The 60948-nt window shown below is 53.7% G+C and overlaps 1 protein-coding gene across 2 annotated transcripts; it reads right to left on the reverse strand.

Moving 5' to 3' along the window:
- Window positions 1-34204: 34204 nt before the first annotated feature.
- Window positions 34205-60685, reverse strand: PCDH1 (protocadherin 1). 2 transcript variants are annotated; one of them, XM_065918785.1, is made up of 6 exons: window positions 60485-60685; window positions 51059-51921; window positions 45877-48072; window positions 40327-40546; window positions 39347-39385; window positions 38096-38220 (listed from the first exon to the last, which is right to left on the reverse strand). In XM_065918785.1, exons 1-5 carry the CDS (start codon window positions 60522-60524, stop codon window positions 39360-39362), a joined length of 3345 nt encoding a protein of 1114 aa, XP_065774857.1. In that variant the 5' UTR covers window positions 60525-60685; the 3' UTR covers window positions 38096-38220; window positions 39347-39359. The 2 variants fall into 2 exon arrangements, with proteins under 2 accessions (XP_065774856.1, XP_065774857.1); XM_065918784.1 differs by lacking the exon at window positions 39347-39385 and having other exon boundaries at window positions 34205-38220.
- Window positions 60686-60948: the final 263 nt, after the last annotated feature.

A 60948-nucleotide genomic window follows, 5' to 3' on the forward strand; every position in this document is an offset into this window, starting at 1 on the left:
CTTCAGCCCCATCCCCTTTCTACCTGGCACCCTCTAACTCTCCCTCTATCCCGGCCTCACCTCTGTCCCCAATATCTGCCATCTCCACCCTCCATTTCCTCCCTTCAGCTCATTCCTTCTTCCCCTTGGCCTCATCCCCAGCTACTTCCTCATCCTCTTCTTCATCTTTTCCTCCATCCACAACCTCAACTCCCCTCCCATCTCATCTTCATCTCACCCCAATCTCCTTCCTGATTCCCATTCTAGTCTTTCACTGCCATCTCTCTCCTTTCCCAGCCCCAGCCCCAGGACTCCTTGTTCAGGGTCCGTGGTCTTGATGGGGGAGGAGACACTGCCTCCAGAGGCCACTGCAGAAAGATGCACTCCAGGGGCTGAACCCCCAGTTTCCCCAGGGCTAGGACAGCCCCAGAACGTGCTGTGGGTCGAGTCCCCTCAATCGGCTGGAGTGGGAAGGGCACTGACTGGGCAGCAAGCCATGTCCTCACTCCCCACCCCCACCCTTCCCTCTCTCCTCTGGGCGGGCCACCATGCTGGGACCTCGGCCCACAGCCCGGCTCCTCACGCGGCTCCTGTTTTATTAACCTGCCTGTCGCTGCTCTCGCCACTGAATAGGGCCTATGGGGTGGGGGGGAAGCTGGCAAGGGGGGCCTTAGGCTTTGCTGGGGATCACCATGGAAACAGCAGCCTCGGCCAATCAGAGGGCCAGCAGCACCAAGTGCAGCAGGCAGCTTGGTCTCGGAAGCCTCGTGCAGCCTGCAGGCTGACTCCTGCCTGACAGGCCCTCGCAGCCCCAGCAGAGGGAGAGAAGGAAAAAAGGGGGGCACAACCCTGGGGGAAGAGGCATAGGCTGAGGAGTGGTGGGAGTATGAGGCCAGAGGATGCTGAAGGCCCGATTAGAAGAGGAGAGATGGGGAGGGGATTGGAGCCTCCTGGGTAGGGGTTTGGAGGAGGAACCTCAGAGGCCTGGGGCAGAGGCTGAGTTTCTCCCCAGCTGCAGTCTTGGTCTCAGCCCAGTTTCTCAGCCTCGGCGGAACTGACATTTGGGACCATGTACATCTTTATTGTGGGGGACGCGGTTCTGAGCATTCTAGGATATTTAGCTGCATCCTTGGCTTCTGCCCACTAGAAGTGAGTAGCTTCCCCTCACCACCCAATCCCAACAACCGAAAATGCCTCCAGATGCTGCCCAGTGTCTCTTGGCTGGGGCGGGGAGGGGGGGAGGTACATAATCGCCCTTGGTTAAGAATCACTGGCTTAAGCCCTCACAGGGTAGTAGTCATCATTTGTGAAACTTGCTCCCTCTGAGCTTACTTCCCAGAGGGAAAGCAGGAAGGAGGAGGAAGAGGAAAATAGTGGGGATGAGAGAAAGGAAGAGGAGGAAGGAGCCTGGGGCAGGGTTCCTGGTGGGTGGGAGAGCCTTGGGGAAATGGGGACGTAGGAGAGAGTGCCACCTCGCCTCAGGCTGCCAATTTACATTACAGGGATTAAAAAAATAAATAAAGTAAGAGCTCTAAATGTCTTTCCTTGTTGAAGTTCTTTCTGCTGGGTGCACCCTCTCTGTCCTTCACCAGCCAGGAATCCTATCCTACCTTCAGGCTCATAATTGGTACCACATCCAGGAAGCCCTCCCTGATTCTCTCAGCAGATTAATTTTTCTTTTCTCTGACACTCCTTACCACGTTGCTTCTATCTCCACAGAACTGCTCACATGGTTCATCCTAATAACAATAGTTACCTTTGTGGAAGGTTTCCTGTGTGCCAGACACTGCACTAAAGGATTAAACACATGTTCTCCCCACAGCTCCACGGGCTGGCTACTATTAACATCATCATTTTACAGACGAGGAAACTGAGGCTTAAGTAAAATAACTTGCCTAAGTTCCCCCAGTTAGTAGAAGCACAGTGAGAACTCAAACCTAGGTATTCACAACTGCAGGGCTGGCAGCACCTGCCGCTGGAGGCTGTGCAAGCGTCCATCTCCCCTGTTACATTTGGATTCACTTGCGATGCCCAGCACAGGGCTGGTGAGTGGTGGGTGCTTGAGAGTTGTTTGGATTGGTTGGCGGTCTCTGGAAAGATCTGAGTAGGCAGCTGGGCATCAAGCCCGAGGAGGCTGTTGGAACTGGCTGTGGCAGGGTGCTGGGTGCCTCCTGAAGGCCCTCAGGTCTTGCTGTGGCCTGAACTCGCTGGGTCAACCCCACGCAAGGCAAGTGTTCTGGGGCCACATCCCAGCCACGCTGCTTCACTGGACTGCCTGAGGTCTCAGAACTGACCCTTCCTGCAATTCCTAGGGATGCTGCACCATGGCCCCCCCTAGTGGCCAGAGGGTCATGGTGGCAGGTGGTGGGAGTGAGTGTGCAGTCCGAGTGCTTGCACACAATCCAGGCTTCTCTCTGAGCCCCATTCCCAGGCTTCAAGGTCACCCTTGGGGTGAGACAGAGGCCTCAGATGACCATATGCTTGTGGAACCTGACCCCTGACTCCAACATGTAGGACAAAGCAAAGCCCCATTCCCCACAGAGAAAGAGCCCCTGTCCTTCCTGCCCCATTTGAAGCAAAGGGGGTAGTATTGACAGAGGACTTCCATCTCAGCCTCTCCCACAGTGTTGATTCCACCCCCGTGCCTGCCTTACACTCAGCAAGAGAGGGTTTGAGGCAGAGAGGTGTCTGCCAGGAAGCATCGCGTGATGCCACTTCCCTCTCAGGTTAGGGTTTTGATCTGGAATCCAGGAGCTGGAGTCCCAGGGGGCTCACATCAGAACTACTCCCCTACCCGAGACATGCATCCGCCATCCTCCTCCCCCAGGAACCTGCAACACTGGCACCTCAGCTTTGAAGGCAGGGCTTCTGACAGGCTGCTGTTGCCATGGCAACCCCATCTCAGGCTGCCCTACCCAGTGTTTCTCTCCACCCACCTCCCTCCACCCTGAACCCACATCACCTTCATTCACATAGTGAGAATGGCTTAACATCAACAGAGTGGACGCCCCTGTCTCCCCCACTCCTCTCTCTCCTCTCATTCAGCCGAGATCCATGAGCCAGGGAGAGAAACAACTGAATGAGTGGGAGTTGGGGTGGGAGCGAGGCTGGATTCGTGTGGGTGGAAGGGAAGGGTAGGATAGGAATGGGAAGGAGCTGTGGCTCAGCCTCCACCCCCAGCCTTTGGGCCCCCAAGGCTTGGGCCTTGGCTCTTCCTGTTCCCAGCTCTGTCTTAGTTCATGGATTTATGTCTATCTCAATTCTGGCTCTGTGACGATCCAGGGGATCCAAGGCCCAGACAGGCTGCGTGATGGCCCCAGAGCAACACAGGGCCAGGTCTCAGCCTCCAGGCTCAGGTTTTCCTCCAGGACCAACCAAACTGTAGCTCAGAGGCCAGATGCAATGGCTCAGCCCTGGAACTCAGCCCAGGAGCACCAAGGCTGCTCCTGACCTGGCACCTCTTCCTGTGTAAGACATTGCTAGCAGGATTGTGGAGGGGTGGAGGGATTCCAGTTTACAGCGGGATTAGAGGAAGGGCTAGATGGGAGCCTCAGACCCCAGCCCTGGTTAAACAATGTGACTCTTTGGTTTCTGAGTGTTGGCAGGTGCTGCTGGAAAGTCAGGCCAGGCCAGCTCAGAGCAGGCATCAGTCCCATCCCTGCAGGAGGCCTTGAGCGTGGTCAGCAACTCAGCCTCAGAATCAGCCAGCCTGGGTTTGAATTATAATGCCCTTATTTATTCACTGTGTGATACTTACCTTTTCTGAGCCTTGATTTCCTTATCTAAAAAAGAGATAGTAATTATATACAGGCACAGTCATCCCTCGGTATCCATGGAAGATTGGTTCCAGGAGCCCCTGCAAATACCAAAATCTGAGGATGCTCAAGTCCCTTATATAAAATGGCATGGTACAGTGAATACAGCCAGCTTTCCATGTCCATGGATATAAAACCCATGGTAGGGAAGGTTGTCTGTACAAGGCTAACATCTATGAACTCTACATCCCTTTCAGACACTGTACTTTAGATGCATTATCTCATTTAATTCTCATAAAAGCCCAGTGATATAGATATCATTATTGTTATGTGTCCTTTACAGAGGAGAAACTGAGGCTCAGGGAGGTTAAGGTGAATCAGCTGGCAGGAGAACAGGGCTTTATATCCAGACAGCATGAGATAATGTATGCAATAAATACGGAGTCTTTTTTTTTTTTTTTAGGAAGTCTTATTTGTAAGAGTCTGTGACTGAAAATGGGGTTGTGCCTCTTGCTTCCATTACTCTGAGGCTGCACAACCTTCTCCAGCAACCAAGATGGCATACTGCTGGAAGAGTCTCAGGCGGGAGCGGGGCAGGTGGGGAGGGGGGTGGGTCATGGAGGGGCCTAAGCTTGGGAGGTTGGGGATGAGATGGATATAGGAAGGGAGACTAGCTCTGGTCCAAGGAATGTCTGAACTGGCAGAACTGTGAGACCATCTCTAGGTCAACCCCTCAACCAAGAAAACAGCAAGCATGTGAAATCTCAAGGAGGAAGTGACTTGTCCAAGGTCACCTGGTAAATGGATAGCTCTACCTCCCTCCACGGGGCTTCCCTGCTGGCTCAGTGGTAAAGAATCTGCCTGCCAATGCAGGAGATGTGGGTTTGATCCCTGGGTTGGAAAGATGCACTAGAGAAGGAAATGGCAACCTACTCCAGTGTTCTTGCCTGGGAAATCCCATGGATAGAGGAGCTTGGTGGGCTACAGTCCATGGGCCGTTGCAAAAGAGTCAGACAGGACTTAGCAGCTAAATAACAACAAACTTCCCCGCCTCAATCCTTTGTCACCTTTGGTCAACACATTAAGGTCAAGGTCAGTAACCTGGGAGGTTAGGGTCTCTTGGGAAGGGTCAGGAGGAATGGAAGCGAGCAATTCTTTCTCCTTGGGGTACTACCTTGGAACTCCAAGACACCCAGCCAGATTTGCAGCTTCCCTGCATTCCACCCACCCCTAGCTCCTCTAGCTTCCATCCTTCCCTGAAAGGGTCCCCCACTCCCGAGCAGCCCGCCCCTCTTAAAACCTCCAAACACTGGGGCTTAACCATCCCCCCCCCCCCCCCCCGCACCTCCCACCTTGAGTGAATATGCTGAACAAACAGCATTGTTCCCCATACAATGGATACAAAGAACTTGGGAATTCACAGAATGGTCCTGAATTTCAGCTTCCTTCCCCTCCAAGCCCCAGAGAGATCTATTGTCTGTAAACTCCACTTAAAATATGCACCGTTGCTCCAGCTGGGGATCCACTTAAGACGTTCGGAAGAAAAAAAAAAAAAAAAAGACGTTCGGAAGAGCCTCCCCCACTCCCACCCCCTTCCCCAGCCCTTTCAGAGCCGGGCCGGGAGGATGGGAAGAACAGCCACCGAGAAGGAGGCTGGAAATGACCCAGCCCCCACAGTATTCCTGAGCGCCTGGGGCCCCCATTTTACAACTGAAAGGACTGATTAGCAGTGCGGTTGAGGGACCTGGTTCCCTGGTAGACCCCAATCAGAGTATTTTGTCTTCAGGGGAGACTTCAGCCCCCCCCCCCCGCCCCCCGCCCCCCGCTCTTCTCCTGTCTGCTTACAACAAACCTCTAAGGACAAGGAGCTCACTAGTATATAAGACACCTGTTTCACTCCTGAAATTTCTCGTTATTATAAGACCTTCCTTAGAAGGAGCTTCACTTACCTCCTGGTAACAGCCCAGTCCTCCATGTCCTGGCTCCCATATTAATGTGGTCTTCCTATGGTGTATGACAGGACTCCTAGGATTTGAAAGCTGCCATTACAGCCCCCTAAAGTTTTCTTTCTCCTGAGCACTTTTCCCCCACACCCCATTAGCCCATGGTTTTTAGTCCCTCCCCCATCCGATTCCCCTCTTGTCTATGCTTATCCTTTTCCCCTCGTCTATGTGTCACTGAGGACTTATACTGGTGGGGCCCAGAACTGACCCCAGAAACCATAAGTATTTATTCAACAAGTATTTAATAAGTGCCTTCCAGGTACCAAGTACTGTGCTAACAGCTGGGGAGACAGACAAGATCCCAACTCTCCTGAGGTTCGTAATAGTGGTGGGGAACTCAGATACTAACATCAGATAAGCACAAGAATTAATGCATAATTACTAAGTAAGATAAGGGATCTGACTAAAGGAACTTGATAATGTGAAAACATCTAAAAAAGGAACCTGATTAATTGTGGAAGGGTGGACCACCGTAGGCTTCCTGGCATCCAAAGGAAATAGGCTTTAACTAGAGAAAGAGGGTAAGGAAGAGCATTCAAAGTGGTGGGCACAGATTGTGCAAAGGACCTGTGGCAAGAAGTTTGTCTTATTCAAGGAACTGAAGAAGCCAGTGGAATTGGAAGCCTATTGGGGGTGGGGATAGGAGGTGTGTGTGGCGGGGAGGGGATATAGGCCTCATTGAGGAGTTGAACTTGATTCTGAGAGCATCAGAAAGATATGTGTACATGTAATAAGGGCTGATTGAAATTTGCCTCAAAAAGACATAAATACTTAGACTGCTCCCAAAGCAGTTCTTCTGTGCGTTTGCACTTATGCTATTTTCCCAGATTTTTCTGAGGCTTAAGAACTGCCCAACCCACCTAGCCTAAAGGAGCCCCCACCACATGCCCTATCCCTCTATCCCTTGTCTTATTTTTTAATAGCACTTTCACAATCTGAAATTAAATTATCTCCTTCCATGTTTCCTCTTGCTCTCCTCCTTCTCTAGGAAGTAAACTCTATATGGGCAGGAATTCTGTCTGTCTTGTCATTGCTGCATTATAGCCTCTGACACTGCTAGCACATAGTAAGCCCTCAGTAGATAAGCAGTGAACAAATAAATGAATTACTGAATGTATTTCAAGATAAAAGGACCAGTGTTTACCTGCATGTGTGTTCGCTAAGTTGCTTCAGTCATGCCCGACTCTTTGTGACCCTAGGGACTGGAACCTGCCAGGCTCCTCTGTCCATGGGATTCTCAGACAAAATTACTAGAGTGGATTGCCATGCCCTCCTCCAGCGGATTTTTCTGACTCAGGGATCAAACCCCACGCCCACCCCCCCCACCCCGGCTCTTGTGTCTGCTGCATTACAGGCAGGTTCTTTACCCCTGAGCCACCAGGGAAGCCCATTGTTTATCTACAGAAACATATATATGTAAATGTATAGGTATTTATGAGCAAGTGCGTATGGACTTGCGTGAACCACCTCTCAAGGGGCCTCTTAGACAATCCAGAGTCATGGCCTGAACAGTTCATTGCTCTGTTTCAGCTGATCAGTACCCACCCCTCTGACTGGATGACAACATGTACAAGCACACACGTCTCAGATCAGCTAGTTAATCAAAGATGAGGGTGGAATTTTAAGTACCCTATGGAAGGGCCTGGAAAGAGATTGATCCATGTGGCTTGGAAGTGGTAGAGCTCCTCACGGGCTCCATCTCTTCCCACCCCACCTCACCTCCTCCTGGGGTCCCAGGCCACCTCCATTGTTCCGTGTGTGCTGTTCTACTGGCAGGGGGCTAGGGGTGGAGGTGAGGGGGTGGGGGGATGAGGTGTGTGTGGGGGAGTCTGAACCAGGTGTTTTGTGGTCCTAACAGAAGACTTAGAATTTAGTGAGATTTACATGATTTGGGAATTGGACTCATTGGACAACTTTTTAAACAAGCATTTACTGACTTACTGAGTATCCACTAAGTGCACAGTATGGCTAGGGACTGCCACATGCATCCATAAAGCTGATTCAGGGCAGATTGTGAAAAACTACTTAGGTGGAAACCTTAGGATTCGAAGTTCTGTGCTCCCAGAGTACTCATGGGCTGGGGGTGGGGTTAGAGGGGCAGGCACAATTAATTCCTGGTTGGGGAGTTCTGGACTAGCTTATTGGACTATTACTTAAAATAATGACCGCATAGAGTACTTGCTACATATTAGGCTCTTTTTACATGGATTTTCCCACTTATTCTTCACTGTAAGCCCCTCTGTGTGTGTGTGTGTTTGCACGTGCACTTGATTGCTATTATTATCCCATTTACAGATGGAGAGACTAAGGCTCAGGGTTATCCAGCTTTTGAACAGCTGTTAATGGCTGGGTGGATTTTCAAGCTCAGGAAGAGGGTCCACAGCTCCTGCTCTGAGCCATAATGGTGGGCTTAGCTATGCCTAAAGCAAAGGTAGGACATGGGTGGGCAGATAGAAGTCCATTCTAGGAAGAGGACGCAGCTTGAACAAAAGCTGGTCTACAGTGCTGCCAGATTTGTCTATTTATTTAAATCTCTGGTAGCCTAAGATCCTAGGAGATAGAAAAAATAGCTATTCTGACTTTTTCCGCTCCCTGGCCTTTAGCAAACTAGCCCTGAAATGGACTCCTATCCTAAGGTGTGCTTTTCTCTAGTTCCCAAACAGAATTTTATGCAAGAGTGGACCCAGAGACTGGGGGACAGTACTTCTGGTGAATTGATCTCCCTACTCTGGCTAGGGATGGGGGCCACTTGGGGACACTCTCTGGGCCAAGCTGGTCCTCTGCCCATCTGCATCCCTGCCTCCTGACTCATTTCGTTCCAACCAATAGACTCGTAGCATGCAAATGTAATGAATAGGCAAAGAAATGATAGGCTCATTTTCCCCTGATGTAATAATGCCACTATTCAAGTAACTCCTATGTACCCTACCCCCACCTCAATTCAGGGCGTTTGATCATGTTTCTGGCAAGAATCCCCCACTCCTCTATTTCCCCTTTTCCCATTCTGAGTTAGCAAATCACTTTAAAATGCCCGACTCATCTCCCAAGGGATGGGATGTGTGGAAGACCAGGAAGCCAGCACCCTTAGGCTCAAACCACTGTGGTCCTCCTGGGAGGCCCTGCATGCCTTTGCTGGCTGTGAGTAGCATCAAATCCAGGATAACAGAGCCCATTTACTAAGAGATTTTGTGAGAATCCATGTCCAAAGTCTTCCTGAAACCAAACCCCAGCATATCGGCTGTTCCTTTCAGCCCCTAATTTAGTAATTCTATTGAGAAAAAGAGATTGTGGGTTTTTTTATTTGGTGTGATTTATTCTTTATCATATAAATAATAATAATTTACACAAAGCTCTTCCCCAAACAGAAGAGAATCTGTACATAAAAATAAACAAAAATTAAACTGAGCTGGGCCTGGTGCCCAGAAAACCAGCCAATTCCAAACACAACCAGGGGGAAAATCTCCTCTAGGTCCTAGGAGCTCTGGGGCTTTGGCTGGAATTCTGGGTGGAGGCTCTGGTCCGGGAAGTCAGTGCCCTCCCTTCCCTTGATCCTGGGTAGGACGATGGCACCCCTGGCAGCTAACACCCAGGGAGAGCCAACCAGCAGACTCTGGGCTGAGAGGTAGGTGGAATTTGGACCCAAAGGAATAATCAATTTTTAAAACTGCTGGGCAGTGTTGCCTGCTGCTGGCATCCAGGGACTGTAAGAGCTACTGTGACTGGGAAGATGGGATACTGGCCAACACCCAAAGTGGGTGGAAGCTGCCTGTGCTTCCATCTTTCCCTTGTAGCTCATTAGAGGCATGGGTTGAGCAGAATATTTTCTGATCTTCTGTTCCCTTGGAGCTCTGACCCCCCATCCCTGGAGGCTTGTTATTTCTATAGATATTGAAAGATGACAAGCAATCTCCTTGGCCATTGATTAATTTCCCTCAACAGATACTCTGGCTGTTTGCAACTTCTCTCTCCCACCTTTCATTTCCAGAAAAGTCTCTAAGAGGGAGACTGCCTTTCTGCATTCTGGTTTTGTATCTCTAGTTGAGGGCGTGTACGTGGCTGGAGGAGACTGTAAGCTCTCTTCTCTCGTCCTGTCTCATCTCATGGCAGGAGTTCTGTTTGCATTGGTCCCTAGGGACACAGTCCTTTGAAATTATGGATTTATACCTGGTGAAGGTGGTGCTGATGCTAATATGATAATGCTGAAGATGATGTTGGCAAAGATGACAGGGAATATAGAGGAAGGGGGAGTGCAGAAACAACACGGAGCTGGCCCTGTATCTCCGGGGATTATCTGGTTTAGGCTGAAATAAGAAATGAGAAAATGAGAATTGGGAAGCTGGCAGTAATGGCTACAGAGATGGTGAACATAGAGAACAGGAGAAAGGGAAAGTGAGGGTACATTATGAAGCTCCAGGTAAGGAATAGCAACACAGGGGAGGGGTGAGGAGCCAGATCCCAGGAGCAGACATTCTGGTTTTAGATTCCAACTAACATTTATAACACAATCACTTACACTTATAGCTTAGATTAGTTATTCAACCTCCCTGAGTCTCAGCTTCCTCATCTGTCAAATGAGGATCGTAATATTAATAGTGCCTGTCTTAGAGGGTTGCTGAAACTGCATGTAAAATGTCAGCTCACGGTAAACACTGTGTAAGCATGTGTGGTGTAAGGGCAGAGAGGGGTTACAGCTGTATCCACAGTCAGGAAAGCAGAGCACAGCAGGCAGCCGTGGAATATTCTAGAGACCTTGGTGAGGCTCTACCACTTACTCCCTGTGACTCTCCCTGTCTAGGCCTTGCTTGCATTGAAAGTGAAAGAGGAATTGGAGTGAATAATAGACCTCAGAAGTCCCCTGGAGCAGTGAAACTTTCTATGTGTGACCCATTCATGGGAACATCCAGGCCCAGACAAGACCCTACAGGTATGCAGGTCCAGGTGCACACTCAGCAGACATGCCTGTCCCTGAGGTCAGACAGAGGCAGACGCCGGACAGGTTGGACCAGACTCCTTTCAGAGGGAAGGGAAAGGTGAGAGGTCACCTCTAGCCTATGGGACGGGGCTCCAACCTGCCCCTTGCTCCAAAGCAGCTTCCAGACCCCAAAGCACAGCCCTGAAGGGGGCTGTGCTGCAGATTTCAGTTATCCTGTGATGGACAGAAGCAGCCCTTCCCAGTTCTGCCCCTCGTTCATATTCTCCACCAGTCTCTTCCTCCCCCTAGAGCTGGAGGACAGAAATAGAAAACAAAAGTCACGCATGCACAGTGCCTAAGAATTCTTCACAGACTCCTCTTGCTGGGCTTGCTGTCAGAAGGTCAGAGCCCTCTAAGTCTTCAGAACCAACAGGTGGCTCAGATACTGCAGGGGAGAATCAGCCACAGAAAGTTCTCCCTCATTCCTGCCCCAGAGGGAGCCCCCACTTTGGGCTCATTGGTCCCTGACAGTGAGGGCTGGGGGAGTGGACTTGACCTTCTGTGTCTAGGAGCCTTTGCCAGTCCCTCCCTCTCCCCACCGTCAGTCACTTATCCTCCTGCAGGAGGGAGAAGAGACCTGCCATGTCCTGGGTTCCAGTCCTTGCCTTGTCACTCACATCATGGACTCTGGTCCTGGCATGATTTGCATCCAGGAACCAGGCCTGCATGGTGGGGCTGCCCTCCAGCCTACCCCTTGTCTCACTGGCCTTTGGGACACGGGTATGACTGCATTTGACTGGTGGTTAGAAAACAAAATACAAATACTAACAATTCATCTATTGAGCTCTGGCTATGTGTTAGGCTTTATGCTAGATGTTCCACATGCGTCATCTCCCTGAATCCTCATTTACAGATGAGAAAACAAACTCAGAGAGGTTAGCTCACTTGCTCAAAGTCACTCAGAAAGCATCGGAGTCTAGATTTACAGAGTTCCTGATGCCAAAGTGTGCCCTGATCCACAAAGCTATGCACCACCCGCCGGGATGGACATGAGGTAACCCTCCTGGCCCTGAGTAACCAAGGTGTACTGAGGACAGTGTGAAAAGCCAAAGGGTGACCACTCTGTGGCCTCAGATCCACCTGTCCAGCCATGATCATGTCCACCTGAGACTGTCCAGGGAGCCTCCCAGGAAAGCTGGAGCAGAGCCCAGCGCTGCCTGGATAGCTCCAGTTTCTGCTGAATCAGCAAACCACCTCTACAGGCCCTCACCATGAGAACTCCCCCCAGTACCTCTCCCCAGCCCCTGTCCATTAAGTTGTTTCTCCTCCTACCTCCAGAATGTTCCCTGCAGCAGCCCCCGCCCCACTTGCCTCCTCCTGTAGACCCAGCTTTGTCTGGTTATACCGGTCCAGCCTGCAAATCTTCCAGTTGGGCTTCTCTTTGGGGAGTCACAGCTTCTGAGACATGTCTGCATCTTGCCTGTCCTTCTATAAATCAAATGAGGACCCGGTCCCCTGCCGGCTCCTCTGGACCCCCTCCTCCCTGCAACTTCTCCCTGCTCACCAGCTGTACAATGCAGGCAGGGGAAGGGGGTGGACTGGCAGAAACCAGCTTGTTTCTGAGGCTGGAAAACAGAACTGTAGGAAATTAACAGGCTGAGAAATGTCTGCTGGGCTTGTGTTTGTTTTGCACCCTCAGTCTTTCTGCAGCTCCCTCCTCCTGCCCCGGCCACTTCAATCTGGCTCCCCCACCCCCACCACTCAGCGTGGGTGCCTGGGGCTTGGGGGTTGTGTATCTGAGGCTTTGCAGGAAGGTATGTCTTGGTGTGTGTGTGCGTGTGTGTGTGTGTGTGTGTGTGTGTGTTTAGAGATGGCAGGCCTGCCCCTCCTTCTCAGGCAGCTTAGCCAGAAATGCCAGTGGCAGAGACAATTGTGCGGGTGGAGATGCTGAGCCCAGAGCCGGCAGAGCCCGCGGGCAGGCAGAGAAGCACCACACAAGAAATTGATTCCATTAAAAAGTAATCTTAAATTTAATAAAAGTTATGATTTGATTATACCCACAGAACCTACAGGCAAGAGGGAAGGGGGGTGGATTCTAGTGATGGATAAACAGAAAGAAAAAAAAAAAATAGAAGGGAGGGGGGATGGGGAGGAGAGAAAGATGCTAAGGTTTGGATGGATGAGAGGATGGAAAGACCTGGGGGTGGGGAATGAGACCATTTTCTCTCCCTCGGATGGAAGAAAAAAGCCTGTGGCTGGTTTCCAAAGAGGAAGCAGAGTGAGGAGTGAGTGAAGAGATTCAAGGAGCTCTCAGGAGACAGCACTAGGAGGAGGTTGCGGGCATGGAGGCCAAGCCTGAGAGAGGTGGGTACGTAGGCATGAGGGCTCGGGCCCTGGGCAGTAGGCAAGGAACACAGAGCACCAATTTAAGAGTCAGACAGGCAGTCCTGGGTTTAGATCCCATGTCAGCCTCTTCCTTGCAGCATGACTTAACCTTCAGACACTCAGTTTCCTCCTCTGTGAAATAAAGCCACAGAGATAGTACCTACCTCTCAAGGGGGTTGTGAGGATGAACAAAATTATGGGAAGGACAGTTCCCTTTCCATCCCTCCCCAACCCGGGTCCTCGCCCAGGCTCTGGCCCCTCCCATTTATTGACAAGCACTGGTCAGTTCTACTCCTCTCTGTCACCCTTTTTGCAGTGATGGGGACTGAGTGGTCTTCATCCTCCCATCTCAGTGAGGAGAGCTGATTTTCCTGTGTGAACTCTTGGTCCTATGCCCATCTCTATAGAGCACAAATAAGGGCATGGGCACAACAGGAAAGCCACTCGCTCTAGGACCCACATCCACAATGGGCGAAGGGACCATTTGACCATATGGAGGACGCATTTCCCTACTTAAGCCCCACCCCGCCCTGTCCATTCAACACAGAATCATGCTTGAAGCCGAAACTCTCCCAAGCCCTAGAGTGAGACTACTTGGGCCCAGCCCTCACCCCTATAATCAGCTCCTGTTTGCGCAGCATTTGGCTCTCAGGCAAGCCTCCTGCTAGTTCCTTCCAGCATGCTGCAGCCCTGTCTCCTGGCTGGGCAGAGGGAGCCAGGGGCCTACAGGGTCAGCACCAGCACACCAGCACCAGTGAGTGGGGCCTGGGCAGGAAGCCAGATCATCCTAAGGGAGGCAAGAGCCAGAGATCTCAGCTACCCCGGAGTCCAGGAATTGGGAACCAGGAAATAAAGTCACGGTAACAGAAGTCTCCAGGGGACACAAGAAATCATTCTGAGGATAATGTGACCAGTTCTGCTCAGTCATCTTCTCCCCTTCCAGACTGTTTTTTTAGCGAAGTAGCTCCACTTGAATTTGCTCCAGCCCTTTGGTATAAAGACACCTGCTGATCAAGACATTGAGGGAAATAGGACTGGTGGTATTAATGTCTCCATTTTACTGATGAAGAAATTGAGGTCAGAAAGGGTAACCTATTTCCCCCCGACCACACAGCTTGTAATAGATGAATCTGAGACTGAAAACCAAGTGTTCAGACTCCAATTACAGAGTACGGCCTTACCAGGCCTCCACAGTCTCCCTGACCAAGCCATCGTTCATCCCAACTGCACCTGTGGGGCCCTCATCACCATGTCTGTCACCACTCTGCTCAGATCAGCCTCTTTTTGGGGGACTACATGGCATGTGGGATCTTAGTCCTCTGACCAGAGATGGAACACACGTCCCCTGCATTGTGAGGCAGATTCTCAACCACTAGACTGCTGGGCAAGTCCCAGTTTTGCCTCTTTTGGCACAGTCACCCCCCTGGGCCCCGTCACAGCAGCCTCTGGACTCACATCCTCATCCTCCTCCAGAAGGGCAGCCCAGTCTTGGATTCTCATGTCCCATGCCATCTCCAGGAGGAAGAAACCATAGCCCTGAAAGTCGAGGGAGGGTGCACAGTGACCTGAAGCTGAGGGGCTCTGAGCATGGCCAGGGATCCCACTGGGTCTCTGGACACAATCTGGCCATTACCTCAAAGGATGGCCACGCCTGCCAACTTTCAGACCCCTTCACAGGCCACCCTGTCACTGAATGGAGGCAGAGGGGCTGGCTCCTGAGCCGGGATCTCCAGCAGGCAGCCCTGACATTTTCCTCAGCCACGCATGTTGGCTCTCCAGGACAGAGACCTCACCTTGCCACCCACCTGGAGTCCTGTCTGCTGTGCATGTTCTTGTTCTGTTCTGTGTCTGTGCTGAGAGCAGTCCAGTCACACCCTAAAATAAAATCCATCCACCCCACTCTTTTTCTTCCATGAGAACATGAGGGCAGTGACTGGGATGAAAGGATCACTTAGTGAATGGTCCTCCAGGGGATGGCCCCCAGGCTGTGTTCTCCAAAGCAGATCCTTTTGCTTTATTTGAAATGGTCCCTAATTCCCAGAATTGCCTGGGTGACTTGTAGAAGGAATCACTGGAGTCCTGACTCTGTCCTAACACTCTTCATAAGTCACTTCTCCAGCCTCTCCCCAGAGCTGTCCTCCCACAAGGAATGCAGAAGGGGTCCACACAGGGAAAGGGTGCTACCTCGGCCAAGAGCCTACTATGGACCAGGCTCGTGCTAGTAGCTTGACCTACGGGAAGCCAGTTGATCCATGCAACAGCCTATAAGGCAGCGCTTAATGGTCCCCACTTTGGAGTTATGGAAACTGAAGCTCAAGTAGGTTAAGTGACTTATCCAGAGTCACACAGGAAGAAGACGGGAGAGCCAGGATTTGAACCTGAACACATCTGACTCAAAAGCTCATGCTCTTTCTACCCCAGGTGCCTTTCATTCCTGGTTCAGCCCCTTCACAGGATAAAGGTCTCCACTTCAACTTGGCAGTACCTTTCAAAATGAAAAATTCATATACACTTCGAGCCAGCAATCTCTCTCCTAGGAATGAATCCTCAAGAAACACTTATACGTGTGCACAAGGTGTATTAGGTGTTCACCACACAAAACATGTGAGATGTTCTTGTTTGCAACAGTGAAAAAGTCAGATACAACCTCAGTGTCCATCAGTAAGGGAATGGATAAATAAACAGAATTACCATGCTGCTATAGGAAAGGATGAAGCAGATCTTAACTGGAAAGCATGGAAATTTCTCTAAAACAGAGTTAACAGGGAGAATGACAACTGCTTGAATATTGTATGTATTTTTATATATTGAATTTTGTATGTACACATATACTACATAAATGTATTTTAGGTCATTTTTTTAAAAGTCATCAGTCATTTCCCAATGAGGGGAAGTGGGAGAAATGGAGAAGAGTAAGAGAAGTAACTCCCAGGCACCAGGCAACAGACCCTCCACCCTCTTTGTCTTTCTTTAGGGCCATGTCCTCCCTCTCACCCCTGAGAGGCAGACATCGGTGTGCCTGGGACAAGGGAAGGGAGTTTCTTATCAGCACAGGGCATGATTTCCTCCCACCATGCCCATCTGCACCTGGCACCTCCTCCAAGCAGCACAGGCAAGACTCGAGGTTGGTGGTCCCCAGGAGGTCATCCCATTAGGTTATAATCAATGGGGTTTCAGCATATCATGCAGTAACAGCGAGGAAAGCTGTGATCACCCACCCTGGGCTGCATCTGGCACATGTCGGAGCCAGGCAACCTGGACCATGGATGAGTCAAGCTTGTGACTTAGTTCCTCTTTCTGTCTCTCTTGTTTATCACTTAGTATCCTGTAAATCAGATGAAATCTGGGGATGTCTGATAAGGACTGGGCCGGGGAGGGCCAATGCTGAACACACATGATAAGCAGGGATTGGTTGAATGTTTTTATTTGTCTTTAAAGATCTGTCTTGGAATGAAGCTTGTTAAAAGTCTTAAGAGCTCTTAATAGGGATGTCCGTTGCAACTGGCTGCTGACTGTCAAAATAAACACCAACTGCCCTTGTCTTCCTCCCTACCCTCTGTTGACCCATACCCTGTGCAGGCTGGGGGCTCAGGTGGACTTCTGTTAGTGCACAGATAGACAACCTATGTAGCAGGAAAAAAGCTTTCATGCCACCTCAGATTAACCCACCTGCAGAATCGTCTTCATCTGTGCTTTCTTTCCAGTAAACTCTGATATTCCTGTTTCACGGCTGAACGTCAGTTCAGTGATCCTAATGGACCAGCCTTCGCACTGCTTCACTTTCCTTTGCTCTCCTATCGGACTTGGTCCTCATTCCTACAACTGTCTCTGTCTCTGGTGGTCATTCTGTCCTCCGGTTTCTCTAAGCTGCCTTAGTCTCTTTGATGTAAATCTAACACAGTCTGGCTTAAGTTTTATTCACATAACTGAAAAGTCTAAAGTTAGACTTCAGGTATAGCTGGATCCAGGCACTTAGACAATGTCATCTGGCATCTGTCTCTCTTCAGCTCTTGGCTCTCCTCTCCTTTGTGTTGGCTTTACTCTTTAATAGTCACTCCCCAAGCGTTTCAAGCAGCTCTAGGCTTAAACTTACCAACATGGACAAATCCAATGGAAAGAAAGCACTCCTTTTCCAGTGGTTCCACAAAAAGACCCAGTGCTGATTTTACTGGATCAGCTGTTACCAAGACTTGTGACCCAGGGATGGATGGCACAGATGGGCCATCTCCAGTCATAGGCCACCCTAAGATCTCATGGACAGAGGTAGGGAAGCGGTGGTTCCTAGGAAAAATCTAGGAGTGCTCAGCAGCAGAAGGGAGATGGAAAGTAGTATGCAAAGCAGTGTGACACTGACTTGGGTGGGGTCTTCACTCCTCTGGTCTTCTCTTAGTTTCCTTGTGTGGTAAATGGGGTGTGGTGTCCACATCGGATCCCCTGCGCCTGGACATTTCCACAGCGTGAGTTCTTTTCAGAGCCTCAGGCAGGTGATCTGCAGGAAAGCAGCTCCCAGATCTTTTGGTGTCACCACTCGCTTCCCCATTTCTACTCCTGGTGGAGACTGGTGGAGAGAAGAACAGGGAGGGGAAAAAGAGAAAGGAAGAGACACACTGGGAAAGGAAGAAAAGGGAAAAGCAACAGAGACAGAGACTGGGAGGGAGGCAGAATTCAATAGCAAATCTCTAAGGCTCTGCTGATGCTGGGCACCTTGGACCACCTCCCTGCCTCCCACCACCCACACCCCCCAGTCTGGAAGTGGTGCATCATGGCTTAGCGGTGCCAGCACCCTGGCCGGGCTAAGCTCCAAGCCCCGCTACTTTGTCAGGGTATCATTATCCCCATTCTGCAACTCTTATCACCTGGAGGTTCTTTCTTCTCCTCTGGCCCACACACCAAACCTGCATAGGTGCCTCTGTGATGGTCTCCTAGCTGCCATCTCCTCCAAGGCCCTCTCCACAACACAGTCAGTGCCTTGCTCCTGTGGGGCCCATCCCTGCCCCAATACCCTTTCCCCCTCCTTTGCCTCTCTCTGACTGTGTTCTCTACTCTTTGTCTAGGGAGAGCCAGGGTCTCTGCTCCAGGGAGCCTTCTGTCCTCCCTGGGTGGACTAAGATGGACAGGGCCAGAGGTCAGAGGTGATACAACCGGGGACTGGGCACATCCAGTCAACTGATCACCCAGTAAGAACTGAGCACTCATTCAGTGTCCAGTGTGGGATGCCTCCACGGTCTTCTCCACAGCTTCAAGTTGGCTGATCCTTTCCTGGTTATCCCATACTAAGGATCCACTTTCCCTGGGTCCCTTGTCTTTGTCTAGGATGTATTGTACAACTTTCACTTGGATTTTAGGAGACAACAAGGACCCTGAGATCTGCTCCAATGTACAACCCTTGAACAGGTCTCTTCACCTTTGGGTTGCTCCAGAATGAAGAGATTGAAACTAGATCAGGGATGTAAATTCTGGCACCCATGCTACAATTTCTAATCCAGTGCACATGGCAGACATTGCTAATCAATAACGACACTCTCTTCTCAGGACACACTCCAGGCAGCTGCTATTCATCATTTAGCATTAACTTGAAACTCCTTTGCCACTCCTGGACTGGTTGATCTCTAAGGGCTATTCCAACACTGACAGTCAAGGATTCTTTTGGCCTGGTTGAATCGATAGCATCTCCCCCATTTCCCATTTCTCCCTCCAGCTCATTCTTTTGATCATCCCATCCCTCTCTCTCTCCCATCTTGCCTTATGTCTAAGTTCCTGCTGTTGAGTCCATGTATACCCGAGATGATGTCTGGGTCTCCAAGGTTCTGTTTACTGTCACTCAACTTCAGTCTCTTTGAAAGTTACATTTTCCAGGCAGTCACACTTACACATGTTGGGCGGTTCTGTGGCATTGGCTCAGGGGAGGCAGTCAGAGGGGAAGCAGGAGTGATGTCCAGAGAAATATTAAGAAAGAGATAACAGGGTGAGCAGACAGAGGGGCTAGAGTTAAATTTCTGTCTCAAGGCCATATGGGTAGGAGTGGGGAGGGCGGAGTTTAAATGGAATTTATCCTGGACCCCCAAGGTCAAGTAGGAGGGAGGATCAGGTAGACCTAAAAGTAAAGGACAAAGGGGACATATAAATTAGTAGCTCTGCTGACAAACAGGAAAAGGGAAAGGGGATTCTTTGGTGGGAAGGACTATCAAGAATTATAATAATGAGATGGTATTTTAGTGGGTGCTTTATGAACATAAAAGCATCCCGTAGTTATTGATCAGAAGAGTTTGATACAGGAAGGTGAGTGCTGGCCAGCAGCCAACTGGAGGGTTAAAGCAAAGCCTGACCCAAGTTGCAGGACACTCCCATCAGAATTGCTTGGAGCAGTTTTGGAATTTCAGGAAATGCTGCTAAGTTTACCAGAGGGGTCTGTGTACTTGTGCGACAGGCACAAGGGCCAGTCGTCATTCAGGAGACGAGTGACTACAAGAAAGCCACTTATCTATAGGCCTGGGTTCAAATCCCAGCTCGTTCGTACTATGAGACTTTCACCTCGGTTTTCTCATCTGTAAGATGAGGATGAGTAGCATCTAACTTACAGGTCATGGAAAGTACTAAATGTCTGTAAAGGGCTCAGCACAGTTTCAGGTTTGTTATTGATAATAAGCTGATAAGCAGGTAACGCTAGCAATAGTGTTACCATGGGTGATGCATCTCAGGGGCCCCATGAGGGACCCCCTAATCCACTTACTGCATATATATGCTGGGTGCTGGCCTAAGTGTTTACCTGTATTACTGACTTTAATCGTGGGATTCTCTCAGGCACCAGCACACCATCGAATTCCCATGTGACGGATATATTATGTCTAAACCCATAAAGGCTGCAATTCAAAAATGCTTGCTCTCTGGTTTCGATTGTGTGTGGTAGAGGAAGAGCTGGACAGCTCCTTTGGGCCTGAGAAGAGGGGCTCCTTCTATTTAGGGGCAAAGCTGAGGTACGAGGAAAAGCACCACGGCCAGGCAGGAGGCTGGGAAAGGGCCCCAGGATGCTCAGCAGAGAGAGGGCCAGCTTCTCCAGCCTTCGTCCCCTTCTCTGTTGTGCTGTGGGTGAGCCCTGTTGAGGCTGCGGCCCCGCCCAGCCTCCCTCTGGAGGAAGCGGTCAGGCCAGTGGGGCCCCCGCCTGTGAGGCTGCTGCAGGAGTCAGACTGGCTGGGGTTAACAAGGGTCAGTCGCTGTCAGGATGCCATTTACAAGCATGACCTGGGGCTGGGTCAGCTCTTGAGCAATCTGTGCCTCAGTTTCCTTGCCGGTAAATTAGGGATGATAAAAATTGACTCCTGACAGGATTAAGTAAGAATGTAGCATGTGTAGTATTAATTATTTGGCCCAGGGCTTCCCAGGTGGCACAGTGGTAAGAATCTGCCTGCCAATGTAGGAGTAGTGGGTTCGATCCCTGTGTGGTCGGGAAGATCCCCTGGAGAAGGGAATGGCTACCCACTCCAGTATTCTTGCCTGGACAATTCCATAGACAGAGCAGCCTGGTGGGCTACAGTCCGTGGGGTCACAAACAGTCAGACACGACTGAGCATGCACACATGACACATGAATATTTAGCCCAGGTTGGACACATAGTAAGTGCTTAAAAAAAACGTGAGCTATTATTCTTCCAGTTTATTATTATTATGGCTTGTGATGTCCTCAGATGTTTATTTTTACTGCTTGTGACCGACTCAAATTGGACAGTTACACAAATTCCAGCCAGGAGTTCCATGAGGGCCAGTGAGGGAGTGGGTCTTAGCCAAGTCCGGTATGACTTTGTCCCAGTCTCTCTGCCACCCACAGTCCTGACTCCAGATGATTCCAATGGGGAAGGCAGCCCCCCACCTCACCAAGTAATTGCTGAGGAAGTAGGAGTGGAGCAATCACTTGTGAAGACAGACAGGAGCCGCCACAAGGAGACCCGACCCTTTCGGTCAAAGACCTTAGCTCAAGAGCCCCACCCAGAGGAGTGTTCTTAAACCCCCGCCCCCACATCCATCCCCTACTCCTACCTTCTTTCTCATCAGGAACACACTGTGTTCCTGTGTTTACCTGGGAGGGTGGGGGCTGCTGTGTCTGAGTATTTCTCTGGACACGGTCCTTCCTTGTCCCCACCCGGCGGATGCCTGGCCTGGATTGTATATTTCCGGAGCTGCCAACTTGAAACACAGGCTTTTATTTTTAGAAAATTACAAATGCAGGGGGCTGGGAGGAGAGGCTTGGGGCCCCAGAACTGGGGTGAAGGGGAGAAACTCAGGGATCTGAATATGAATATGATGACTCTGAAACAAGAGTGAAGGGAGGCGTGAAGGGGAATAAGTGAGATGGTGGGAAAACAGAGGTGAGGAAGTAGGGGGGGATCCCACACTCCCAGCACCCTGAGCAGGGATCAGAGTCTTTACCCATTTAGGCTGGGGAGGGTGGGAGGGTGGAGGGGGAAGGGTCAAGGGTCACCTCTCCGGCATGTAGCTGGATCCCCAGGGAGGCTGAGGAGCCTGGGAAAGAGACTGAGCCAGCGGCTCCCCTCCCCACTCCCTGAGGCCTTGGGGACTGGGAGAGCGGCTTCCTGCACAGACAGCTCCTCAGTCTCCTGGGCTGGGGACATCTTAACCCTTCTGGTGCCAGCATCAGGGAAAGCAGAGAGGAACACAGATGTGGCCCACACACTGTTTTGTGCCTGCCTTCCTCATGATGTCTTGCTTAATATGCATCTCTGCATCTCTGGACTCCCAACCTCAAAGCCCCAGATGGCCTGAAGTGGCAAGAATTCAGCTAATTGTCTTCTCCCTGAGCCCAGACAGAGGGCTATGGGGGCGCATCCCCCTAGGGATTGTTGGCACAGTGTCTTTTCCTTCACTGGTGGGTGTTAGGGGATGTCGGACAGAACTTCGAGCTAAGAAGGTAAAGAAGTCCCCATTCTGCTGTAAAGGCTTCCCAGGTGGCTCGGTAGTAAAGAATCTGCCTGCCAGTGAAGGAGACATGGATCAAGAAGATCCCATAGAGTAGGAAATGGCAACCCACTCTGGTATTCTTGCCTGAAAAACCCCATGGAGAGAGGAGCCTGGTAGGCTACAGTCCATGGGGTTGGAAAGAGTTGGACACAGCTGAGTGACTGAGCACACGCTGCTGTGATCGGGAGGCCCCAGGCTGAGGGGAAGCTCGTCTTAGCTTCAGGAGTCCTGGTTCACTTGCCCACATGTGACCTTGGGGAGTTATTTAACTCTCTGGGCTTCAGCTGTAGCCTGTGCAAAATGAGGAAATCAGACTAGAGATGACCTGCTGTCATAAGGGGCCCACCCTTCCCTGGCCCTTCATTCCCTGGTGTCCCCTGACCAATGCAGCTCCACATCCCTGGACACTGAACTGCAAGGCTTTCTTCTCCACCTGCTCCACGGGGACAGGAAAAACGTTTGCTTTCTCCACCCCTAAATAAGCATGCCTAGCACAGTGCCTTGTGCAATCTTTCAAACAGCCTTGTGACCGATGAGTAAATAGATGAACCAGCCACCCTTGATTTAGGGATAGGATGTCTCTTTCTCTTTCCATTGTCTCCTCAAGAGCACTAAACTAGGAGCAGAAGGACCTGGCCTGGGTTCAAGTTCTGACTGTTACTCACCAACTATGAAGCTTCAAGCAGGTCACCTTGCCCCTCCAAACCTTGATTTCTTTTCTCTGCAAATTAGAAATAAAACATCTACCTTATGGACTTGTCAGGATAAATCCAAAAAGCCTTTGTAAATTCTAAAGCAAAAGAATTATATACAAAAAAAAAAATCAAGAAGTATGACCATCAGTTTCATCATTGTTAATCCTGCATCCAGTTTAGGGGTAGTACAAAGTATGGTGGTTTTGAGGCTGAGGAGTCTTGATAGTTGTGTGACTTTGGGCAAGTTTCTAAACCTCTGTAAGCTTCCGTTTCCTCATCTGCAAAATGGGGATTCTAACAGTACCTACAGTAAAGGGTTGTTATAGGTATAAAAGAGAGACTACATATAAATGGTTTCCCCAGTGCCTGGTGCATAGCAAATTCCACAAATAATAGCTGTTATTATTTCAGCACTGGTCCCCAACAATTCCTCCAGCTGCTTCAGCCCTGCCCTCCCACCTGCAGGAGGTGATGGTCTCACCCATACCTTCCTTGCCTGACACAGACATTCCCAAACTCATTTGATGAAAACGTATCCTGCAGAAGCTGCCTACCGCAAAAGCCTCAGAGGAGGCAGAGCAGGAGTGGGTGCTGCTGACGGGAGGCCAGAGGATGAGGGCACTGTGCAGGGCTGTGTGGTGGCCAGGGCCGGGGAACGAGGGTCAGAGGCTGTCCCTGCACCCTCGCCAGCCGCCGAGGATTGGAGCCCCCTCCGCTTGCCAGGCTGGGCCTCATTGATGTTGGGAGCTGCTTATCAGGTTAGCGCGGAGCCGCTGTCTCTGGCTGTCTCTACGTATTACCCGACCCATCCGTCCCGGCCCTCCTGCGTGCTCTGCCTGCCCCCAGCTCTGCCTGCGCTAACTAGCTAATTGGATCTTGGCTAACCTGGTTATGAGCCAAGTCAGCCCAGCTCCTCTGCCTCCAGGAGCACAGGTGGGGGTAGGGCAGAGCAGCTGTGCATAAGTGTGTGAGCGTGTGTGTGTGTGTGTCTGTGTGTAGGAGCCTGTCTTGGAGCCCTTATTCTAATCCTCCTGGGATTCCCTGGACCCACAGAAACTGGATCTTAAGCGCCTGAGGTGAGCTCAGAGCAACCCAATCCGCTGTAAGTGATTGCGGGCATGAGGGTATACGCCCTATTCCAAAACTCAGCTCTGCCACTGTCACCATCTAGATGACTTCGGGGCAACTGAGCCTCAGTTTCCTCCTCTGGTCAGCTGTACTATGGAATAATAAAATGTGCCACCTTGAGTGGCTGTGAGGACTAAGAGAAAACAGAAGACACACTCTAGTGCTTGGAGCTTAGTAGGCACTCGGGGAATGATAACTGTGATCTGTGACCACATTGTCATCATCATCGTCATCTTTAGGCACGCCGGGTTCCTGCCACTTCCCCCATCCTGTGGTGGGGGTGGGAGGGATTTCAGGGTGGGAGGCGGGAAAGGCTTTCATTCACAGTTCCTGGCAGGTGTTTCCTCTGAGGCAAGACTCCAATCTCCTCAATTGTTCCTTATGCAAATATCATGCTAATAATCACATCCAAAAACCCTAGAGCTCAGTGAAGGTGAAGGGTGGGCTGATTCCCCAGGTTTCACTTTGGCCAGTCCTTCTCCTTCCTCCCCCAAAGAGGAGCAAGTGCTGATCCCCACCAGTCCCCAGGGCAGAGAGAGGCAGAAAGACCCCGATTGAGAGAGAAACAAAGAAAGGCCCCAGTCTTGGTGGGAGATGGACAGCCTCATCATCGCCATAATCACCAACATCAAAAAGGCCTTTGGAAACGTCAGATTCTTCCCCGCCCTGTGCAGGCTACTCTGCAATTACAGAGGCGCAGCCCCCTGGCCCTGGGGAGCTGGGGCGGAGGTGGGGAGGAGTAGGGGGGAGGGGAGGAGGAGGGAAGAGAGCTAGGGTTTGCTAAAAGGCAAGGGGCTGCTCCTGCATTGTCCTTGAGGTCAGGGGCCTTGCTCAGGCCTCTCCCAGTGCCCCAGCGCCCCAGTTCCAGGCTGAGGCCAGGCTCACAATCAAGTGGGGAGACTGGAGATAAAGAAGGTGATCCTGAGTCAGCCACAGCGGGGCTTGATGCTCTGCTTTCACTTTCTGACCAGCGAGGGGCCAGTCACCTCATAGTCTTTTCCCTCAGTGTTAAACGGGCATGGTAATCCCTGCTTCTTCACATTCCTGTGAGAATTAAATGAGATGCTGTAGGCCTCACCCAAGGATGATCATAACTGGCAAGTAGAGTGAGAGCAAAATAAAAGCAAATGCCCATCCCCGCTCCGTGGCCCACAGTAGGGTGGTCTGACAAAACCGGCCTCATTCTGTACCTGGCAACGTGACACAGGGTCTCCACTAAACATTTACCCTGCCCTCTGGGTTAATGTTGGACAAGATTTGCAGTTGAACCTTAACCTTCTGGCACTGTCCTCTGTTAGAAAAGAGATGGAAGGGAAGTGTACCTGTGCAGGTCAAAGTACTGCTGAGGCCAGTGTGGAAGCAGCCTCTTCCCTGAGGGAACTCCCAGCGCATACTGCCTTTCTTTTGCTGAGATGTCAGACCTGCAGGCAGTTCTACCAACCGTGACCCCTCCTGACCCTGTTGTGAGGAGCCCTGGCCCTTGGAACCTACTCCAGGCACACCCAGCCCTCAAGACTTAGAAGGTGCTCAGGGACTTACCTGGTGGCCCAGTGGTTAAGAATCCCCCTTGCAATTCAGGGGTCACGGGTTTGATCCCTGGTCAAGGAACTAAGATCCCATGTGCCTCAAGCAACTACGCTTGTGTGTGAAACTACTGAGCCTGCACATCACAACTAGAGAGTCCCTGCGCCACAACAAAAGATCCCACATGATGCAATAAAGAGCCCACAGCCACAACTAAAAGGCAAACAAATAAAAGGTAAAACAAATATGTCTCCTTAGAAAAAAAGACATAGTAGGCACTCAATATATACAAATTGGGTGGAATGAGGCGATAGCTATGAGGACACTGCCAAATAAGTAACCAATTGTGCAGGCAGCAAGCCACTGTAATTAGACCAAGGAGGATGGTCAGTTATTAACATCAGACACGTGGCAGGGTTAACAGCCATTGAGGGTGGCTGTAACGATGAGAGAGAGGCACCTTTGACGCCCTCAAGGCCTCCCCTCCCTTTTTGGCCTTCTGAAGAGGGCTGAAGAGCGCCAAGTGCCCTCCCTGCCTCAGGATTCCCCTGCCTTCATGGTGGCTTCCAACATGGTCTCTGTCTTGGTCCCCTGCCATTAGGGTCCCTGCCTCTCCCATTCCTCCTCCCTCCTAGAATCGCCCCCACCCCAGCCTTCTATCTACACCTCTATTATGATGTCTATCAGGATGGAGCCCAATTACAGTTCTTTATGCCCAAGCCTTATCTCCTCTGTGGGATTCTAAACTCCCCAGGGCAGGATTTATCCAGTGGTGTCCATTGCTACATTCCCAGTGGGGGAGGGCAGCCCCTGGCCTGTAAAGGATGCTTAATAAATCCGTGTTGAAATGGAAAATTAGAGTGAGGAGGAGAAGGGGAGTTGGAAAGAAGGGAAAGACCTGAGAGGGAGAAGAAAGGAGAAAGGAGAGGGGAGAAGGGAGGAGAGAGGGAGGAAGGGAGCGAGGACAAGGAGGAAACCGTGTTGCTCTCCGATGGGGGACGCAGCCTCGCCCTCCTTTGGTGCTCATAGTCTACTTGGAAACATAAGGTGGCCACACAAAGGATGCCGGCCCCAGTACTCTTGCCATATTGCTGGCTCCTGTGTCCGTGCCCTGGACCTGCTGTCTCTGTCCTGTCAGTCTAGGCTCCCCTCACTCCCTGGCTCCCCTTGGCAGCCCGGCTCTGAGGAGGTGCTCCTGAGTGCCATCCAGGGGGAAGGGGCTGGGCAGAAACCACGCCAAGCCAGGGAGCACGGCCAGGAAGGAGTCGGCAAGGCAGATGCCGCCCCTCTCCTGCTGCCTTGATTAGAGAAATTGAGATGTTAATAATATTCCGAGATGCAAGGTGCTAATTAAAGTTAATTACTGTTTCCTTGTGAAGTAACCTCTCCTCATGTTTACCAGGAGCAAGGCTGCCAGCCGCTTCCCTGGTTCATGCCAATCACAGTGCCCGCTGCTCAATGTCCCCACACCCTCACAGGTACCCTCAGCTGCCCCAGTCCAGCAATCTGAGGTTCTCAGGCCCTGCCTGTTGGCACAGTACCAGACTAGCTCTGCCAAGGTGCATGGGGGCACACGGGCAGAAGTGTCATGTGGGGCCTGGGGATAGGACAAGTGGCCTTTGAGGTTGGCACCCTGTCCTTTACCTTCTCCCCTCCTGCAGAGTCTTGCCCTGTCTCTTTCCAGTTCCTAGACCTATAGCAAGTTACTTGACCTCTTAGAATCTCAGTTTTCACATCTGTAAATGGGGCTAATAATTCCTACCTTGTACAGTTGTTGTGAGGATCAAATGAGAATGCCTGTAAAATGTTCACCACAATCACAGGACTGGGATTTAATAAGCTCTTAATTAAGGTTAACTGTGATTGCTGTTGTCTTTGTTAATAATCATCTCCCTCCCAAATCCCTCTCCTGTGTGGTCTGACTGCAAGACTGGCAGTAGGTGAGCTGAATAGACACATCCTCTACACATACCAGGGACACCACCTCAGGGACACCCCGCATGTTCCCCACACCGACACCCTTGGGAAGCACACCCCGCCTTGTGGACACCTGTCCCTGCCCCTCACCCGTACAGCTTTTTCTCCCGGCTCAGTCCCTGGTCTCAGCCTCACCCAGGGAAGTAGCGAGCAGAAGCGGGAAAGCTGATAGGGCTCTCTCAGGGATAGAGTTCTGCAAAGCCGTGTGTGTGTGTGTGTGTGTGTGTGTGTGTGTGTGTGTGTGTGTGTGTGTGTTCCCACCCTTGTGTTCCAGGCCACCCTCTTGGGATACAAGTCAGGTTGCCATGACAACCACTGCAGGTGCACAGCACCTCCCATCTTTCCTGCTTCCCCCTCCACAGCCACTCTGAAAATGCTGGGGGAGACACCATCTCTCTGATGGGAGTCTCCCCATCCCCACCCCAGGCTACCACCCCTGTCCCTTTCCTGCCCTCTCAGGAAACCACAGGGCTAAGGAAGGGGCCCAGGGATAAGAAAGAGCCCTGGGAAAGGATTCCTCCTTCAAGCCCAGGTTCCTCTAGGGGCTTAGTGCTAAAAGTTAATATTGCTGTCACCTTTGATTTGGGCAGATGGAAGCTTCTGAAGCTTGGGTAATCAGAGTTAGGACCCCCTACTGATTTCGTGTACCTCCCTCTCTCCTGCCCTGGGATGATTCCGGGCTCTTTCTCTGAGGGTGGCACTGGTCAGCCAAGCCTGGGGCATTTCCTGTTTATGGGCTTAGAAGGGCAAAGGGAGGGGCCCTCAGACTGGGCATCTGGCCCACATTTCAGATGAGGGTGAATTGGAGGGACACTGATGGTACCAGCAGGCCCTGGGAAACTCCCATGGCTCAGCTATTCCTGGTAGATTTCTGTGTTCCACCTACTTAGACCCCAAACCCGAATTCCAAGTGTAGCCTTGCTGAGGGTAGAGCCTGTCCTTAGCTTTCTATTCCAGACTTGATCTCTTTCTGCCCAGTACCTGCCTCTAGCCCCTCTGGAGGCCTGGATCCCTTCCCCCAAAGCCCATGCCTCATGGCGCCAGCTCCATCTACCTCCACCCTAGCCCCCTCCTCACAACCCTCTTCCCCAGTCTCCCTCTCATCCCCATCCCGCCTACCTTGCATACCTCCTTCCCCCTCTCCACCACAACCCTCTCACCTATATCCCTGTTCACCTGTCACCATCCTCCCTCTGCCTTCCTTTTCTTGCTCAGGATGCAGAAACCCCAAGCAGATTTCCTCCCATTCATTCATTCCTTCGTTCTTTCAGCAAACATTTTTGAGGGCTGACAAATAAGTTAAACAAGACTTTTGCCTCCTGCAAGCAAGCTTTTATTCTAGTGAGAAGAGACAGAAATTGAACAAGTAAACACAGAAATGAAATAATGACAGATTGGGCAAGGTCAAGGAAAAGGATAAAGGAGAACCTGTGACAGAGATCACAAGGGCACCTTCTAATCCCCCTCTTAGATATGGAGTCAGGAAAAGGATCATGGAGAGCAGCCGACAGGGGCCACCTGGAGGCAGAGATTTGGCAGAGGCTGTCCCTCAGCTCCTCTTTAAGCAGTACACAGGGGATCTACTAGATCCTGCTGCTCTCCACGCTCTCCCCACCTGCTCTCATAGATACCTTGCTCTTCAGTCAACCATGATGGACAGAGAAAGGAAATCAGAGAGACCTCCTCCCTGTTAGCCCTGTCCCTGCCCCCGCCCCACCACCTTTTGCCAACAGTGGCTCTCCTGATGGCAAGGGCATCAGTCCTGGGGCATCTAGAGGGGTAAACTGAGTATATGGGTAAGAAAAACATGACCTTGTCAAAATAGTTTGTTCAGCCTCAAGCCTGAACAAACTACCACAGCTGTAAGAAATAAAATATGCACATACCGAGACACTTTTCCTGGCCAGGAAAGGGTTCACTGTGGGCAGTTTCCCGTGGGGTACGGAGGGCACTGAGCATGTGGAACGGCTCCAAGCCACGTGGAGTCCAGAGCACGTTCACAAACACAGCTCAGGGACTTTGCCCTTCCCAGTGCTGCAGCCCCATGAAATATTTAGGCTTCTGGACTCAGCTTATCCCTTCTTGTCCCCCTCAGCAAGTGCACTTCCCCTACATCATTTATGGCTGTCCCTTTTCCTCTTCTTGGAGTCCTGCAGAGGAGGGAAAACCAGTCTCCAGACTGGAGGAGGGTATGTCCTGAACCTCCCATCCCAGCCCCGTGGGCGGGGGCAGGAATCAAGCCTAACATTCTATTCCCTATCCCCCCCACCCCACTACCCCATAACAGGGACAGCCACCCACAGATAGAAGCCTTGAGAGCAAGGCAGTAGGGTTGGGTCTAGGAGCTGAGAGGTAATTTGGGGGCCATAATAAGAGGGAAGAAGAACAAGAAAAGGAAAATGCATATGTCACGGTTCCTGAAGGGCCCCAGGAAAGGAAAAGAGCTGGGGACTGATGATGATAAAAACTGCATTCATTGAGCTCTTACAACTTACTGTTCTAAGCAGCTCACATGCATTATCCTTTTAAATCTACACTATAAACTTAGGATCTATTTATCCCCATCTCAACAGCTAGAGAAACTGATGCTCAGAGAGGTTAAGTTAGTTGTCCAAGGCAATTCAGACAGTTCAACTTCAGAGGTCAAGCTCCACATACCCCAGAAAGGTGATGAGACTTGGTTAGGGGTGGGAAGTGGGAATAGAGTTGCATGTGTGTCTGTGTGTGTCTGTGTGTGGGAAGTCATACTGGGGTAGTGTCTGCTCTCTTCCCTCTTACTCCCAAAAGATGAGGCTGCTCTCAATATAATCTCATTCCCTTGCTCCTCCTCCACTCCAAAGTGGATCTGCCCCAGTCAGCACTCCTAATGGCAAATGTTGTTGGCCAGAGATTGGGAGACCCTGAGGAAGGGGGGAAATGAAGGTGAGGAGACAGAGGAGGAGGAAGAACTAGAGGAAGAGACAGACACTAAGCAGAAAGCAGGTGTGTGTGAGGGAACATGAGTGACAGCTGGGTGGGGGGATTAGAGTGACCCACAGCTTGGACAGTTATAGCCCAGCCCATCCACTGGATGGTGACAGAATGGATGGAAGGTGATAGAAGGAACTCCCACTCCACTCCCCACCCCCACGAGGCTCCCTCTCCTCCTACCCTTCCCCCTTCACACCCCAGCTTCTCCTTCCCCTCCCCCACTGTCTTCTTCTGAACAATTCTAATTAGCCTAAGTGACTAAGAGGTGGTTTCAGCCTGAACAGCCAATTAGGCTGGGAAGCAGGGAAAGAAGCTCCCCCAAGTCTCCTGTCCCTCCCCCCTCATCTGCCTTTTATTCAGACCAAGTATTCTGTGCCCCAAACTCCTGACTTGCTCAGGTTCTCCTGATCCTGCTCCTCCCTCACTGGCCACTGGGCCCCACTTACCTGTGTCCAGACAGCTGCCAGCCCATTGCTTAGTGCCCACCTTGAGGCCCTCCATTCTCAGGCACTGAGAATCCATTCAAGTCTTCCTGGTAGGAGGTGCAAGGAGAAAGAGGGGCCTCCTTGGAAGGCTATCTTCCTGAGTCTCTTTATTTATAATGTTGCTCCTCTCTCTCTCTCTTTCCTCTTCCTCTGGCACTTATTTCTAACATCCATGGACCAGGCCTACCGGTTGCCATGGAGACACAATGTGCAGCTGGATGGTAAGCGGGTGAGAGGAGCTGTGTGCGCTCCGCAGCACGGGTGGCTGTGTGTGATACATATCCATGTGCGAGGAAGCGTTCCTCAAGGCCTCCCTGAAGTGAGACCCTGGCTGAGGGGGAGACTCCAGAGGGCCCCAGTGACCTTCAGCCTCTGCAGGTCAGACACAAAATGATGTTCAATCCAGGCCTTTGAACAAAAGATTCTGGAGGGGCCCCAAGCTGCCCCTCCTGTCCAAGGAGAGAATTGGGAACCCCAGGAAAGGAACAGGAGTAGGCAGAGACCTTTCTTGTATAGAACAGCTGGAAGGAAGATTAAGCTGTGCAGATGGACAGGCTGCTAAGAGGCCAAAAACACCCCACCCCAACACACTCTAGGGGATAGGGGTGGGGAGGTTGGCCCAGCAAGCTAGAAATTCCCCTCCATTTCCATTTACTTCACCCCACGTTTATCCAGAAGGTTCTAAGAAGTGAGAGACCTCGGTTCCTGCCCACAGAAAGCTTAGCATCTTAGATGAATCAGGCTAACTTCCTTATCGTCTCCCATCTTGGGGTGTTGGCAGCTGCAGTTTTCTGTACTGGAATACTCTGTTTTGAGCTCTGAAACTTAAGGTTCCCTTAGAGAAGCTTCCTGGGCCACACTGAGTAAGGCAGCCCCCTCCTCTCCCCTACCTCCAGTTATCCTTCTTCATGTCCCATTGTTTGTTTCCCTCACAGCACTTTAACACAGTCTATAATTATCTCATTTGTTTGTTTATTGTCTGTCTTCTCCACTGGAATGGAAGTTCTAAGAGACAGTAGGGACCAGGCCTGTCTAAGTGAGTGCAGGTGGCACAGAGCCTGCCCCACAGTAGGTGTTAAATATGTGTTAAATAAAAGAGTGGACACATGATTTCACTGAAGCCCCCAAATAATCCTTTGGGATGGTAAGCATTATTAGCTCCATTTTACAGATGAAGAAGCCAAGGCTCAGTCTCCTACCCAAGCTGGTACCACAGGAAGTGCTACAGATAGATTTCTTTTTTCTTTTTAAGTTTTTATTAAATTTGTTACAATGTTGCTTCTGTTTAGGTTTTGGTTTTTCAGCTACATGGCATGTGAGGTCTTAGCTCCCTGACCAGGGATCAAACCCGTACCCCCTCTATTGGAAGGCAAGATCTTAACCACTTCACCACCTACAGATAGATTTCTAATGTAGATCTCTCTGATTCCAGGCATGATGGAAGGACGTGGGGACTGAATTTCCTAACATACACTGTGCTGTGGTTCCTCTTCCCCACTATCTGTGGGTATATGCCTCCACCTCTACCCCAGGCATCTCCAGAAGAAGAGAGAAGGGCAGAGAAGGCAGGAGGACAGTTAGGATCTGCAAAGAACACAAATCTCATCTCTTCTTTTAGAGGCTTACAATCCCTGAGTGACTCCCTTGCCCTCCTTAGGTTGACCAGCAGGCCCTGCTAGCTCTGGCCCCCCTGTCTCCTCCAATCTCTCTGGCCCTCCTGGACCACTTCATCTTCTCCTGCTGTACCTTCAGGCCCTTGCACACACCGCTCCATAGCCTGGGAGGCAGACCCCTTCCTCAGTGGGCTCTTCCCCATCTGCCCTTCAAAGCTCAGCTCTGGCCCAACCTCTTCCAGAAGTCTGTTGCAAGGTGCCGGAAAAGGCACCTCCTTTGGCTCTCCAGCCTGAATTTACGGCTCAGGGCAAGGCTGAACATATGATATGGTCATTGTTGACCTGTCTGCCTCTCCCAAAGGGACCTTGAAATGTCTCTAGCATGAATGAACCAACCAGGGACAGGATTCTAGTACCCAAGTCCCTTAACCCTGACGTCATTTCCAGGGCTTGGCCTCAACAGAAGGAGCTCCTCACCCCTTAATGTCTGGCCAACTCAGGGGTGGAGATGACTTGGGGCCCTCTTGCTGACTCAGTGCCTCCTCTGATCAGGAAGTGAGGCCTCAAGGTTAGGCGCAGGTCTCCCTGGCCTAACTGGTAGAGGGGGGGCTGGAGATTCTGTAACTTGAGGAAGGTAGGAGCACAGGGTTGCGCACTGAGCCAGGGAGCTGATCTCACCCTTTGTGGATTCAGAGGCTGCCAGAGGGACCTCTGCCCTTCCTTTCAGGGTGTCCACCCCACACCCCACTGCCAGGCTTACTTGAGCGCAACTGATCAGATCTGATCTTGGTGGTGTCTTCACTCTGCCCCCTCCCACTCTTCCCCTGCCGCCCCCATATCTTCAGCACAGCAGATCCAACCACTTGTCTCCGATTGTAGCGAGGGGGGCGACAGTATCGAGGAGGGGTGGGGTGGATCCAAGCCCTGCAAAGCCCGGAGTAAGGGAATGGATAAAGGAGCCCCCACAACCCGCGCCGTACCCGCGGTCGATCCGGGTTTACAAGAAGGCTCATCCAGGATTAGTCCCTGCGCTCGACTAATCCCAGCAGCTGAACCGACCCCGGGGTCCGGGAGTCAGGCCCACACTGCGAGAGCGGGGGGTGGGGTGGTGGGGTGGTGGGGTGGGGAAGGGTGCACGCGGACTGTGCGGAAGCGCACGCGGGGGGAGGGGCGCCCCCGGCAGGCGGGGCCGCGAAACCGGCTGATCCGGTCTCTGTTCTTAGACTTCTTCCGAGCTGGTGTTTACCAGGGAGCCGGACGGAGGAGACCTGGCCGCTCGGCCCGGAAGCGGGGAGCGGGGAGGGGAGCGCATTCGGGGCCAGAGGCTGAGACCTTATCGGGTCCCCATACATAAGACTTCCAACCCTCGTTCCTGAGCATGCGACGGAGCGACAGACAGGTGTCCCCAGCCCCTTCTCCCATCCAGTTCTGTGATTCAAACTCTGCTAAATAAGGGGTAGCGGGAATGCATACTTGCTTTACGGAAGACGGCAGCATAGCGTAACCCTCCGCAGCGCGGTGCGCCCTCCAGCCTAATGCCTAGCCTACACCTTAACTCCGGTGGGAATGGGTTGCCGGAAGGGGATCGAGCCCAGTGGATGGCTTTGGAGTACGAAGTAGATCTGCCCTCAGTTTCCGTCCTCTTGTCCCCATTCCTGCGTGCCGCCGATTAATGCCATTATGGATCTCGATCCCTCTTCTCCCATCCACGTCCCCCGACGCCCTCCAAGGTCGCTACCCCAGATTTAGCCTCCACTTTCCCCGGGACGCCGACCCAAGGGGCTGGAAGAAGCCAAGTGGGGTCCGGTTTTCACACTTTTATTGTAAAGCTCGGGAATAATTACACGGGTCTTTCATTGACAGCTCAGCAAACAAACCGGAAACGAACCGAACCGGAGGGGTAGGGGCGGTGCCTGCGCATGCTCGCGGCGGGGGGCGGGGGGCGGTCAGAGAAAGAGAAAGACAGAGAGACAGAAATCATTACAAATCAACGGGATTGTGCTCGCAGCGCCAGGGACAGGGGAGGAGTGGGGGCGGAGCGGGGGCCCTTCCCGGGAGGAGCGAGGCGGTGGGAAGTGGCACGAACCAAGAGAAACACGACCCCAGTGTGGGCACCCGACGCGCCCAAAACCCCCCTCCCTGATCCCCACCCCCCCCAACACACGAGAGAGACACGGCCCCCCTCCCCACTCAGATACCCGAGGAGACACAGTCTCCCCCTCCCCACGGGCAGACACACCGCCCAGAAACCCCATGGGCGAGACACAGTCCCCCCTCCCAGAGAAGTCCCACGTGGAGACGCCCCCTAAGAGGCTTTCTCTTGGCTAACACAAGCCAACCCAACACCAGGAGACAGCCCCCGTCCAGGGAAGAGATGGCTCCAGAGCCTGGGCCCTCAGGAGAGAGAGGTATCCCAGCGGCCCTAGGAGAAAAGACAACTTAGAGCTGCCCAGTCTCATCCCAAGTGCTGCAGGTCAGAGACCCCCGGAGGAGAGGTGGGGGGAGGGCCAGAAACATCTCTTCCCAGACATGCTTCAGAGATAGCCCCCTTCCCTGGGAAGAGAGATGGCCCAAGACTGACATGCCTTAAGTACTCCCAGGAACCCTGGGAGGAAAACAGGCTCCCCAGAGAGCCTGGGTAGGGGGGAGACATGCTCCCATGGTCCCCAGAGGGAATACATATACCCCTAGAGACTCCTAAGGGGAGAGATAGGGCCTAGGGAGCCCCCAGAGGTGAGGGATGCCCCAGAGACTCTCCCCTGGGGATGTGAGACACGCTTCAGGGACCCTAGGAGAGAAGTATGTCCCCATATACCCTCCCCCTACCAAGAGACATGCTCTGAAGTAGGGGGTGAGGACGGACTAGGTCCCCTCTAGGAAGACACTGACTGGGTCAGGCTGGGTTTGAGCGGGGTCTCCTCTGGCCAAATGTCGCCTATTTGTACATAAAACTGTACGCGACACAAGGCATTGGGGAGGGGCTTCACAGACCTAGGACCAACGGGAGTGGTCCCCGGTGCTGTCACCCACCCCCTGCCCACCTTTGGTTTCACCTCTCCAGTGCCCAGGTGGTGACAGACTCAGAGCCCCGACCCCAGCCAGGGGGCTAGGGCTCTGCCTTCGCCTGTGGGAAGGGCTCCTCTGTGCTTCTCAGCCCTCCTGGCCACCTGGGCCACTCTCTTCCTTCTGGCTTCTCCATTGTGCAAAGTGCTCCTCTGCCCTTCCACTTAGTGCTCAGGGGCCTCCAAGACCAGGGCAGGGTGCCCAGGCCACCAGGGGCTTCCAAGGGGAGTCTGCTGACCCCAGGAATGCCTCCTGTCTGGACCACCCTCTCCACCAAGCAAATGGGCCGCATACAATCTTGCCAGAATCTTGAACTCCAGGACCCAGGACAGCCCTCCAAGCCACTGACCCACCAGCTGGGCAACTCATGTTACCAACTCCACCACTATTGCACCTGCCCCGTTTGTGCAGGGGGAAGGGGCTGTCTCTTTAACCAGCCCCAGCCCACCTCCTGGGCCTCCCCGAGGGAAAGGAGCCTTTGGCCAATCCCTGGACCTGGTTGCTGCCATCCCAGCCCACTCTACCCCCTGCCCTCCATAGAAGGGCTGTGGATGCTGGGGCCACCAGCCTAACAATGTTCTCCTTCCCAGCACTGTTACCCCAAGCCAAGTTAGGGGCAAGGAGCAGAGAATTAGGTGATTCTTCAGCCCCCTGGCTTTCAGGGGTGGAGGTGGGGTCTCTGGGGATACAGGAGTCAAGACCCCAGCAACACAGCTCCCAAAGGCACCAGACAACCCAGCAGCCTGTACCCACCCCTCCCACCCTTGGGCCGACCCCCCCAAGCTTAGACGAAGTCAAGCAAGGGCCATACCCTGAGTCTCCAGCCTCCCAGCCTGGGCCCCTGGGGAGCTGGAGAGGTATGGGCCAAGGCAGTGGGGGTTTCTGGAGGGAAGGGGGACTGAGGCTTTGAGATGGCCACAGTGGGAGACGGAGGCTCTGCAGGATGCCCCTCACACCCTGGCCCCCTGAGGTGAAGAATCCCACCTCATCATGGCTGACTGGGCTTCTCTGCCCCCCAATCTCCCCACCCCCATGGGACCCCTGACCCTGGCAAAGGGAAGCCCAACTGGAAGAAGGGGGCCTGGAGCCCAGGGTGCCCTGAGGCGCCCTTCCCACCCCCTGAGATCAAGGCAATGGTGGTTTTACAGGCTGACGGGTCAGTCATGGCAGGGGCTGGGGGTGGGGGGCAGAGAGGGGGCAGGGTGCAGGTACCCCCTATTGGGGGCAGCAACCAGCCACCCCCTGAGCAAACCTTCCTGCTCCCAACTCACCCAACCAGGCCAGAGGCACAGTCATCCCACCCCTGTCCAGCTGCCCCCCACAGCCTCAGGGCCCCTCTGTGATGCTCATCTGGATGTGGGGGCCAGCCTGAGCGGGGATTCCCCCCACCAGGGCACAGCGTAACAGTTCCAAAAAAATAGAGATTTGTATTCTTAAAAAAAATTAAATAAAAGCCCAGCTCTGCTGATAGGCGAATGTTACCCTTACCCCCACCCACCCTTTGTTTCCCTGGCCTGCACCCCCATCCCACCATGGCCCCAGGGGTATTTACAACATGGAACAATAGAGGCCTGGGGTGGGGGGCACTGCGGCAGGGAGGAGGGGGCGTAGGGCAGGTCCCCCCCAGAAGGGTCCCCCAAGACAACACAACATCAACAAGAAAAGTTGCAAATCAGGCAGAAATGGGGACATCATTCCAAGGTCCTTATATACAGACACTGCATGACCAGTGGGGAAGGGGGGGCCCCCAGATGGGACCAGGCATGGGCATGTGGCAGGCAGGTGGGCCGGCCCAGGAGCAGTACAGGAAGACAAGGCCTCCGCCCCACTCTCACCCCCATCCCCACCCCACCTTTGGTAACAACAGCCCTTCGGGGAGCCCCTGGCGGTTGAATTTCCTCTGGGAGTTCCCAGGGAGGGGGGCTCCCCAGTTCAGCCCTGCTGCAGGGCTGGAATGGGGGCATCCTATCCCCGCCCTGGTCGGCCATCCGGGAAACAATGAATTAAAAGTGTGCTACCCACGCCCTTGACTCCACCATCTGCCCAAAAGTAAGGGGGTGCTCCCTGGAAGTCGAGGGAAGGAAGCCTAGTCATCAGAGAGGAGCCCTCTTGGGCATCAGCTGGGAGGAGCCCCATAAAGAGGAAGAGGGGGCTTCCTAGGGTGTGAGGGATGAAGTGAGGGGAGAGGACCTGGACCCTGCATGGGGGAAGGGCCAGCGTGGTCATGAGGCCAGTACCCCACCCCCAACTCAGGGCCCTGGCCAGGAAGTCCACGCTGGAGGAGTCAGGAGCGGGGACCCTGGAATGGGCCCACCTGGGAGCTGGCCGGCGACTAGGGAAGGGGTGGCCGGCCGGCCAGAAGGGGGCTCACAGGTAGATCTCACGCTTGGCCGTCTGGGCAGATGCCGGTGTGGCCGCGGGTGGGAAGTCCGAGGTCTGGGTCAGGGGGATTTCCTCCAAGGTGGCCGAGTCCTTGCAGGAATCATGGCTACTGTGGGAGAAGGCACTGTAGGGGGGCAGGAGGCGCACGGGGGCCGTTTTGGTGTTCCGGTCTTCCGGGGGGCTGGGGCTGCCGGCGCCCGCAGGCTCCTGCCCTCCTCGGTCCTGGTAAGGCACGAAGGTGGAGAGTTTGAGGGCGCTGCTCTTGGTCCGGCGGCTGGGAGACGACTGGCCTGGCATCCAGCACGTGTCGGAGTGGCCAAACTCGCTGCACTCGCGGGTACAGGTGCCCGTCATGGCGACGTCAGGCAGAGGGCGCAGGTCTGCAGGGAAGAAAGGGGAGGGTCCTCAGGCTGGGCAGCCTCCCAGGGCTCTCTCCATGGCCTCCCAACAGCACCTCCACTCTGCCTTGGAACAAGAGTGCACACCCCTTCCTGTCCACCAAGCTCACAGGCACACACACCCTCCCACCATCCACGGCACGTGCACTCTCACACACACAGCCTATCCTTAAATAGACATATTCCTTCTTCCATCCTCCAGCTCTCCTCACACACCCACTGTATCTGCCCTCAGACAGGTGCACAAACACACAACCCATCTATGCATTCTGTCATCTACCTCCAGGCAGGCTGACACATGCACATCTACCCTCAGACAGGGATGAGGAAACCCCCATCCTCATTACAAACACAATCTCTTTCTCCCTCGTCCCCCCCTTCCCCACACATACCCATAGCCTTCCCCCCAGGTAGGCATGGATGCACAAATCTACACCGGGCATCTCTATCCTCAGACAGAGGTGGGCACATATCTTTCTTCTGAGCCCCCTCAAGCCTCATCATGCCCCCAGCTATCCTGGAACCCCACCCCAGCACAGCAAGGCCCCACTACAAAGCCAGGGGTTCCCATAGAAGCACACACTCACATAGCCACAAGCACGCTCATGCAGCCCCACCCCGCCTTACTCTGGCCCCTACAGCAACCACCACCCTTGGCCTTGTCCCGGCTCCCTGCCCAGAATACCCACGGGAACAGGAGTTGGCCGCCTGACATCAGCAGTAGCCGGTGTGGTTGCTGGGCACCCGGGGTCTCTATGGGAACGGCTGGGCCTGGAGCACTTCCTGTCACAGTTGCCCCCATCCCGCCCTCTCTTGGGGACAGCACCAGGCGGTGACCGCCGCCCCACCCCTCGCCAGGGACATGACTGAGCAGCACCACCTGGGGTGGGGGCTCCCCTGGCACCACCCACCCTGGCTTGGCCTCCTGCCACTGCCAGGTGAAAAGGGGACAGCTCCGTCGTTAACCCTCAGAGCACCCAGGCTCTTCAGCTCAGGGCAGAGTGGGGGACCCAGCATGGCACAGAGCAGAGCACGGGCACTGGGTGGGCGGGGCTGGGTGCTGGGCTGAGTCCCACAGACCCCAGACCCCAGAGCAGCTCCCACATACCTGGCAGTCCGCCTCAGGGCCTGCTCCTGCCAGCCGGCTCTGCGCGGGCACAAAAAGGACGAGACGGGCGTGAGATCGCGCATGGATGGGCAGGGTGGGGAGAGAGGACACTCTGAGACCTGGGGCCTGGGAGTCAGACAAGAATCTTGTGCCCTCAGGGTGAGGTGTGGAACCTTTCATCTTTTGGGGGGCTTCGGGACTTCGGCCTGAGGGAGGGGGCGAGACCTGAGGACAGCTCCAAGCTGGAGAGTCTATCTATCCCAAGGGCAAGCTGATTTAGGCTCCCCACCACGGGCCACCACAGATGCCTTCACACACACACGCACTGCATCCATACATTCTGACAACACATCCCCCATATGTCCCCACACTGCTCCCGCCCAGACCTCACTTCCGTCATCACCCTACAAACCTCTTCCAGACAAGACTTTCCCCTCCCCAACCCCACCACCCCTCTCGTCCGCCAAATCATCTCCTGCTCCCCCAGGGGACCATCATACCCTTCTCTGGGCTCCTTAGAGCATCCAGGGTCCCTTACCTTTCCTCAAGGCCCTCTGACCCTCATCACGTCAAAAGATTGCCTCAAGGTTCCCTCACCACTACCTGAGCCCTCTAGCCCCCATTCTTGGGGTCCCTGTTCCCAGGAAGCAATATAGAGTAGTGCTAAATGCAAAGTCTTTGGAATGAGAGAAGCCTGGGTTTGAATCCTTCCCAGCTTTGTCACTTCCTATATATGACTTTGGGTAAGTGAGTCAACCTCTCTGAGCCTCAGTTTTCTCCACTGTAAAGTGGGCACAATAAAGTTCTCAGATCAGAGCGGTTATGCAGATTCAATGAATATATGCAAGAAAGCACTCTGCACAGTGATTACTGCTGACCACAGAAGAGCTCAAGAGATGGAGACTGTTTTGTAAGGTCTTGTCACCGTTTTCAGGCTTCTACTGATTCCTGGGATGCCCGACCATGCCAATGCCCCTCACCGTTCTCGGGGTGCTCCATCTCTCCTATGCTGCCATCAGGGGTGGTGCGCTCATAGTGATCCTCAGGCAGAGCCAGGGGACCCAGTCGGGGCCCTGACGATGACTTGCTGGATGGCGTCTCGGACTCCTCCAGGCCACTATCGTAGTAGCTATGCTGGGATGGGTCCTGCAACTCCTGGGCCTGGCTGGTGGCAGAGAAGGTGACGCGGCGGTGAGGTAACTGCGGGGAGAGGAAACGTCACTGCTGGCTGGCCAGCCTGCCCCACGGGCCCACCACCACACCAGGCTGCAGCCCCAGCCAAGCCTACCCCCGAGCTTCTAGTCCTTTAGGCCTCAGCAGCAACCAAGAAGAGGCCCAGCCCCCCAGCACAGCACAGCCCCCCAGAAAGCAGACACCTTCATAGAGGGCTGCCCTTCATTCTAAGACAGCTCCCAGGACAGCCAGGACCACACACGGAAAGTCCCAACACAGCACAGGCCCCAGTGTTATGATAGCCCCCAGGCCAGCAACGATAAGCCTAATCCAGTTCAACCACTTGTTAGAGCACAGCTTCCCAGTATTGGCACAGCCTCTCTTTCATTCCAGACAGCCAACACCAAAATAGCACAATACCAGCCAACTCCCCTAATTCCAGCATAGCCTCTAAACACCAGCAAGCCTCCAGTTTCTAGAACAGTTCCCTGAAAGCAGGACACACTCCTCATTCCAAAACAGCTCACCAATACCAGAACAGTTCCCTAACTTCCAAATAGCAGCCTCCAGACTCCAGCTCCTCACCTGTCTCATTGCTCCGTAACTTCCTACTGCCTCCATCCAGTGGCGTTGCTAACCACTTTCTGAGCTTCTGTTCCTCACCCCTGGTCTGCAATGCCCCCTGGTCTGTAGTGCCGTAGGCAGGACTCCCTGCTGAGTCCTCTCCCCCTCAGCCCCTGTCCCCACTTGTTCCCCTTGAGAGGCCTGGGAGTGGAAAAAGGTGGGAAGGAAGAAGGAAAAGGAGCCTGATAACAAACCAGGGCACCTTGGGGGTGGGGTGGCAGAACAATGGAAACTCCCCAGCCCTCCACATCAGGAAACAGGATTAACTGGAGAGGGCAGGGGCCAGGAGGAGACCCGGGCATAGGAGGAGGGGCCGGCATCCATCAGGGATTCAGAAGGCTGGCTTCAGATGGAGACTCCTTCTAGGAAACAGGAAGGAGCTTCTGGGAGGGGCTGCTGGCTTGGTGGAGTCAGGATTTAGACTGGAAGCTGGGGTCGGGGAAGTGCAACAGTGACAGGCTGCTCCCAGCCAGCAGCTCTGTCTGCCTGCCATGGGTTAATGATCATCCCAGGAACCTGGCAACCTCAGCCTGGCACTTGGCACAACCAACCAATCACCCAAACACCCACCTGGGACTGCCACTGGTTCTCCTGCCAACCAGAAATTAGGAGTTGTGGAGGGCGAAGACCAAGGGCCCCTGGAGGCCAGGGGTGGGAGCAGCCCATGCCCAGGGCCCTGCTGATGAGTCTCCAGGTTCCCTCTGATCCTCTGACTTTGTGCTTTGTTCTTAAAACTCTCAATAGGAGGTTATAGAGAGGGAGGGTGGCCCAGGTTTGCAGACCCACCCTCCTGATACCTACACAATTTGTGTCCCATTCAAGGCAGCTGGGGTGGGGGAGGGTGTCAGCACGGCGAGCTGCCTTCCTACCTTGCCTCCCACTCCATCTTCAGGCACAGACAACCCTTCTCGAGATCCGTGTTGGGATCCAAAACACTGAAAGGTCTGGGTGGTAACAGACAAGATCTCCCAAACTGACCTGATGATAGGTTCCATGGGCTCTGGGAGGCACAGAGTAGCCTGGCTATCAAGTGTTATTTTTTTCACAGTTTTCTTTTTAGACATTAGCCAACAGCCCTCCCTCCCTGCAGAACCTGTGCCTGGTAATCCAAGGCTGCGATCCTGCCTCCTGGGATACACATTACTTGGTCTCTTTCTATGATGCTTTTCTTTAAAATGGAGGATTGGGTCACACTCAATACTAAATATTCCCTTTAGTTCTATGACTATCATCAAATCTTAAAAAGTCTAGGGACTTCCCAGCAGTCCATTGGTTAAGATTCCACACTTCTACTTCAGGAGGCACAGGTTCAGTCCCTGGTTGAGGAACTAAGATCCCACATGCCGTGCAGTTTGGCCAATAAATAAATAAGTCTTAAAAGCCTATGTCCAAAATCTGTCTCAAACACCCTAGTCCAGAAGTTCTAGACACTTGCTGTATATTTCTAGTTGGTGTCCTCAGGGACCCTTCAGATTCAACATGCCTGAAACCAAATTCTTTCTCTTCAATCAGCTTCTGCATGGACAATGATCTTACCATTATCCCCCTTATCCAGACTCAGAAGGATGGTATCTATCTGGAAATCTTGGTAGCTCTCCCTTCACTCCCCACCCCTACCCCATACCCAATTATTCCTTGAGTTCTATGGATCTTTTCTCCAGAATGTCAGCTGATCCATCCATCCATTATTCCCTTCGCCACCATCCTTGCCTAGACCTTAGGAGTTCCGTCCTGTACCTTCAACTCCACCAACTTAAATCCACCATACACTCCAGTGAACTTTCTAAAACTTAGTTCATTCAAAATTCAAGAGCTTTCAGGGGCTCCCATTTCCTCTTAAGGAACTTTTGACAAGGCATCTATGTCCTCTATAGCCTACACTCCTCCAATCTCCTTTCTCAGCTCCCCACTCCATCCTCCATTTCGTTCAGAATCCCCTTTCTGCCCTCTCCCTGCCTCCAGCGGTGACACTCACTCCTGCCCCAGGGACCGGCTCAGCCTCCCGTCCATCTCCTGCTCCTCACTTCAGGAAGAGCTGGTTCAAGGTGCACATTCCCCTCTCAGGAGCCCACTCCCATGTCTTCTCATACTACATGCCTCAAAGAAAGGGAGGGGACACCATGGTCAAATAAATTTGGAAAACCCAGAGTTATACAAAGCTTAACAGTTTCTCCCTTCTTGCAGAACTTTGCAGAGCCTTTATTAGGTTAATCTGAACTTAGTCAAAAAGTGCATAATGGAAAACAGCAGACTCTGGCAACCAGATCTCCTGATGATTTGAATTTGACTCCATCACTATCTAGTTTTCATTTCTGTAAAATGACCTACTCACAAAGAGTTATGAGCGTTGAATGAGCTAATTCACATAAAATGCTTAGCATGGTACGTTGCACCTGGTAAGGACTAAAAAAAAAAAAAAAAACACGAAAGCGAGTAGTGGCAGAACAAGTTGGGAAAAGCTTTTCTACGTGGCATTCTCACTGGTAAGAATCAACACCAAGATTCTCAACTGCCTCATCTTGTCACTTGAATGTCTTGTAGAAATATGACCATTTTTTCCTCAGGGTCTAGCTAGCACAGTGCTGAGCACAGTAGGGATTCAGCCTATGTGTTTTGATGATAACAGCTGTGTCCTGACTTGGTTATGTTCGAATGTGCGGTGTGGCTCCATCCCTGGGTTGGTCTGGAGCCAAGTAAAGGACAATCCCTCAGACTTTGGGAAAGAAAAAGAGATGAATGAGCTAAAGGAACAGAAGAAAGAGGGAGAGGCAGTGGCAGCAAGGAGAGGAACAAGAGAAAGGATGATTAGTTAGGAGCTGCTGGAGGTCACCCTAGAGATGCTTATTTGTCCAGGAGAAATGAGATGAAACCAGATTTCACTTCCCCATGCCCCACTCCTCCAAAACCCTCAGGATTTTTACTTTGGGGGTGCCCCAGGGCGTTGGGGAGTTTGTGGACAGAATCAGAATAGAGAGCTGGCGCCTTGGACCTCCTGGGAGTGTCTCAAGCCTCTTCAGTCACCATGGACACAGGTTGCCTCTGGCCTCAGAGGCTCCCCCAGGACCTGAGTCCCCTCACTCTGACTTTAGCCTCCTCTTTGGGCACAGCCAGCGACAGGGCAGACCCAGGAGAGGGAGAAGTGAGAGACGGAGAGAGAGAGAGTGAATGAGAGCTAGCAGCTAAGGGTGGCCAGAGCAAGGAGCTGAAGGAAGGGAAGGGAGAGGGCCATATCGGGTGCCTCAGCCTGGGTCAGCAGTGGGGGCGTAGAGCAGGCTGGTCCGCTGAACTGGAGGATTCCCTCCCCTCTCCCTGGGCCCTCCCTCCCGGCAGTCCGGGCTGGTGACCCTGGTGGGAAGACAGGGCAAAGCAGGCTAATTGCTGGGTGTTGAGCGGTTTTGGGATGAAGAGGCTGGGAAAGGGACTTGGGAAGATCTTGCCTCTAGGGAAGGTGCCTAGTATAATTAAGAGGTTCTATGCCTTCACCTGAGGCAGCCAGACTGCACTCCACCTACCCCTACCAGCTGCTCTGGTCTGAGCTCTATTGGGAACTGCTCAACTCCCCTCTGTGCACAGAGGGGAAAGGTCAAGTCTTAGCCAGTGGAGAAAGGTCAGGACTTGGGTGCCTCTCCACCTGATTTCTTAATGAAGGGCATCATTCCCAAGGAGGCCTCACAAACCTGAGGGGAGGGGGACTTCCCTAGTAGTATAGTGGGCAGACTCTGTGCTCTCAATGCAAGGGGCCCCGGATTTGACTCCTGGTCAGGGAACTAGATCCCACATGCTACAACTAAGACCTGGCCCAGCCTAAACAAACAAACATTGTTTTTAAAAAAAAAAACAACCATGAGGAGAGGGATACACTGCTGGACAGCTCCATTTGAAGGGTGCTTCACTCAGACATGGACTCGGTCATCGTCATGGGTGGGGGGGGAAGGTGATCAATTAAGATAGGGTTGGCAGAGAGGTACAGGTCTGGGACATGGGGAGGGTCAAAGAGCAGGGATGGGGACATTGAGGCGGGACCTCCAGACAAAGGATTGTTTCCAGTCTCTCTCACTTCTTCTCTCACTTCCAGGAAAATAAGAAACCAAAACTCCAAAAATAGAGAACTTTATTATCGGGGGAAGTGTTTGGGACTGGGGAAGAGGAATGGGGGGCCCAGCCCAGGAGTCTGGGGTGGGGAAGAGGGTGACACACAGTACACGAGAAGGCACAAAAGGGGAGGCCCCCCTCCCTGACAGAATCCCCACCTGGTTACCCACCAGGACCCCAGGTCTCCCTGTTTCCCCTTTAGAGAAGCACCCATGGCTGGTCTCAGACAGAGACCCAGGTTTGAAGGAGACTCATTCTCCATTTCCCTCCCGGCTTCTGCCTCCAAAGCCTTCTGCTCCCCTGCCCATCAGCCCCCACCTGCAGGACCCGGCATCTGCTCGTGTCCCAGGATGTAACAAATCACAGGCCTCTCCCAGTGGGGAGGGGCGGTGGGTGGGGGAACACAGAGCGAACCCTCCGTTTTCACTGGGCCCAGCCCTCCAAGCCTGGGTGAGGCAGCAGGGTCATTGCCGGTCCCAGTATTCCCTGACCTTTGGTTCCACCTCCCACCACTGCCTAGGGCTGGTGAGCAGAGCAGGTCCAAGACACCAGCTCCATCACTCCCACACCTCGGTCCAGATGGCCCCGTGGTAGGGGTGGGGTGGGGGCTGGGGTGTGCTGAGCCTCAAGGGCTGGCCTACCTGCTTGCTGGGGTATTTGGGGGGGTTGGTGCGGTAGCTGTAGTCGGAGTACTGCTCAGAGCCCGTGGACGTCGTGTCCCCGGTGCCCACGAATGTGTTTGCAGGCGGCAGTTCCTGCACCACCTGGTGCTTCTTGGAGGCGGAGGGCGACTGGGGCTGCAACTGGATGGAAGGCAGTGGGGAATTAGAGCGATAGTGGCGACCCAGGTCAGGGCTGCCTGGTGGGTAGTTGAGGGGCAGGTGGATGCGCGGACTGTCCCCGGGGGTGTCACTCATCAGGTTGAACTTGAGAGACTTCTGCAGGCCGGTCTCATCCTCATCCTCTACTGGTTTCACAGGCTTGGGAGACTTGCTCTTCTTGCCCTTGCTTTTGTTGCCCTTGGAAACTTTGCTGCTGGGCTTGGGGGCGTACAGGTCCTTGGTCTCCTTCTTGCCAGCCTGGTAGCCACTCTTGGCCTCCCGTTGCCGGCAGTAGCGTACAAGCACAGCCAGGGCAATGAGCAAGGCCACGGCCACGACACCAGCCACCACACCAAAGAGGATGTTGCCACGCTGCTTGGAGCGCTCGTATTCTGGGTCCCCGGCGATGTCGATGTCCAGCGGTGTGTCCAGGCTGTGGCCCAGTAGGGTCTCCAGCAGCGTGCGGTTGGCCAGGGTCTCGTTGACATACAGGTGGACCAGGGCTGTGCCGTAGCGTGGGGGCTTGCCGCGGTCACTGACCTTCACGACTAAGCGGTGCAGCCCATGGTGGCGGCGCTCAATCTCCTTCTCCAGGGTGATGGCACCAGAATGTGACCCAATCTGGAAAAGTCCATAAGGGTTGCCACCAGCAATGCTGTAGGTCAGCTCAGCATTGACACCAGAGTCAATGTCCTCAGCTGTCACCTGGCTGACTGTCTCACCCAGACGGGTCTGGGGGGTCAGCAGCCGGTGGGAGGTGTTGGAAGGGGCAGTGATAAAAGGCGCATTGTCATTCTCATCCAGCACGTTGATGGTGACACCAACGTAAGCCGAGCGAGGTGGGACACCACCGTCCACAGCTTTCAGTTGGAAAGTATAGGTGCTTTGCTGCTCCCGATCGAAGCTCAGGCTGGACAGTATGGTGCCTGTGCCGTTCTGGATAACAAAGTCACCATTGTCCTGCTCCACTGTGAGCTGTACCCGTGCGTTCTCCCCCTTGTCCCCATCAATGACAGTCACCATGCCCACCGGACTCAGTGCCGGCATGTTCTCCATCACCGAGAAGTTGTAGCCACTGAGCATAAACTTGGGGTCATTGTCATTGCAGTCCAGCACGTTGACGAGGACAGTGGCTGTGCCCTGGAGACTAGGGCTGCCCCGGTCGGCTGCCACCACCTTCAACTCATAGCTTTCCCTCTGTTCCCTATCGAGGGATGTCTTCACCCGGATCTCTCCAGTTTCAGGTGAGATGGTGAAGAGGCCCTTGGCAGCTGGCTCAGGCTCCAGAGAGTAAACCAGCTCAGCATTGGAGCCCGAATCGGCATCACTGGCAGTGACCTCAGCGACCACTTCACCCGGCTTGTTGTTTTCTGGGAAAGCGACCTCAGTGACACTCTGGGTGAAGACAGGCGCATTGTCATTGACATCCACCACCTGCACCTTGAGGGAATTGGTGCTGGAGAGTGGCGGGTTGCCAGAGTCCACGGCCACAATCTCGATGGTGTAGTCTTTGACCTTCTCGTAGTCGAGCGGGGTAGTAGTTTGCAGGAAGTACTTCTTCTTGCTGTCGCTTCCCGTCTCGCTGGCCTGGCGGAGTTGGAAGGGCACATCGCCTGCTACCACACAGGTGACAGCCGCGTTCTCTCCCTCGTCTCTGTCAGATACCTGCACCAGGGCCACAGCTGTCTCTTCCGCCACATCCTCCGAGATGTTAGCCATCCCGTCCTGGTGTGTCACCAGCCCTATGCCACGGATCTCGATGGTGGGCGCATTATCGTTCATGTCCTTCACAGTCACCACCACCTGGGCTCGGGCACTCTTGGGGTTGGTGCCACGGTCCTTGGCAAGCACCGAGAAACGGAGGGTGCTCAAGTCCTCACGGTCCACGGGGCCCTGCACAGTGATAAGTCCAGTGTTCCTGTCCAGTCGCAGAAGACGTCTCACGACTTCAGGCGCCTGGTGGAAAGTGTAGTCGATCTCTGCGTTGGCACCTTGGTCTGAGTCATTGGCCTTCACCTACAGGGCAGGGGCGACAAACGAGGGAAACAGGGCTGGGTTAGCTTGGGGATAACAAATTAAGGGACACCAGGGCTGCCTTTCCAGGGAGCACAGCAGACATGACTAATCTAATAAGGCAGCCTTTCCAAAAGCAGCACGTGTGAGCCCTGTCCTTTCCCAGTTCCTGACACTGTAGCTGATATTACTGATCTATTTCCCTGAAGAGCACAGATAACAACCCACAAATCCTCGATGGTGCTGCAGACTTACTACTAGAGATGAGACAGGGCAGAACTGAACTCTACTTATCATTTCTATACTAGTCCACCCAAACGTGGGGATGAAGATCCAACTAGCAACCAGGGTAGCCCTTCCACCCAATTTAACTGGCCTTCAACCCTTCTGAAGAGCTGGGAATGTGTGATTAGTAGAGATGGTGTGCATGTATGGCATATGTGTATAATAGGCATGCATGAACATACACGTGTTCTGACTGTGAGAAGGTATGTGTGTTTGTGTACGTGTGTTTTTGTACATGAATGGAGACCCACATGCCCACCTGGAGGCCACAGGTGAGGGGACTGCTTTTTTTGAAAACAGCCAGATAGGGATGTGGGTCAGAGGGAGCCCTCCAAACCAGGTCACTACTCTTGTCAAACCGGGGAAACCTGTTTCAAGTCTCTTCCCCTCCCAGGTCTGGTGCTGGCTAGGCACCAACTTGAGGAATCCGGCCGAGCCTGCAGCCAAGAAGGAGGGACTGGTGCAGGCCACAGAGCCTGCTGGCAGCAGGCTGGGCTCCCAGCATCAGACAATGAACTGTCTGTCCCTCTGCAGTGGGCACGCCCTCCCACGCCGAGGCACACTCGGCCCAAGTCTACACAAACACGGGTGGTGACGGGGCAACAGGAGCCAGGTGGGAATGGCCATGAGGGAGCACTGGTCAGGTAGAAACATGCGATCTGGAGTTAGGTCACAGCCCAACTGAATGTGACGGCAGTATGTGTAGGGAGATGAGCAGGGAGACCAGATAGGTGCAACTAGGCAGAGTGTCTGGGGAACAGAGCAATAGAGTCTTATGTTCAAATCCCAGCTCCACTACTTCCCAATAATGTGACCTTGGGTCAATGATTTAACATCCTCAAGCCTCAGTTTACAAAAGTGTAAAATGAGGATAATAATAGAACCTATTTCACAAGGTTGTGATGAGGATTAAATGGGATGGTATCTGTAAAAATGTCTAACACTGCCTGGCATGTGCCAAGTGCTCCCTAAATACCATGCATCTCTCTTTCTGTTCATCCATTCAGCCATCCATCCATTCACCTCTGAAACTCAGTGCTGACACTCTATGGGCCATTGCTAGTGTCTTTCCTTCCCATCAGGATGTTTTTCTGACAGTAAAGACACGCGGGTCAGGATTCCCAGCTACTTGATCTCTGCTCACTCCTCTAACAGTTTCTCTTCGCCCCTCCATCCCCTCAGCCTGTCACTGACTTTTCATTATGATTCCCACTGTCTGTCTCCCTGTCTCTAGCTTGGTCACCCACCTCCTTATCCGCTTTCCTTGCCAGCTTACCTCTCTCTCTGACTTGACTTCTGTCTTTCCCTCCCATCTTTCTCAGTTCTTCTGCCTCTTTCCCACTGCTGGTTCTCTCCTATCCTCTCTTTTCTGCTCTATCTACCTGTAGCCTCGTCTCTGCCCCATTCTCCTGCTTCATCCCACTTCTCGACTCTTAAACCCATGGGCTCTGAAGTCAAACTATTGGATGTGGCCGAGGTGGGATCTGAACACATCAGATGGGTGATATGAGGAAAGTTTCCTAATCTCTGTGGGCTCAGTTTCCCGTCTGTAAAATGGGATAATGCTTACTTTGTACTGTGGGGATTAAATGATATAATACACAGAATGTATTCAGAACAGTGCCCAGCACTTAGGCTATTATTAGTCACCATCCCCAGCTGTTTGTCTCCCTTCTCTCTCTCAGTCTGTCTTCTACAGGTTCCAGTCCACCAGCCACTAAATAAAGGTCCAAACTCCCCCTGTGCTCTGCTTCAGTTTGGGGATGTAGAAGGAATGGTTTCCCAGGACAGCTAACGGTGTGCAGGGCAGTCTGAGCCCTCCTCAGCTCCCTCACATCAAAGACAGACAATTTCAGCCCATGGGGAAGGAGAAAGGCTCTGGGGCTGGCAGGAGGCCAGGGCTGAGATGACAGCGCGAGATACACCCACCTGTCTGCAGGGACGCTTTCTCGGCTCCTTCCCGGGCCCTGGCCCCACCAAGCTGGCCAGCCCCTGGGGCAGTTCCCACGGAAAGGGGTGCTGAGAACTGCAACAGAGGCCACCAACCCCCCCCACTGTGCCCAGCACCCCATACCCACGGGTGCCCAGTGCCTAGGGGAGGAGACGGATGTATAGACATCTGAGCACAGTTTTCTAGAATCTTTTTTTTTTTTTTTTTAGTTTTCTAGAATTCTGAGGACTCACCTGACTAAAATGATTTCATTTGACTGTCAGGGATGGGCAAAGTCAGGAAACTCTCATCTGGCTAACGGGCCCCTGGTTGGGAAGATATGCTCATCTCTGGAGAGAATCTACTTGGACAAAAGGCGATTCATGTGTTCAGCTCGATTTGCTGGGGAGGAGAATGTCATTTGACTTGGATGGGGGTTTCACTTTGCAGAGGTTTCTCCAGTTTGACTCTGCCTCAGGGATGGGGGATCACTGTTCTTATGCTGTGTCACTGTCACGTAAATAGCTTGACAGAGGAAAGTCACTCCCCTGCGGGGTGTGGTAGGAAAGTCTCACCAAGCAGGGGCTGGGAAAAGAGATCTCACTGCAGTATTTTGACTGTTTTGCCCTTAAGTGAAGGGAATTCTCACGAGGTTGGGGTGGGCTCCCGTTTCTATATGGAAGTCACCCACGGGGTAAAGCAGGGAAGACGTAGGGTAGAGCAGACCCAGGGTAGAGTGGGTCACCCTGACCGTTAGATGGAGGGGCCTCTCACCTGGATGACTGAGTGGCCTATGGGGCTGTTCTCAGACAGCTCAGCCTCGTAGGATGGCCGCTCGAACTTGGGGGCATTGTCATTGGTGTCGAGCACAGTGACCCGAAGCAGGGCGCTGCTGGCGCGTGGGGGGTTGCCACCATCCTGCACCTTGATGGTGAGGTCGTAAGAGTCCAGGCGTTCCCGGTCCAGGTTGCCCATCACGATGAGCTGCGGCTGCTTCCCCTCCTGGTCCTCTGCCACCTGCAGCCCAAATAGCTCCTGGGCCTCGGGCCCCACCTGCAGCTCATATGACGCCACGCCATTGGGGCCAGCATCTCGGTCTGAAGCCACCGGGATGGAGAAGAGTGAGCCGATGTTGGTGTTCTCGGGGATGGGCAATGTGATGACTGGCGAGGCGAAGTTGGGCGTGTTGTCATTGATGTCCTGAACCTCTATCTGGCCCTCCAGCAGCCGGGGGCTGCCATTCTGCACCAGGTCCGTGATAGACACCTCAAACTCCAGGATGCAGGGCTCACCTGGGAGCTGGTTCTGGCATTCACGGAGCCCCTCACGGTCGATAGAGGTCTCGGTGGTAAAGATGTCACCCGTCTTGCCATCCACCCGCAAGTACGGGGCGCCTACCTCTAGTTTGTACAGGTGGCCCACGTCGGGAAAACCGTAGTCGGCGGCGAGGCTCCCGATGAGGGTATTGGGTGGCTGTTCCTCAGCCACCTTGTACACCACCCGAGTGGCATGGCCTGGGGACGGAGCCAGCAGCAGCAGCAGTGCTAGCAGCAGGGTGGGCAGCAGCAGACGTCGCTCCCCGGGGCCTGGGCTGTGCCTCAGGGGCCCCATTGGGGCAGGCTCCAGAATCAGAAGAGCTGTAAAGGGGAGAGACAGAACAGAGTGGTCAGCTGGGAGGAGAGCCCAGGCCCTGAGAGCTGCCCAGAGCTGCCCCCAACTCCCCCTCTCTCCCACCTACACACTGATCTCCAGGAGAGAGCTCTGCCCCGGTACAGAGTACCGATTCCAGGACCCAGAACCCGGGGTCTCACCCACAGCCCAGTGTAGCAGCAGTGTCTGCTCCAGCTGGAGGAGCCGGTAGGCGCCGGAACAGGTCTAGAGCAGTTCCCGCCCCTGCAACGCCCGGACCCACCTGACACTCCCTCCCTCCCTGCTCTCTGCTCTGTGCTCTGCCCAACACCTCCTTCTCACCAGCATCCTGCCTTAGTCACCCATGCTAATTACCCTGATACTGAGATAGGGAGAGACAGCAAGTGCAAGGGCGAGACCTGGAGCCCCCCATCCCCTGCCATGAACACAGTAGGAGAAAGACGCAGGAACCCTCACATTCCCCAGACCCTGATCATCAGCACCGCCCATGCTGAGGGCCGCTCAAGTTGGCTGCAGGCAGAAGGGATGACGTCACGTTCCTATCCCTTCTGAGATGCCAAGTCAGTGTGCGCATGTGAGGTAGGACATCTCAAATTCCCTTCTTCTGACACTAATCACTCTGCTAACCAGGGTGCCCACCCCTACAAAGGGCCAGCTTGAACAGGGCCCCAACCAAGGCTTGAAAACAAGGTTGAGGAATAGGAGTTCTCCCTCCCTGACCTCCTTGCAAACACATATGCCCCTGAGCATGGACACCTGTGTGTACACACACAGTTCCTCCACCCTCGCTCTCCACAGAGGGTTGGGGAGGAGAAACATGGGCAGGTACGTGGAAGATAGCAGACGTCAATACTGGGGTCAGGGCAGTGGTCAGAGCTGACTAGCCCTGGAACTGGCATTGGGAGCTGCCCTGGCCTGTCCTTAGAAACTAGGAGTCCAGCAGGTCTAACTGGGATAGGGCTGCCGATGACATGAGCAGCCTTGCCCAGACCACTTCCCACATGTCTGTTCAGTCTCCTAGTGTGCATCTGGCCCCTACCTCATACCTGGCCCCTCCCGGCCTTAACCGGTCCAGCCCCATCTCACACCTGCCTCTCCCTGCCCACCCCCAAATCCTTCCCGGGAGAGGCCCGTATGCCCCAGCCAACCAGAAGCTGCACCGCAGTCACGACAGCAGCTTGCTTCTTCTGCTGGTCTCCTCAGCTTTGAGCTGTGTGTCAGCAGACTCCACCTCAGTACCAGTCTTGACTACCTCCTCTTCTCCAGCACCACCACACCACAACCAGCCCCACTATTCAAATCCAAAGTCTTTGGCCCGGCATCTTCAACAGAGGCTCAGGCTGGATCTCCTGTCCCCAGGTCCTTGACTGCCCTGGAAATAGGTGCCCTGCACTTGGAAATCCTACCCAGGCCCTGTCACAGGCCACACCCACCCCACTGAAGGCAGCTGGTCGCCCAGGAAGCCTTCCCAGGCCTCTTCAGCCCACAGTGACCTCTCCTTCCTCCAACTCACAGCCACTTATTGTGCGTACCAATCCCTCGGCAATGAATCACCGTGCAGCCGGGGACACCGCCCGCCCGTGTTATTCAGTCCCCATATTGTGCACCTAGTCCTGTGTTCTCCACCTCCCCAAGCATCCTGGGGGAAGGGACAGGGCTCCCTGCACTCATCCCCCAGCCCCCACTTGTGCCCCTTCCCAGAGCTGGGCTCACTACAGTGCTCATTCATGCTTTCAGGGAACATTTATTGGGTACTTAAAATGTTCCAGGCTTTATCCTGGGCAGTGGAACACAGCAGTGAATAAGACAGATGCAATCTGTCGTTGTGGAGCCGACAGTTCTAACTCATGACTATTTGTCACTTTTGTTGGGTTGTACCCATTTGACAGGTGTAGGGCAGTAGGATGGAGAAGAGCAGGGCCTGTGACATCAGGCAGTCTGAGGCAAACCCCAGCTGCCCACTTCCTGACCCTGTGAGCTGGAGCAGTTGATTTAGAGCCTCAGTTTCCTTGTCAGTAAAATGGGAATAACACTACCTCTTTCCTAGGGAGTTTGAGATTATGTGGGCTGAATGCCTAGCACATGGGCATTCAACAAATGCTCCCTCAAAGCACTTACAGTTGTAGTTAGGTAGCCATTTGGGGAATAACTTGTGAATTGTTTGTCTTTCTGTGAGCAGAAACTAAGAGAGCTGCTGCTTTGTTCACCTGGATATCCATCCTGAGGGCCTCGCCCTGGACCCTGTACACAGTTGCCGCTGCTGTTGTTTAGTCCAACTGTTTTGCATCCCCATGGACTGTAGCCCTCGGGGCTCCCCTGTCCTTGAAATTTCCCAAGCAAGAATACCGGAGTGGGTTGCCATTTCCTTCTTCAGGGGATCTTCCCAACCCAGGGATTGAGCCTGGGTCTCCTGAGTTGGCAGGTGGATTCTCTACCACTGAGCCACCAGGGAAGCCCCTGCACAGTACAGTAGGGACTCAGTAACAGCTCATGAATGACTGTGATTATTTTAGCTAACCTATCCTGGAATTTTGTGTGCGTTCACTGCTTGTCCTCATCCAGTTTCTCTACTTCACGGAGAACTCCCTGGGCTCTGATCTAATCCTTCTTGTATAGGTTAGATCTCAGCAAATGGTCATTGAATGCAGACACCTTACACAACCACAGCCCCTCCCTGGTCATTTCTCCCACTAATAGGCTCAACACATGTGAGGCTGTTATCAGATGGGCAGTGTGTGTTTGTTCCCAGCTGCAATCTTAATCTCTTTAAAGGAGAGAGGAATTTGTCTGATGCTCTATTTGGATCCATCCTTCAGCCATTTCCCCTCTCCGCATGGACCTGGCACTGGGCTCATCTTACCATCAAGTCCCAACCCAAACCCGCCTATCTCCAAAGAACCTCACTCCCTTCTGGGCACCTTATTTCTGCCCTCCCTTGCACAGCACACACACAATATGGGATCACTGTGAGCACCAACTCCGTGCACAAGTCTTGGCTGGGTGGGGCTTAAACCTGACAAAGAGGAGAAATAAAGCAGTGACCGCCTGCCTCCACTCACTCTCTCCAGATCAACAATTTGTAACTTTTTGGGGTCACATCCCCCTTAGTGAATTTTATGAAACTACATGGCAGATTTTTCCAAGAAAAACAAATGTTCACAAATTTTGGCTACAACTTCAGAGGTCCATGGTCTGGCAACATCAGGGTGACTTTAATTTGTAGCTGCTCTAAGAGCTACAGATTAAGCACCAATCTCGGGGGCTTCCTTCCCCATCTCAGGTCACAACCAGGGGCTCTGACCCCTCAGGCCTCCCAGGCAGCACAAACATAGCAAGTCTGTGACACATTCTCCCCACCTCCCGCCTGCCTCCTAATACTCATACACATTCTCTCACTCACGCTGTCACCCTTGCCCAGTCGCTCAGTTGTGTCGGGCTCTTTGTGACCCCATGGACTATAGCCCACCAGGCTCCTCTGTCCTTGGAATTTTTCAAGCAAGAATACTGGAGCCAGTTGCCATTTTCTTCTCTAGAAAATCTTCCCCATCCAGGGATCAAACCCAAGTCTCTTTCATCTCCTGCACTGGCAGGCAGATTCTGTACCACTGAGCCACCAGGGAAGCCCCCCTGTCATCCTTGGGAATCAGGGAAGGATTGTGGCATCTAACTTCTGATTGGGAGGAACACAAAAGGAATATCCAAGGCATGGACGGTTGGGGGCAGGGGGAGTTTCCAGGGGTTAGGAGAGGGTTGCCCAGAGTAGGATCAAGAGCTGAAGAAGGTTAGGCTCTTTAAGTACCTGAAGAGTCCCTTTAAAATGAGTACTATCTGGCCCCACCCTTAGGAATTCTGATTCTGGAAGAGGGAGAAACCCCCCAGGCAGCAAGGTGGAGGCAGCAAGGGTCTGGAACCTTCTGGGAACAACCTTGAGGTACTCTAGGTCTTTGGAATTAAGAATGAAGTATAATTTCTGTCATCATCACCTTAACCACCATTATCTCTAACACTCCCAGAGATTCTACTACATTTACATCCATTTCCCATTTAATCTTCCCAACACTCTGAAATGGGTCCTGTTTATTATTACATGGCTTCCCATAGTACAGATGATAAAACTAAGGCTCAGAAAGAATAACTGCCTTAGGTCATAGAAATAGTAAGCTGAAAAGTTAAAGTGAAGTCACTCAGTCATGTCTGACTCTTTGCGACCCCATGGACTGTAGCCTCCATCCATGGAATTTTCCAACCAAGAGTACTAGAGTGGGTTGCCATTTCCTTCTCCACGGGATCTTCCCAACCCAGGGATTGAACCTGGGTCATCAGCATTGCAGGCAGACTCTTTACCAACTGAGCCACCGGGGGAGCCTCTAGTAAGCTGAAGAGTTGGGATTTGAGAAATAAGAATGCTTCCCCACATGAGTTGAGAAAAGGCTGGATGGGGGAAGAGAAATCAACAGAAATCACTTGTTGCTATGCACACACACACACACACACACACACATTCACACACTGGATGGGGGAAGAGAAATCAACAGAAATCACTTGTTGCTACACACACACACACACACACACACACACATTCACACACTGGATGGGGGAAGAGAAATCAACAGAAATCACTTATTGCTACACACACACACACACACACACACAAAATCCCTGGTGGATGCAGGGAGAGAGAACAGAACAGCCAGGAGTGGCAGTGAGGCAACCCCTCCTACTCCTGCTCCCCCCATCCCTGAACTTTGTCCTGGTGGTTGGTTACAGGGAGTCATTAGTCCCAGACGGCAGCCTCTGAAGCCATTAGTGCCTTATCTGCCCTTGCCCAGGCACTGGCTGCCTTCCTGGCAGGGGTGTCCCCACCTCCACCTAGAGACACTGGGCACCCAGGACCCTGAGCAGTCAGAGCCTCAGGAGGGTCAGTGACTCATTCTTCTCAGGCTCCACGAGCACAGTGAGGTGGGAGCGCACAGAGTCCGGGAAGGCCAAGGAAAACGCCATCTGTGTCAACACCTGGGCTGGAAGAGGACGGCTGTGAGGGTCACCTGGAACCTTCATTGCCAGCCCACCCCGGGGACCAGGGGCCATTTCCTCCTGAATGCTGTGGCCAGAGAGGAAACACACAGGGGCAGATGTCACAGCCCCAGAGGCCAGGTCAGCTGTGACCCCCCACCCCTGCACTGTATCAAACGGCCACCACTAGGGAGGGCACAAATCACCGAGGGACACAGCAAACATCTGGGAGAGGAGGGTAAGCAAGCTGGGCTGTGTGGGGTGGAGCTGTTCAGAGGCTTCCCACAGTGAATAAGTGTGCAGCCCTCAGCTCCTCTCCCTTCTCTTTCACAACCTTCTATTAGCCTCTGTGGGGTTTCCAGGCACCTGCATTCTTGAGTCAGATTGTCAGAGTTCAAGCCCTTGTTCCACCACTTGCTAGCTGTGTGACCTTGGCCAACTGACTTTACCTCTCTGAAGATATTTCTATATTGTGGAATGGAAATAATCCTCCCTCTTGAAATTATTTGGGAGGATTAAATGGGAGCTGATACATTAAGGTCTATTGTAAAGGAGAGATATCTTTCTCTCTAAATGGAGCATTTCATGTCCAGTATCAGGCACACAGTCGGTGCTCACTGGTTTCATAAATCAGTGAACAAATCCCTTGCCAGCTGGGAAGACCTATGAAGGCAAGGATAGTTGTGTATCTTACTACCGTATTGCATCCTCATCACCCACCATGGGCCTTGGCAGACAGTAGGAGCTCAATACATGGTTGAAACAATCTCTGCAGCACCAACTATCCTCTCTCATGGTAGGGGCAGCCCTCACCCCATATGAGGATCTCCTCCTTCCCCATCTCCTCTCCCCAGCCCTGACTCCTGCTCAGCTCCTCCCTCCATCCTCCCAGACCCCTTCCTGACCCTTCCACCCACACTCCGCAGCAGTTAGCTCACCATCTCTACCTAGCCCAGGTCCCCTGACCAAGTAGACACAGCAGCAGACCCTCTGCCAGCAAGACGCCCCTTTCCAGCTGAAATCCCTTTCGGGGGTGGTGATTGGGTGAGAGGGAAGGGGAGAAACTAAATGCAGCCAGAACTGAAATCAGACCTGCTCCCCTGCCACCCTGCCCCGGCAGTCTCTGGAGGCCCTTCTCATCCCTCTCTCCTCGATCCACTCCATGGGTCTAGCTATAATTACAGATCTCAATCCTCCGAGACCCCCACGTCAAGAAAGTAACACTTGCCCCACCCCTAGCCCCCACACACCTAGACCTCTGACTGTCACAAACACCTTCTGGGCGCCCTCTTTCCAGGCAGCTACCAAGGGTTGGCTCAAAGCAGGTAATGGAAGGCCCTCGGCATCTTCCGGCACGACGTCCTGGACTCAGCCGGACAGGCCGGGACGGGCAGACCCCAACCTACACCGCAGCAGTCCGCGGACGCTCGCGGCACACACCCTGCGCTCGGGGCATCTCCTCCCAGAGGACACTGGAGAGAGTGTCGGGGGTGGGACGGCGGCAGTTCCTCCAGCATCCTCCGGCTCGCCCAGCCCCACCCCACCCCCACCCTCACCCCCGCGGCGCCGGGCCTCCCCGAGCTCGAGGCGAGGCGCGAGTGCGGCGCCGGGAGAATGCGCCTCACCAGCGGGCCCCCGGCGCCCCCGGCCCCAGAGGCCGCCGCAGGGAATCCCTCCTCCTCTGCACTCCGGGTCTCAGCCTAGGGACCCCCTACAAGCCGGCGTCGCCGAGAGCCGTGCCGCGGGCGCCGGGAGGGGGCAGGGAGCGAGCCGGCGCCGGAATCACAAAGCGGCGAGCCCGGCCCGGAGGAGAAATTCTCGTAAAACCGAGCCTCTCGCGGACGGCAGAAAAGGGGGCTCTACCCTATTCTCAATCATGAAAGACCTCAGAGCCGCCCCGAATATTTCCTGCTAGAAGGAATGGTCGCCGGCCACTGCTGAGAAACAGAGGCCAGAAGTCTGGGCTCCCGAGGGTAGGTGGGGGGGAGGAGTGCGAGTCCTTGTCGCCTGCCAATTCTGCTCCTGCGCGTGCCGCGCGTGCCCTCCCGGTCCCAGGGCCTCGCCCGCGCACACGACTCTGGCCTGCAGCCGGGACCTGGCGGAGGGGACGCCCAGGTGTAAGGGACACAGGTGTGTGGGACCCAGGTGTGCTGGGGATCCAGGTGGTTCGGAGAACGCAACTGAATGGTCCGAAGAGGGTCGCAAACACTGCCCAAGGTTGGCACCCTTTGTGAAAGGGCCTAGTGCCCCGGAGCTTCGGGGAGGCGGGGTGGCGCGGCCTGCCAGGTCCAGCTTGTTCCGGGAATACCCGGCCGGCTGGCCGGGGAGTGGGGGTGGGGGAGGCGCCGGCGGGGAAGCAGGTCCGGCCAGCCCGCCCCTAGGGTTCCCGCCGGGCCGATATTTACACTGCCTGTATCGTGTTAAGGCGAAGGGGCGCTAGGGGCCCTCCCGGCGGCACGGCGGCTTCCCAGGACGGAATCTGGCCTCTGAGGGAGAGGGACAGAGCGCGTGTGTTTGTGTATATACCCCGCAAGGTGTAATGTGATATTGTTGGTGGAAGGTGTGTGTGAAATCCAGTATTAAGATGCGGGAAGCAATAGACTCTGTGTTTGTGACCGTGAAGCGCTGTTGTGGGTGCCACTTGCTGTGTTAGGGTGTGTGCCTTCAAGGCGTGTGCGGAAACACTCTGCGTTTATGGGTGCAATCGAGGGGTGCAAGCAAGACGTGTTGTGTACCTATGTTCTGGCCAAAGAGTGTAACATAATTTATGTTAGGGTGTGTTCCTTAAAGGAATATGTATGTGAGGCTGGATTTTGAGTGTTCGTCTGGCGAACTGTGGCCGTGACACTCCTGTTTTAGGGCACGAGATTGCGTTTGTGTGTGCAAGTCGCCGAATGTCACACCCGGCTGTTCTGTTGCTTTGTAGGACCACGGGTTGTGTATCCGTACTGCTGAGCGTGCGGGCGCTGAAGCGGATTCTCAGCTAGTGGCGGTGCCCCAGCGGGCGCTGGTGTGCGGGAGGTACGCCTGTGTGCACATATGTATGTATGTGTGTGCATATGTCCGTGGTTTGGCCCTCCGGGTGCCCGCGGGGAGCTGGACGCGCCTAAGTGATCCGAGCTGGTCGCCCAACAAGTGTGTGTGTGCTTGTGGATGAGGGTCCTTGCTACATCCTCGGGGAGTGCCCCCCCAACTGGGGGCTGCGCACTTGCCCCAAACCATCTCCATCTCTCGCGCTCCCGGAGCCCCCTTATCCCCGCAGCTCCAAGCGCACCGGGGTGCAGGGCGCCTAGGCTGGGGTCCAGTCCAGCACTCCCTCTCCTCGCTCGGCTTCTTGCGGCGGACCTTGGAGGCCAGGGTGCCCCGGCCGCAACCCCCACTACGAGCTCCCAAACGCCCCCACTTCAACCCCGGCACGCGGAGCACCGACTGGGCCCCCGTGGCCTCGCTCGGCCGAGCGCCCCTCCCTCGGCTCCCGCCGGCCATGGCCGCTCACGGGCGGGAGCCACCGCCGCCTCCACCGCCACCGATCCTTACCCGATTCTGGGCAGCGCCGGCCGCGGGCCCTGCAGTCCATGAGCCGCCACCGGCCCCGGCCCGGGCTGCGACTCGGCACGGCTCGGACTGGCGCTGCGGTTCAGGCTCGGCTCCGGCTGGCTTTGCGCGCAGCAGCCCCGGCGGCTTCGCGTCCGCGCCGCGCTCCCGCTCCCGGAGTGTGTGAGGCGGCGGCGGCGGCGGCGGCGGCGGTGGCGGCGGCGGAGCCAGCAGCGAGCGGAGCGCACAGCCGGGCCCGCCCCCTCCCTCCCCCTCCCTCCTGGCCCGCCCGCCCGCCTCCCGCCCGCCTCCCTGTCCCCCTCCCCCCGCTCCGTGGCCGGGAGGTGGAGCTCGGGACCGCTCTGGTTCTGCTGGGAGGGGACCCCAGCACCGCTCCGCAAAGCCGGGACCCCTTTTGCTATCTCCTCGCTCCCCGAGGCCCGTATACGCAGATTGTCCCCCCCTCC

The sequence above is a fragment of the Muntiacus reevesi genome, chromosome 1 (assembly GCF_963930625.1).
Source record: "Muntiacus reevesi chromosome 1, mMunRee1.1, whole genome shotgun sequence".
Lineage (NCBI taxonomy): Eukaryota > Metazoa > Chordata > Mammalia > Artiodactyla > Cervidae > Muntiacus > Muntiacus reevesi.

Excerpts from the sequence above, each read along its gene's own strand:
- PCDH1 (XM_065918784.1), bottom strand. The coding sequence starts at position 60,524 with ATGGACTGCAGGGCCCGCGGCCGGCGCTGCCCAGAATCGG. Across the intron at positions 48,073-51,058 it reads TAGGCCACTCAGTCATCCAG|GTGAAGGCCAATGACTCAGA; the intron begins GTGAGAGGCCCC and ends CCTGCCCTGTAG. Across the intron at positions 40,547-45,876 it reads CCAAATACCCCAGCAAGCAG|TTACCTCACCGCCGCGTCAC; the intron begins GTAGGCCAGCCC and ends CTCTCCCCGCAG.